This window comes from Camellia sinensis, chromosome 2 (genome assembly GCF_055761805.1).
Source record: "Camellia sinensis isolate YWXY chromosome 2, ASM5576180v1, whole genome shotgun sequence".
Taxonomy (NCBI): domain Eukaryota; kingdom Viridiplantae; phylum Streptophyta; class Magnoliopsida; order Ericales; family Theaceae; genus Camellia; species Camellia sinensis.
The window spans coordinates 37,481,373-37,553,461 of NC_138962.1; the positions used below are offsets into that span (position 1 = coordinate 37,481,373).

The window sequence follows — 72,089 nt, forward strand, 5'->3', positions numbered from 1 at the left end:
TCGGCAGATAGCCAGTTTGTAGTTGGGGTCATCACGATTCAGCAATGTTGAGCACAGAACCGAGGTAGCTCGGTTGGGTACAGTTAACTGAGCAGAGTATTAGGTCATCTCACTTGGCTTGCAGTGAGAGGGGAGTTCTAAGGATAAGCTTTATCCTTAGGTGTGTGATTCTTAGGAGGACTCTGCCAAGGAGAGTTAGAGTCCTACTAGAATTGTGCCAAGCGGATTCTATAAAAGCTCATGACAGGACTTATGGACTGGTATTGCAATTCTTACTCTCAAATACATAGAGTTTATTTTCTATTGTCTACTTGTTGACTTAAGCATCGGAGGGGTTTCTGGTACACACCCGCCAACTAGTTCACATTTTTGTTTTCAAGTAGCAAAGCGACGACGTCGCCAGCTAGCTCACATTTGTGTTTTCAGGTAGCAAAGCGACGACGTTTGGAAGAGTACAAACTTGATCAATAGGATTATACGAGAAGATTATTCTATGCTCGTACAAAGCCCAAGAAAGTTTTCTAGATATGTCTCTCTGTTAAGTATATCTAGGTTTTTCTCCTTAGACTTGCACCCAGAGGGAGTCCTAAGTACTTTAGAGGCAAACTTTGATGTAGACAATTGAGCTTATCAGCAAATTCCTTGTATGCTTCAACTATTAACCTAACTCCACACACCACACTCTTGTGGTAGTTAATTTTTAGGCCTGACAATACTTCAAAACATCTTAAGATCCTCTTTATGTTATTAACCTCCCCCCTATCAGCTTCACAGAATAGAATTGTGTTATCTGCAAATTGCAAGTGAGTGATCCTAAATGCACTTGATCCAATTGCTGCCTCTTTGATCAACCCCATCTGTTTTGCTCTTCCCAACAGGATATTTAGGCCCTCAGCCACAATGTTAAAAAGAAAGGAAGATAGTGGGTCACCCTATCTAAGACCTCGTTACGAGCTAAATTCTGAGGTTGGCGAACCATTTACCAAAATAGAAACTTTGGCTGATAAGATACACTCCCTCATCCAACTTATCCATTTATCTCCAAAAGTAAAATTTGAAAGCATAGTAAATAAGAAATTCCAATTGATTGAGTCATAAGCTCTTTCGAAGTCTAACTTAAGGACAATGCCACTCTTTCTACTCTTCTTCCAGCCATCCACAATCTCATTGGCTATCAACACCCCATCTAAGATGTTTCTACCCCCAATGAATGCTGATTAAAGTTTCCTGATGGGTCTGCTTACCAATTTATTATCTATCTTTGTTCAAAATGCCAGCAGGGGTTGCTAAGGAATTTGTGACAATTCAATCCAACTTTCTATGGGGTGGGGATGGCCTTAGAAGGAAAATACATTTGGTCAAATGGAAGGACATCTCAAAAAGAAAACAGCAAGGGGGGTTAGGTGTTAAAAGGATTAGACTTATGAATGATTGCCTCTTATTGAAATGGTGGTGAAGGTTTGGGGCTGAACCTAAAGCTCTATGGAAATAGGTGATCTATAACAAATACAATCAGGTGGGTATTGGGTGGTACCTAGAACCTGTTGATAACATTAGGAAATCTTGTATCTGGGCTGATATTTTGGGTGTTGCTAGAACCAGACCAGAATTGGTGGAATTCTATAAAGAAAACTCTGCTCCAGTGATTGGGGATGGGAAAAACACTCTGTTTTGGAGAGGTAAATGGTGTAATAATGTGTGCTTGATGGAAGTTTTCCCTAGGCTCTATTCCTTGTCTTTGGATAAGTTTGAATTTGTGAATGTGATGTATATCAAGAGAAATAGCGAGGTGGAGTGGAACCTTAATTTCAGAAGATAACTCTTCCAGTGGGAGGTGGAGGAATTAAATAATAAATTGGTAAGCTAGGACTATAAGAAGGATGTTTGCTAGGACTATAATAAATTGTTTTTTGGTCTGCATTGGTGTGAGGTTTGTTGGGACTATAAGAAGGATGTTAAAGAAGTTGGAAGCCTATGAGAATGATCCCATAGTGAACCTTGTGATTCTAAAGACCAGGAGATGTATCAAGTGATGAGTACTAGTGTATAAAGAAGAGAAGAGGTGCTATTGCTGAGTGTCTTTTTGGGGTGAAGCAGTGGAGGTGTTAAGCTGAGAATGGATTCGGGTTAGTAAGTGTTGCTGCTGCAGCTGGTGCTTGCTGATGGAGAGCTATTCTTGGTATTAGGCTGATGTTAGGTGCTGCTGTTTGGTGGGATGATGCGGCTGCTGTAGTGCTCTCTTGGTTTTGGACTGATGCTAGTTGCTACTGAGTGGTGGGATGCTGCAGTGCTATTTTGGTATTGGGATGACCCTAGTTGCTGCTGCTAATGTTTGTTATTGCAGTGCTATCCTTGGTTCTTAGTGTTTGTGTCTTGGTGTTGAAAACAGAGGTTAGCTTGGTGGGCTGCTGCTGAGTTTGTTTTGGTGGACTGCTACTGAGTTTGGTTTTGCCTTTTGCTGTTCTTTTTTGGCTTTGGTTGGTTTCTCTCCAACTCTTGATAGTGTGGTAGCAAGGGATTGGGTGGTCATATTGGTGCCAACTTAGTTGGGATTGATATGTCTCACTATAATGCTTTTTGCACCTATTCTTTTTTTCCTTTTTTGATGTAATAAGTTCTTTGTTTCATCAATAAAGGTTATTTTTGCCAATCAAATATATATATATATATATAGTGATGTTGTGTATATCACATGAAGAAAAAAAAGTTGGGATTGTCATTGTCATTAAGAGGGAATAGAGATTACTTCCCAACCATCTTTATCTGAAAATCATATTGTTGGTCCACTTTATAATTTTCTTTTTCTTTCTATCGAACAGTCCACAAATATGAGATTTTTATTAGGGAGTGCGAGTAAGATTCATAGTGTGTATGGTAATTTCATCAAAAATGTTATATAAACATTTTTTTTTATACAAATTGATGTGACATACAATAATAAAAGTATTATTGATATTTTAAATGAAATTCACTTAAACTAAAGGCAAGCTAAAATCACATTTCATGTTTTGGACACACTAAATGACATTATGAACCGATCCAAAAAAAAAAAAAAAAGCATCAAGAAGATTTTAAATTGGATTTTATTGCAACTTCATTCCTCCAAGGCTCCACCCATACCTAAAAAGATAAAGAGCATTGTGAAGGTGCTTGGATAGGCATTGGAAAAAAGAGAAGCTATTCTTTGAAAAATTCTATACAGAATTATTCATTAAATGATGTAGCAATGACCATTTTTATATTAAGCCTCCGTTTGGCAAGAGCTAAACGGGGCTTTTTTGGCTATTTTAGCCACAAAAAATAAAATAGGCTATTTTAGCCACAAAAAACAAAATATCACATCCAACCCATAATCATTACATTCTTCTCTCACAAAAAAAGCCAAAAAAGTCAAAAAGCCAAAAAGCCCTTCCCAAACCAAACTTTTTAGCCCAGGCTAAAATAGCCAAAAAAGCCAAAAAGTCAAAAAGCCAACCCACTTCCCAAACGGAGGCTAAGAATCTTCTTTTTTTATTTATTTATTTTTATTTAAAGTAATAGACTCACAATTCTACCACATTATATATTTTCTATTATATATCATTACTCACATTGAAAATAAAACTTCACAATTGAAAAACTATACATTCTCCATCATTATATCTATAAGCACTTACACTTCAATTGTGAATATTTAAGGAAAGAACAATTGGATTTAGTTATTTGCATTATTATGATTAGAAATTGAATATTTTACACATTTCACGCTCACGATGATAACAATGACGAATGTTCATCTCTCTCTGTTTTGGTACCAGCACGTTGGGACCAATAATTCAAAACACAAAAGAAGTTCATAAATTAAGCGCCACAACTACTTCATAAATCATTATAACTAACAGTGAGCCCACGAATATAAAAAAGAAAAAAGAAAATAGACTAATGAGTATATCTGAATATACAAATAATTTTCATAGAAGATGCACATTTGAGACCAACTAACTCTTTAAAATGATATCTGCTTCAACAATTACCGCATCGTTCAGTATGAAGCCCTTTGATGCGTCATTCAGATCATTTAGGGCCAAGAACTCGTAACGACCCTCAAATGCGTTCGAGGAACTGTACGATTTTGTCAAGACTGCCCAAAACAACACCAAATTAATAGATAAAAATTAATATCTGTATTTGGATAATAATTTGGAAAGAAAAAGAGAAAATGTGGGTGGAATGTGTCTAAAATATAACTATAAGTTCTCACAAATGCATATAAGTTACCTTACAAAATCGCATAAGTTTTCACAAATATACTTAAGTTGTGATTTCTCAAATTTTTATAGATTAATTTACGTATGTTTGTGAAAACTTACACAATTTTGTGAGGTAACTTACGTACGTATATTTGTGAGAATTTGCGCAAGTGCATATAATATCCACCTGCACAATTACGCTGTGTTTGGTTGGGAGATTTTGAGAGGAATTTGGAAAGGGAAAGGGAAAAGGTGTGTGAAACTAGGTCAAATATAGGTATGTTTTATTCACATTTCACCTACCTTTTCCATTTCCCTTTTCAAATCCCTCCTTAAATCTCTCAACCAAACACAACATTAAGAATTGCCTCCAAAGGTTATGATAAAAAAACACAACTTTAGACAAACACAATTTTTTTTGAACTCCTATTCATCTGTGTTTTTTCTGCATTTAGGTTTATTTTGAAACGAAACAAGTCTAAAAATCAAATAAAATTCTCTCACATAATGTAAGCCTTATAATTCTGTGAGTCTGGCACTCATCTAAGATGTTTGTGTCCAATTTAATGATTGATTTCTTCTTTACAAGTAAAAAAACTATTTTGGAAAAACAATAAAAAAAAAAAAAAAATTTACCTTGGGATTCGAAATGATTTCCATTGAGCTGGTCCCTTATCCGCAGCTTGAATTCTGCAGACAATTTCCGAGCAGAAGGAAGGGTTTCCCAACCGGAAACCTCCAGATACAGTGACAGCATTTTTGTTTTTGGAAATAACCAGAACCCCCTGCAACCCATCCATGCATGCAAAATAAATAAATAAATAAATAAACAAAAAATTACATATGAAGACAAATTTTAGGAGCACCTTATTCAATCATAGAATTACACAAAATCCTCTCACACAGAAGTATGACTAATCAAATATTTAGGTCCCGCATTATGTGAGAGGATAGTCATCAGGTTTGTTGTTAGATTTTGTGCATATGTACTTTTAGTTAGAAGATAGCTTCTCTCCCGTCCCTTGTGAGGGTAGGGGACTTGATGTCTGGTTCAGGCTTGTAAATCCATCATAGGCCCCACTTCAATAATAATGGATTAAGGGGAAAAATTACGGATCATGAAAGTTTTTTCATGAAAATGATCATGAAAAATTTATAATCCTTGGATTACCTTGGTTAGTGTGTGGTGCTTTATTCTAAGTGTAATCCAAAGGTCACAAAGCTTTCACGATTATTTTCATGAAAGGTTTTTCATGATACCTAGCATGGTTGTGGATTAAATTATCAAATTAGAGTTCATGATAAGCCCCACATGCCTGGACTGGACCACTAACCTGAAATCTTCTAATTATATTTGTTCTGGAATTATTAAACTGAAAGAAACATATCAATATTGAACAGTCAATTACCACTGGTTCTCTCCAAAAACAACTTTTTCAGAGGACAAAACTGTCTTTTCATTTGCTGAAAAATTATTAATTTTCCAAGTGATAAGAAATTCCTTATCCATTGCTGAAAATTTACTAATTTTCCAAACGTAACCGTTGTTCACAGCATCCTTCATCATCGACACGCTCTCGCCTTTGCCGTAGTAATTTATAACAAAAACCTCTGCGCCAAACACACAACAATCACCAAGAAGATATCCATTAGAAGCATCAGTGAAACTGTCCAAGGAAAGCAATTTGTCGAATCCCCATTCAGTTTTCATCCGATGAAATCGCTTAATTTCCCCTTCAAAATCTACATAGTAAAAAAAGAAAAATTATTAGATATTCTCAGAAAAAATGAGAGGAAAGATAGCAAGAGTGGAAAGTTTATGGACAATGTGAGCTACCTTGGATGGCTAAGTATTTATCTCGAATGTGATCAAACACGAACAATTTAAAGTTGACATTAACCTCCCAACCAAGAGGAAGTGTTTTTGTGTCTGCTATTGCCAAGTAAAGAGAAATGTGACCATTCACATCCCTTTTCATGTTTCCCTTTGGGTAAAGAGACAATTTCCTAAAGCATAAAAGAGGAAGAGAGTGTATGAATTTTCCATCTTGTAAAGAGTAATGTTAGAGAGATTATATTTGAGCATCATTTGACGCGACATTTTATATGAGATTAATCATATTACATTCCATATTTTATTCTTTATAATTAAAATTATAAGAATTTGAACTTACCATTTATAGCCACCAGCTTCGAATACACCGGATTCATAATTTTCAATCTTGGAGTTGAGAAATAATGAGAACGATTCCATTTTAAGGGTGTAGTGAGTTGGTGAGACGTCTCTTAACGATCTCAAAATTCCTGCATGATATTGTTGATATTAAAACGCAACTCATTTTCACAATAAACATAATTTTCAGTACAAACATGGTTACATATCACCGAAATATTCCACAAAATTCTTTGCCCCTATGTGATGGCACGATGAGTCATTTATGTGATTTTCATGTGGCATAGTATTAGTCTTACTCATACATATAACTTTCAGGATGAATTACACTAACGATTCTTATAATTTGGGCCTTGTGTCGCTTTGATCTTTAACTTTTTAATTGCGACACATTTAATACTAAATTTTGAATCTTGTTTCAAATAAGGACAATTGAAGATACCATTGTTTAATTTCAAGGGCAAAGTTGTCAATTTGATAAAATATAAACTAATTTGATAAAAATAAATGTCAAAAAAATAATTTTAAATTTTTAAAAATTATTTCAACCCACTAAAGATAAAATTATATAAAATTGATAATTTTTTTAGATATTTATTTATTTATTTAATTTACCAAATTAATTTTTATTATATATTTTGATGATGATCATGTAATGAGTGATTATTTTTATTTTTATTAAATTAATTTCTTTTTTTTCAAAAGTCAAATATGGCGACAACTTTGATATCATTATTAAACCAATCCATTAAATCAAAAAATTCAAAACTGAAAAACATTTCATATATTAAATATATCGATTACACATTAAAAATCTAATAACCATCCATTACATGAACATCATCCAAACACATAATAAAAATTAATTTGGTAAATAAAATAAAATAAATGTTTAAAAGATTTATCAATTTTACATAATTTTATCTTTAGTGAGTAAAAATTACTTCAAAAATTCAAAAATATTTTTTTAATGTTTATTTTTGTCAAATTAGTTTATATTTTATTAAATTAACGATTTTGCTTTTGAAATTGAGCAAATGCATTTTCAATTGTCCTTATTTGAAATAAAATTCAAAATTTAAGGTCAAATGTGTCACAATAGAAAAGTCAAGAATCAAAGTAGGTGTTTGGGAAGTGGGTTTTTATGTAAGTTTTTTTAGTTGTAGAATATTATTGGAGAAATTTTTTTTGGTGTTTGGAAAGATAGTTGAGTTTTTTTGTGGTTGGATGTGATGTTTGTGAGAGAAAAAGTGAAATGATTATGAGGTTGGATGTGATATTTTGTTTGGATGTGTTTTTTTTTTTTTTTTTTTTTTGCAAAAAGTTTGTCTTTTTGTGAAAAAAACAAAAAAAAAACTCAAGTTCCAAACCTCCCAAACACCACAAAGTAACACGAATTCCAAATTATAGGGACTGTTAATGTAATTCGCCTTAACTTTTATTACAAAAATGCATAACAAATAAAATAAAACGGTGAAATAAATTTGATAATAAATAACATTTATGATAATGAATCAATGTCGATGATCATGAAAAATAAAAATAAAAAAGTTAAAACAAGGGGAGAGGAATCATACCAATGGCACTGTCGTCGTTAGCAAACGGATGAGAGGTCTTTGCTTCCATGTCTTCTCTTTGTTTCTTGCTATTCTTTGCTTTCCATGGCTTCAGAGTTTGTGTATAAATACATGTTTTCATTGCTTCCAAAAGTTTTCTTGCTATTCTTTGCTTTCATTGAATTCTCTTTCTTGACTTCCCTGTCCCTAGATTCAGCTTAAACATACAGTTCTGGTTATTCTTTGCTTTCATTGAATATCTTTTCAACTTTCCTTTGATTCCCTAGTTTCCTTCAACAGTTAGTTCTCTATCCAAATCCATTAAAAAAGGTTTTAGCATTTTAGGATATCTGGACTGGATTATTCTTTCGGGAAAGTTACAATGTAATCCTTATAATTTATCTCAATCTTATACTTATAGTAAATATAATTTTTTTTTTAATCTCCATCTCCATTCATGCAAAATGAAAATTGAACAAACAAACAGGCCATGCCCATAGTTTTTCCCTTGTATTAATTTGGTAATGTAGTTTCATTTATGACAAATTTGCCCCATAATTTAACTATTTGTGTTTGATTAATTCAAATTAAAAATTATTGGCGATTTCATGTAGCCACTGTAGAAGGGAAAATTATTCAGTGCTCCTAGTGTAAGAACATGTGGTGTCTCAACAAGATTTTTACTAATTATAGGACAAATCTTACAAATTAAATAGTGTGGAGTATTGTTCCAAGATCACCAAATAACCGCTCTTCAGAAAAGGCAGAAGGCATAACATGTCAAAGTTAGAGAATATATGCCAATTCTATGGTTTTGCAGCTCTTAGAAAGTGGTTTATCAGATTTTGTTATTCCCCGCCCCCATTTTTTGATTGAGAGATATGCTGTGGTTCTTGTGTTTTATGTTTTATTTTTTTGTGAGTTAATTACCTTAGTGCTTTTATACACTCATCAAAATTTCACCTTGCCTCACTCGAATTTCAATTACGGAAGTCAATCATTTATATTTTAGGTCAAATTGTAGTGTTATTATTTTGTCCACTTGGCATTATTGAATTTGATGAAATTGGCATGCAAGCTGCACATGAGAGTTTGCACACCTTATTAGTATACCTGTAGCGCATTTCCATTCTCTCTGTCATTTGTATTAGTGCTTCACTCTATATATTGATATTTGCATCTCCACATGTAAGACAAGATTGCAGGTAAGGGAAGCTTTTAGATAGTTTGGCATACATTATTAGGCCTATTTACTATAAACTTAAGCTTTGAAACAATTGGTGAGATTTAATGACACATAGATTACAAGTCAAATTTTGTAAGTACATTTCATAGATAAAACTCTGTTCTGGTACCAGCACATTAATTGGGACCAAGAATTCAAGACACAAAGATATATGAAGAGCCACAACAACTAGTTTAGAAATCCTTAAAACAGGAAATGTGGATGATTTGTGCTTCAACAATTACGACATCACTCAGCTTGAAGCCCTTCGATGTGTCGTTGAGATCACTTAGAGACACGAATTCTTGATCACCCCAGTTATTGCTTGAGGCACTGAACCAATGTCTCACTGCACACCCCCCCCCCCCCCCCAAAAAAAAAAAAAAAATTAATTCACACTCCATTTTAAATTGTGATAATCGACTCCTTAATACTATAAGAATTTAGTTACAATATCACATTTTTATCCGTTTGACATTAAAGAAGCTAAAGAAAATTGGCATGTGAGCCATACACACTACAATAAATTAATATTTTAGATATAAAAATTTAGAAATTTTTTAAGGACGAAATATTTTTGTTGCCAGAAGTATAATTATTGTATTCTTAGTGACAAAATTGGACATTAAGCGATGAATTCTTTTTTAGGTAAAAATTGTCTAAAAAAAAAACCTTTTTTGGACCACATTATTTTGTCCATAAAAATACATTTAATAGCAACATTTCAGAATATTGTTCTAAAAGTCCTTTTTTTGACTTTTTCGGAGTGATCTTTTAGCGATCATCTTTGCGACAACAAAAATTGATCTCCAAACATTTTTTACAACAAAATTTTTACTTTTGGGTACAAAAATTTGATCCCTAATAAAATACTTGTTTGTTGTAGTGATACATGATATTATTTTGAGGCGACAACAGAAACCAAATGAAATTTTGATGAAAAAATGTGACCAAAGTAAGATTTTAGTAAAAATATAGAAGTGATAATGGGGCAAGAAAAATGTCGTGTTTGACCTTCATGTCAATTTCTATCAGCCTTATATTAATGTTAGGTGAACGAAATGATGGTATTGCAATTCAATTTAAAATGTGAGAATTTAACTGTCTACTTGAAAATGAAAGGGTTAAAACAAAATTTATAAAAATGCAAGCACAATATTTGTAATAAACCCAAATATATTTAGACATGTCACAGCATGAAATTTTACCTTCTTTCTCAAAATGATTGCGTTTGACTTGGTCCTTTATCCTTAGCTTATATTCAGCATACAATTTCCTTTCAGAAGGAAGGGTTTCACTATCAGCCAACACCAGAAACAACGAAGAGCTTTTCCATTTTGCATTTGCTTTTCCTTTTGGATAAAACCATAACTTCCTGAATGAAAATAAATTCCATAATGTATCTAGTTGAACAAGAAAATAAAATAAAAAAAATAAAAGAATTGAACTATCAATACCACTTGCGCCCTCCAACAACAAACTCTTCAGAGAAAAGAAAATCTTTATCTATTGCTGAAAATTTACTAATATTCCAAGTGAAAGTGTTTTTCACAGGATCCTTCATCATCGATGCGCACTCGCCTTTACCGTTATATTTTATAACAAAAACCTCTGCTCCAAACACACAACAATCATCAAGAAGATACCCATTTGAGGGATCAGTGAAAGTAGCTAAGGGAAGCAATTGGTCGAAACCCCATTCAGTTTTCATTCGATGAAAGCGCTTAATTTCCCCTTCGGCATCTACATAATTAATGAGTATATATAAAGATGGTTAAGTTAATAATGAAAATTATGGACAATATTAAAGAAATTTGAGTACAAAGGTAGTTAGATATACCTTGGATGGTTAAGAATTTATCTCGAATATGATCGAACACAAACAATCTGAAGTTGGCATTAATCTCCCAACCAGGAGCAAGCGTTTTTGTCTCTGCTATTGCCAAGTAAAGAGAAATGTGACCATTCACATTCCTTCTCTTATTTCCATTTGGGTGAAGAGACAATTTCCTGAATCAGAAAAAGGGGATTGATTGTACTAAATGATGAATAACCAAATCTAAGACTCTTTGTTTTGGCAAGAATATTTTGTGATTGTTCGTTACATTGAAAATTGAATTTATTTGAATGAAAAATGTTTTTCGAACTTTAAAACGATAATACATCTACACCTTTTTTTATAAATCTGTTTTTAACCAAAACAAACAAAAGGTAAATATTTGGACCCACCATTTGTAGCCACCAGCTTCAAATACACCAGATTCATAATTTTCTGTACCAGTGTACTTGAGAAATGACGAGAAAAACTCTACTTTAAGATTGTAGTGAGCTGGTGGAACATCTCTTAATGATCTCTGAATTCCTGCATAACATTTAAACATCAAAACACAATCCACCACTACTCTACCAGTCGTAATAGGATATAGAGTTGAATTTAAAAGAGGGGAAGAGACCATACCAATGGCATGTTCGTTGCTATCATTTGTATCAAAAGCCCTCACTTCCATGTCTTGTTTTTGTTTCTTGCTTTTCTTTTCTTCCGTGGCTTCAATATGTGATTTAAATAGATGTATATTCGTTGCTTCCTAAGGTTTCTTGCTATTCTTTGCTTTCAATGAATATCTTTTTTCTTTTTTGAACTTCCCTTTCCCCTAGTTTCAAGTTAAACGTATAATGAAATTCTCTATTTCATTTCAAAAAATTATAAGAGGAAATATGATTTTGTACCCCAAATTATTACGTGAAAATTAATTTGATACTCAGACTTTACATTATTTTAATGATCTTTGAACTTTTTTAAATTTGATAAATTTATTTCCCGCCATTTGTTTCCATCTACAATCAAACGAACATGAAGCCAAATTTCAATTGAAATTTCATTTTATCCCTTCAATTATATGTTAAAAATCAATTAGCCCTCCAAATATATATATAAAAAAACATTTAATTTAAATATTAATAAATAATTTTTTATCTCAATAATGAAAAAATTAAAATTTAAATAATATATTTTGCAAAAACATATATATATATATATATATATATATATATATATATATATATATATATAAATCATCATTTAGAATTATATCTTTAAGTGTCAAATTATCTCGAGTCGATCTGGAAAAACTAATTGAGTCGAAAATTTCTTGGTTATTCTATGTGTGCGAGCGCATGTAGTTATAGCTAGTCTATTCCCTAAATTAACAAAGCATAAGTGTCTGAAATAGGACTTATAAATAAGTCTCCCTTAAATTTATTTATTTTTAATATTTGGTGGACTAATTGATTTTTAAGGTATTTGAGGAATAAAATAAAGTTCCAAATAAAGTTTAGTGACATGTGAGTAAGTTTCATTTGGTTGTAAATGGAAACAAACAATGGAGGATAAATTGACTAAATTTTAAAAAGTTTAAGGTCAAATTAAAATAATACGAAATCTAGGTGCCAAATTAATTTTCACGTAATAATTTGGAAAGTAAAATGATATTTTCTCAAATTATAATATATTATCAACAGTTTGGTTAGTGTGTACAATAAACTTGTTTTTCAATTACTTGCGCGATTATGTTGATTATAAGGATATAATTTGGTTTGGGTTTTCAACTCCAAGTGAAAGTGCCTTTCGGAGGATCCTTCATGATTGATGTACATTCGCCTTTTCTGTTATGCTATATAACAAAAAACCTCTGCTCGAAACACACAGGATAGGTTGAGCAAGAAATTCGTGAAATTCATAATTCGATTTAGTCCAATTCAATCCAGTAGGTTTGGATTGATTTTTTAAATCCGTGGTTTGGTTCTGGATTAAAAAATTAAAAATTCGTAGTTTATGGATTGGTTTCGGATTAAATCCCACGGTTCTGGATTGGAACCGATCCGGACCGTATACAAATAGTCTATATTTTTATTATACACCCTCTTGCATAGTATCTTCTCTTATTTTATATAAAACTTAAATCCAAACCTAAACTCACAAAGTATCTTCTTTTATTATTTTTGTTTGCTAGTTTTTAATGTTAATTTGTAATGATCTAAATACTTATGGTGGAACCAACTTTTTTATGGTTGTTTAAATTCTAAAACAATATGTCGTTATTATGAAAAGATATGTTGTTATTGTGAAACTAATATGGTGCTATAATTATATTTTTATGAAATTAAAGTGTTATATATATTTTTTTGTTATTTAATTATGTAAATCTGTGGTCCTAAACCGATCCAATCCGTGTTTAAATGGATTGGTTCAGATTGGTTCCACGATTTAAACGGATTTGATTTATTCCAATTTTTAAGGAACCGTAAATAACGGATTGGTTCCGATTTTCTCCCAATCCAATCTAATCTGGACTATGCTCACCCCTAATACAGCAGTCCTCGTACAGATATCCATTAGAAGCATCATTCCAAATATTTAAAGCGAAAGTAATTTGTCAAAACCCGATTCAGTCTTCCTCCGATGAGAGCGCCTAATTCCTCCTTCGACATGTACATAAACCAATACTTATAGTTAAGAAGCAGCTACAAATTAGTGTATATGACCACACACACTCACAAAAAAAAATAATACCAATCATGCAAGTCTTTTCTGTGTAGAAAAACACACAAAAAAGTTGCCCCCAAAAGATTCCCATTTTTTTGTAATAATCTGCCCAACATCCCACTAATACCGAATTCCACCCATAGTTAATTAGGCTAGCGACAAATTCTGGAAGATAAAGATTGAATACAAACCTAGATAGCTAAGATACCTCGGATGGTGAAGTACTTGTCTTGAATATGATTGTATACAAAACAATTTAAAGTTAAATGGTTTGAATTATCAAAACTAGACCTGCAGTGAGCCTCACAGGCCCAACAGTAGGTTTCAATCCAATTTTGGATTGGAGACAAGCCTAATCCATACATAAAAGGGTGTATTATACTTTATTAATTATTATTTTTTTCATTTTAGTCCTTCATATTTTAAATTTTTTTTCAATTGTTTCAAAATTAATTTATGTATAAAACTACTCACAAAATAATACATTGATAGCCATGTGATCTAAAAATATTTTATTATATATAACTCACATCTCAAACATAAATCTAAATCCAATATAATAATATAATTTTTACATTATATGACAGTTAATGTGGTTTTTTTTTTAATCTAATTTTGAATAGAAATAAATTTAAAAAGTAAATTTAAAAACTTGAAATATGAAAGATTAAAAATTTTAAGAGCCAGTGTGCGAAAATAACCAAACATAAAAATAACAAAGTATAATTTACCTAGCATAAAACAAATATCTTCAACGCTTCATCAAAATTTTCATCAAATTTGAGTAAAAATTTGATAAAAAATTTGACCTGATATGATGCACTCCAATAGGTTTCATCAATTGGGTAAAAGTAGTCGCTCGGTAAAAGTAAATTTTCATCCTAATTCATCCCAAACCCGGTTGTCTGGAAAGACGTCCAGCTCAATAATCACCCACAAATTTGATGAAGAATAAAGCACTCTTTTGATTTGACGAAAAAAGTAACTCGCCCTTCATTTGATATAGGTTTGATGCCATGGTTGGAGCGGAAAAAGTGGGCAAGGTTTGATGCCTCTTCATTCCAACATCCAAACAAACAGATAAAAGATTAAAAACATGTTGGGGGATGTTTAGATGGGCACAAGAAGCACAACATTCTCAGATACTACAATGGAGGCTGATCTAATTGCATTTGAAAGACAACATTCTCTCACTACAGGAAATTCATTTTTTAGCGGCGTTTTGAAAACGCCGCGAGAAGCCTGAAAAACGCTGTAATCTCTTATAGTGACGTGTAAAATTTTCGCCGTTGATAGGGCCGCCGCAATAGCTACCCAACGTTTAAAAACGTCGCTAAAAATATTATACGGCGTTTCTTAAAATGCCGCAAAATCTTTGACGACCGTCTCACCCTCCGTCCCAAATTAACGTGTCCTCCGTCCCAAGTTAACGTGTCCTCCGTCCCAAGTTAACGTGTGACGTCACAATGACGTCATTTAGTGGCGTTTTTTCAAAAAACGCCACTGTTTTTTAATTTTTTTAATTTTTTAATTTGTGGTGATAATGACATCATTTTGTGGCGTTTTTTCAAAAAACGCTACTTCTTTTTTTTTTTTTTGGCGGGGGGAGGGGAGATTCTAAATTAGTGCAGTTGCAAGTATACCTAGAATGAATATGTTCACATTTTATTTTCTGTCATTTTTTCCAAGTGTGTAGCATTTTAAAACCTGCAAATCAAGTAATGTTCTACATTTTAAAACCAGTAATTCATCAATCTCTTGATCTCTATGGGTTGTTCACCCCTTATTCAACATCAGTGATTATACCCAACAACAAAGTATATCTGGATCTCTGCAATTCAAGTCATGCCCCATAACAACACAGTATCATTGACTCTATTATCCAAAACACGTAGTTCATTTCTAGCTAATTACAAAGTAACTTGAAAACAAAACAGTTGTAATTTACAAAAAAATGAAAAAAAGTATCGTCTGTGTTTCCTAAATCGCTCCGGACTTAGGGAGCAAGCAAATCATATCTTTGGTAAGAGCAGCAATTTCAGATTTTGCGTCTCCCAATTCTGTTGTGCATTGTGCACTATATTCGTCACTTGCTATTAAGCCGAAAGCAACGAGCAGCAAAAACATTTCTGCAAAATCTGATGTTTTGTAGCACAATGCTATTGTTTATCAACCTCTTGTAGTCTGAAAACTCCAAGTTAATTGCATTTCTCACCAATTATATTGAAAATATCAGCGACAAAAGCACTCTCCACAAAGCATCTCTCACCATTCCACCTAAGGGAAAGCAAATAAATGCAGCAAAATATCAGGTGAACACCTTCCCAATGCTGAATATTTTAATATAAATTGATGATGATCTAAATCCATATGCAATAGCCAAGTCAATCAAAGACTTAAAATGTTTATGACCATGCACATCATAGAACTCAACTAACTAGACTGAACCTGAAGCCAATCAACAAATAACATTAACAAAGAAATCTAATGGAGTAATTCAATTGAATAAAATAATTCATACCAGCAGTAGTGTCATGTGTTGAACCAGTACTCGATGATGTACTAGGCAAGCTACCTAGAGGATACCATGACATGAAGCAAGGGTGATAGAAAAAAATCACTTGATTCATTCTACTTCATAGATAACTTGTTGGTGACATTTTCAATCTATATCCAGTATGAAATGCTTAATAGATAGTATTTTACCCATATAAATTAACATGTAGCTCCTACAGTGCAGATATACAACCAATGCCCTCACCCATGACCAAATACAAATGTCCAAGATAGTAAAAAAAATAATAGAAATTCAAAGTTTACGTAGAAACAACATTAAGGAAAGGAAAACCACCAGAATTGAATTTTATTTTATTTATAAATAAAAAATAACTAGAAACCAAGATATAGACCTTACCTTCATCAGCCACCACCTCTACATGATTTTCATTGTCAATTACTTGAAATGATATGTTTCCCAGCCACAACACTGCAGCAAGCATTTCAAACGCATTGTCTTGGTCTTCTTTGCAAAGTCGAACAGTATCTAAGGCTTCCTGTCAAAGTAGAAAAAAATAAATAAAATTAAAAATAATTAGGACACAGAAAGAACATAGAGAAAATTTCACTGTATAGTGAAGTCTAATTACCATAAGCGTTTGAAATTTCCTATCATCATCAACATCATAAATTGCCAAGCAGCCACTCTGACTTAGATAATGGAACTCAACAGCCGATTTTAGATTCAGTCTATCTGTAAAGAAATATATGACACGAAGTAAGAGACCATAAATTTTCTTAGGTTGTAATTATATAGCTGATATAGAGAACCACATTATATATCTCAACAGAAATGTCTCTAGCTTCTTAACAAAAAAATATAATTTTCTACATCATGTTATTGGAAACCCAGAATGGATCTCAGATTCTATCACTTCGACAACTATTTCTAGATTCACTGAACTTCCATGAATGAAATAATGATAGGATACAAACAACCTTTGAGGCCAGACGGAGCACCAGCACAAAGTTGGTAAAAGATATGGTATGACCTTTCTCCATGAGCGAGCTGAACCACTCTTGACTGCTCAAAGAAAACATCATATACTTTTATCAGGCATGTGTTATTTATATAAACAAAATAAATAAATACATACGAGTTTACAGTGGAACCAACATACCTTTTCAAGCAGAACTATCCATGATTATTGAAGGAGTTGATGTTTTACAGCACATATGCAATCAAAAAATAAATCAAGCTAGTAAACACAATTGAACAGAAGGGAAGCATAAAAAAAATTGCTAAATAAATCAAGGAGTTGATGTTTTACAGCACATATGCAATCATAAAAATTGCTCCTTGGCTTTAGTAAAATTAGAGTTTGTATAATACATATTACCCGAGTTTGGGAGTAGGCGAGATTGGATGTGAGAGTTTCAGAAGTCCCCATCTGTTCCACCCACCTATTGCGGAGTCACCTGTTCCCATTGCTTAGCGACTCCCCTTTCCCCATACCCCCTTAGACTCTGTATTTAGTTTATGAATTTAAGAAAATATGTAGAAAGAGAAATGGAAAAACTGTGTCAAACGTAAGTGAAATGTAGTTATATTTTATTCACATTTCATTTATCTTTTTCCTTTCCCTTTCCAAATATGTGAACTAAATACAGAGTTAGGGGGAGTAAGCTAGATATAAAACTGTATTTCAGTTCTAAAAAACAAAAATATTATTTCATACTTACAAGACCGACCTAATGTATTCTGCAGCCCATTTTACCTTAATGTAAGAGCACCAATCATGTTATTAAGGGCAGCACAAACACCATCATGTGCTTTAGGATAGAATGGTCTCGTGCGAAAAAAAGAGAACTAAAACATGTTATGTCTAAATTACCTCCTGAGTCGTTTTACCAGCAATCTGATGCATCCCCCTTTCGATTGCAGGGACCTACTTTAGTCTCAATAAAATGGGGAACAATGTACAAACAACAATTTCCTATTTGAAACCCAAACAAAATTTCATAATTTTAAATGTATCACAAGATTTCTTCTCATGTTGATGCACTGAAGAACTCTTGGCCGCTAGCCTAGGTCACACAGCCAAAGTCGAAGTTACTCTCCGATAAAGCTACAATGGAAAAAAGTAAGTTTCAATGCATAATAATTTCCAGTGTAGATATGTATATCATTATCAATGAGTTTGAATTCTTATACCTTTTAAGAATCCCCAATATGTGTTACTTTTTCACTTCCGAATGGAAAGGTCGACGTGCAGGTAAGCTACACAACCCATGAAAAAGAAGAAAAACACAGATGCCAACATCAATGGCTCGGCGAGCATGAATATTGGGTTGAAGCTGTAGTAAACCTGCAATAGAAGATATCAAGTGAACATAAATGCCATAGCCATTATGAAATATATATGTCATAAAAAATAAATAAGACAGAGAGAGAGAGAGAGAAGGAAATACTCCAAGCTGGGTGGAGGAAACACACAAACACACCAAATGGGAACAGTTAATTAGTCTTTGTAGCCAGTGATGTCTATAGAATCAACGGTGATAGCAAATCGGTGACAATTATCCTGTTAAGCATGGCCTAACCCAAGAATTAGACCCATAAAAGGTAAAAGATAAGTAAACTCAACCTATCAAAACCATTCATAATTTTAGCAAAAGGTCAAAGAATGAAAAACCTCAATGGCCATGATCATCACTGCAAATAATTACCAAATTAATATAATCAAGAGATGCCCTGACTTCATTGCAACAAGAAAAATATGCCTAGTATAAAGCTATACTTTGTATCTAGGGTGAATCCGATGGCAGTTCCAGTTTCTCTCCTATAATAACACCATTACTTGGGTTCGCACTATTCTCCTGTCCATGTAAATGATAGAGGTTGTATGAAAGCTAGAATAACACCATTACTTGCATTAAGGTCGAAAACTATGTGGGTGATAAAGAGCAAGTGGGTTGGTTGTGGAGCACTTGGACATGGTAGGCACTGAGATGACGAAATCACTTAAGGTGGGCAGGGTGAGAGTTCACATGGTCTTAGGAAAAGAAAGAGAGAGTGCAGTAACAGTGGGCCAGAGAAGTGTTGAACCAGAGTCTCCAAGTTGTCAGGCAAGGATTAAAACTTCGTTTCGATGTATAGTTTTGCATAGGTTATGGCATCGGCATCCATGGTGGGCCAATACTAATAGTAATTAAAATGGAGCAAGTGCTCAAACAACTTGGCTCTACTTTGGTGTTCAGCCTCGTGAACTTTGTCAAGAACCTGGGGAATTTCAATTCCCACTAAACACAAGGGGATTGTTGTTGAAACCTCGGCACAAGAGCTTGGTGAACAAAGAACCAAAGCACTAAATTCTTGATCACAACATCAGTACGATTTGAAGGGAGAGACCTCTTTGTGAGCAGGGGTGGAACTACATAGGGGCCAAGAGGGCATAATAAACTATATTATAAAATTTAGTTATTTCAAGCCGAGTAATACCATGTAAAAAAGCTACCTTGATGTTTACAACTCCAAGTATTTTCCATAACTTCTTTTTCTTTTTTTTTTTTCGATAAACAAGTATTTTCCATAACTTCTTAAAGTAATCAAAGTATATTGTTCACAGATAACAGTCTACAAAATATGTCATCTATAAACGTAAGGATTGAAAAATCCTTACAGATTAAATTCAAGCCAATTATTAAGCGATTGCTTTGATGGTTCTTTTGCCTCAACAAATAGGACTTCAAAATTACTAAGTGTAGAGAAAAGAAAAATTAAAAGAAGAATGAGGGAGACGGAGAAAGACGATTGAGTGAACAATCAAAGTAATAATTACTTACCTCTACTCCTATGCTTCGAAAAGGAAGTGCATAAAATGCTTCGAAATGAAAATGCTGAAAATAAATGCTTCGAAATATAAATGTATGTTAAACTACTCCTAAGATAAGGAAAATGACAAGAAATATTGAAATCAATTGTCTTTGATTATGAATTCTGGATTCTTACAATGTAGCCATGAATGGCTATTTATAGGCAAATATTTGTAGGAAAAAACTTCCAGCAATAACCACCCAATAACCACCTACAACTACCCACTCTTCCTTCTTCATTCTCACAATGCCACATATCTCTCCATGTTTTCATAACTTCCTTTAACCTCCAATTCATGCTCCATGTTTTTCACTTTATTGTCCATCATCTTTTTCACATTTCATAACTTCTCATAACCTCCAAATGAGTAGGTGGATGCTACATGTCCTGCAATTATATAAATAATAAATAATAATAAAAATTACAAATTTATGGTGCCAACAATTTGACAAGTGAGATTAACCTTCGATGCGTTATTTTACTATTGGTTAGTAATACCATATATTGATGATGATGTGGTATCACTATTATTTATGTATTATTATATAGTTTATCATTAGACATACAAGACTCTTTTGCATTACTTGTAATATACTAATTATATAGTAATACCATATTTCTAATTCTAATTTTTCACAAAGTCAATTGTAAAAAGAAAAAATTAAAACTTTTATATTAAATGTTTAAGATTTCGTACTTAATATTAATTTAAAAAAAATTAATTTCTGTTATTGATTATCAGAAAAAAAAATTTGAAAATTTTAATTAATAAATGCCTCCTCTAAACTATTTTCCTAACTTCACCACTGTATATGAGCTGCTTATAGTTTTCATGTTTTTAATTTTAGTTTTTTATTTTAAGAGTTCGTGTCATATTATTTAATGTAACTTTTTACTTGCCATTTATTAGGTAAAAATGACTTAAATAAGTTTTAAAAATTGATTATTTCAAAGTTAGAGAAAATATACTTTTTTTTCTTACTTATGTTTTCTGATAATCAATTTTTTAACTTATAAAAATGTGCACCAAATAGACTCGTGTGTGATTTTGCATTGTAACAATGTGTTTTGAAGTCGTAAGAGTCTAGCTCAAAGTGGGACACATCGTTATGATTTGTGACTGGACATTACAAGGCAACATTGCAGAAAATAATTAAGGGGAGGAGGGATTTCTTGCCTTGACGGTTGCAAATGTCAACGAGTACAAGTTGTTTGTGTACCGCTCTGTGAATCTACGCAACAAAATTGTTACAGTATTAGTATTGTGTATTGAAAATTTTCAGTTAATAAAAATTGAAAACTGAGAAATTTTACACTGAAAAATGAGTTAAACAAGCTTAGAAACCAACCCTGAAACTTCACCAGGGAGGAACCATGGTTTCCAACCATATACAATTGGCAAATCCAGTACATTTATCCATTCTAGTGTGCCCACATATGGAATAACCATGTCATGATCGCCGCTGTCACGGAAGAATTTTTTTAAATATTTTAATGGTAAAATATTAGATATATATATGTCTCAATTCTCCACAAACTACAACCGTCAATTACATCCGAAAAATACTAGTTAGAGTTGGATCCAAAATATATGAATTTACTCGCTCTAGAATTTGTGAAAAATCAAACTATTTGAGTTTGGGTTGACTAAATTTTTTTGAGTTTGACTTGAAATATAAACGACTCAAACTTGAATATATTTTGAAATTTCTTAAATTTTTATGTCAAACTTATAAAATGTTTTGTGAACAAGAGCTCTACAACGTTTTGTGGTGAGATTTTTATGAAAGTCGACACTATTAGCGACGTCGTTTGTCATAGATAAGGTCTTATTACATCTCTGCCATTCCTCTTTGGTTCCCTGAAAATCACCTAAATGAATCAATACCATGCTGTCAAACATAAATATTAGGGTTTAATTACTGATTGGTACTCTTCAAATTTAGCATACCTCTCGAACATGAAGAGCTTTTCGTACAGTTTCATCATTTGCCCAAACATAAGAGTAAATATAATTATAATTCTGCAAAAAATAAAAATAAAAATAAAAAAAATTGTTAAAATTCTTTCTTAATTTTGAAGAGGCCAGAGAGAGAGAGAGAGAGAGAGAGAGAGGGGGAGAGGGATTACTCGACACCATGGACCGGGAATTGTGGGAAGCGAAAGATTTTTGGGAATTTCTTCAACGAGGGCGTTTCGATCCCATTTTAAAAAATGTGATTTGGGGGACAATGTACCACACAGTGATTCTAAAATTTGTGACATGTTTATTTTCTCTACACACTGCAAATGAAATAGTAAATAGTTGTTAATAACTCCAACAAGTCCATAAGATGAAAAAGTGTATATGTCAATCCTACTCACCTCCTGTACTTGCCGAAGATACTCTACACACAAGACGTTGTCAGGATCTACATCTCTGTACTTCCCATAACAATATGCTTTCGTCGACTGAAAAATCGAAAAATATTTTAAAATTTTACAATTTGATATTTGCGGAGAATTGCTAAATTTTACGAAGAATACCCACAAAGAGGAGAGAAGAACAAATAGTAATTACTGAAAGGTAAGAACTAACCCCTGACCTCTATGTGTCAGCATGGTGGCTCAATACTTTTGGGAGTATTTGGTGAAATTTCGATGTGTTAGAATTTTCATATTAACTTAAATATTATTTATTAACTTTTTAATTGTAAAATTTATAATTCAAATACAGTCTAAAACTAATGAATGTTTTAACTTTAGAATTACCTCGTAGAGACTATTTGATAAATATACCACTCGATGAGCAAATGGCACTCTTGAATTAAGGTCGTTGATTTCATGCGTGAATGGGTTCCCAAGCAAGTAACCCTGTGTCCATTTCAAACAATCTCAAAACATTAACCCATACATTAATTGGAAAAATAAATAAATAAAAATTAAACTCGGGTTATTTAAATTCTTATGATCGAATGGTTTACTTCAATGTTCAATGGTGGCTCATTTCCAACTTCATTTCCTGCCCAAAACAATCAAAATGAAAAAAAAAAAGAAAAGAAAAAAGGTTATTGATCTTTCTAGGGGGATAATGCAGTTTTATATATCTTTATGGTAAATTATCAAAAACCCTAAAAGATTCAAAACTAATTTCCTCTGTATCCACTAATAATAAGTTAATGCATAAATTAGATACAAAATGTGATCTCCACAATTATACTTACCATCGTATATTTCTTGAACAATGTTGGTGTTAGTGTATTGTATAGCTGTTAGTATTAGTTTATGTAAAGTAATATAAAGTAAGCTTTTCATTTGCTTTTCCTTTCTACTTTTGGTGCCTCATTTTGGCATCCGATGTATCCTCTCCTCTCTATAAAGAGAGTGCATTCCCATTGTAAATTGTACACACCACAGATCAATATAGAGTTATACATTTCTCTCTCTCTCTCTCTCTCTCTCTCTCTCTCTATCAAACTATTGTTTCATGGTATCAGAACCCAGTTATACAATTATGGCATTCTTCAATTTTGGTGCTTAGTCCTGTACACAGTGGCACTACACCAAACAGCTCGGAATCTCCTTACGATTCCAACGGCACCATGCCCGTTATCAGAAACGCCCTCACGCGCTCTCACGCGCCGTATTTGTGATCAGCGCGTCTCTACTGCCGTCGCCACTCTCACACGCGCCTTCACGCCCCTACAGCTCTGTACTTTCATGCGTCGCACCTGTTATCGTGCACTCGTGTGCGCCATCTGTCTACCGTGAGCTGTGCCTGCACTGTTCTGCCATCGTGCACCTGCGTGCGCCATCTGTCTACCGTAAGCTGCGCCTGCGCCGTTCCGCTATCATGCACCCGCGTGCACCACCTTGCTATCGTGAGCCGCGCGTGCGCCGTTCTTCTAACGTGCACCGCTGACATCATTTTACATCCTTCTGACATCATCTCTGCACAGCAGACCTTTCCTAGCTATTTTTGACCTTCCGGACTCACTGGTACACTCTGTTTTACCTAATTTTGATCCTACAGGTCTATTCCTATTGATTTAGCCCTACTCAACTATTATTATGGATCGTCATGATGCCTCCCATCCCATTTCCGTTATTTTGAATGGTTCCAACTATGTTCTGTGGGCCCAAGCCATGTCTTCCTTCCTCAAAGGAAAGAAGCTCTGGCAAATTATCACTAGCGATGTGACCAACCGGTGAAAGACACTAATGAAACTCCTGATACTACTGCTACTGCTACTGTTACATATGAAGACTGACTTGAGGAATGGGACAGTAAGAATTACCAAATCATTACCTGGTTTCGAAATACCTCTGTTACCTCTATTAGTCTTCAATTTGGTCACTTTCAACTTGACTCTGTAACTACTCCTGCAAAAGACATCTGGGATTTTTTGAAAGAACGATACCAGACTACTGGTCTTGCCCATCAATATCAACTTCAGAGCCATCTTCACCAGATGCGCCAAGAATCCAGTCAATCCATCAATGACTTCCTTTCTCAAATGTACTCTGTTTGGGACCAGCTTGCTCTCTCCGAACCAACTTGGCCTCACCGAGAAGATGCTGCTTTATTTACTATCTATCGTAATCAACAAAGGTTGGTGCACTTTCTCATGGCTCTTACTTCCTCTTTTGAGCTCGTACGTGCCTCTCTTCTTCATCGCCATCCAGTGCCCACTCTTGAACAAGCTATTTCTGAGCTACTATCAGAGGAGACTCATCTCGGTACTCTCCAAACTCATCATGTGGACTCTGTTCTTGCCACTCCTCCGTACCGGCCATCATTTACCCAGTGGACCACTGCCTGCCTCTATTGTCAGAATCGGGGCCTTCCTTCAACACATCTCCTGGTCAATTGCCCTGTCAGATCCTGCCGATACTGCAACAAACTTGGTCCTGGTCATCTGCAACAGGATTGTTTTCGCAATCCCTCATGTTTATCCTCTAATAGCAACTCCTCTCGCGGTGGTTCTTCCCAGGAGAGTTTTCATCGTTTCGGGAATCAGTCTCATCACACTACTGCTGCTTTCGGGAATCAGTCTCATCACACTGCTGCTGCTGCCTCTGAGGGTTTCTCTGAGTCACCTGCTCCGTCTACCCCTCTATTTTCTCCAACGAATGTAAAGGTCATGTTCAAACACCTTCTCTTCCCTTCTGGTACACCTCCTCCTACTGCTTTGTCTGTGATCCCAGGTAACTGTTCTTGGTATTTTGACTCTGCTTGTTGTAATCATATGACCTCCAGTTCTACTATATTTTCTTCCATCTCTTCATCTCCTCATATTCCCTCAATTCATACTGCTGATGGTTCTCTCATGTCTGTCCGTCATGTTGGCACTATTTTCACATCTTCTTTATCTTTACCTCACGTTTATCATATCCCTGCTCTCACCTTAAACCTTATTTCTATTGGTCAATTATGTGAACTTGGTCTAACTGTCACATTTTCTGCTACTGATTGTTTGGTACAGGACCCTCAGACGGGGCAGACTATTGGGATCGGTCGTAAGCACAGACGTCTCTATGAACTCATCCACCTTCATGTTCCTGACTTTCCTCAGATCGCTGCTCCAGCATCTACTTCCTCATTATCTCCTTTTCATCTTTGGCATTGTTGCTTAGGGCATATTTTTGTTAATCGCTTAAAGTCTTTGGTTTCTAGTGGACAATTGGGTCATGTAATTCTAGATAATTTCGATTGTATACCCTGTCAGCTTGTCAAACAACGTACTTTATCATTCAATAAAAGTACTTCTGTTTCCCATGCACCTTTTGATCTTATAAATTCGGATATTTGGGGCCCCTCCCCTACTACTACTATGGTGGGATCTCGTTATTTTGTTGTTTTTATTGATGATTTTTCTCGATTTACTTGGCTTTTTCTCATGAAAACTTGGTCTGAACTTAAACACCTTTATTATAGATTTGCTCAAATGGTCCACACCCAATTTTCCAAAACCATCAAACTTTTTCGCTGTGACAATGCTATGGAATATCGGGATTCAGATTTTCTTTCTTTTCTTCAGAGTGATGGTACACTGCCTCATCGTTCCTGTGCTGGCACGTCTCAACAAAAAGGCCGTGCTGAATGGAAACATAGGCATATTCATGACACTACTCGCGCTCTCCTTCTATCTTCTTCCTGCCCTGAAAACTTTTGGGGGGAATCTGCCCGCACTGCTGTCTACACTATCAATTCTGCTCCTACCCCTGTCATCCATAATCAAACTCCCTTTGAACATCTGCATGGCACTCCCCCTCCATACACCAATCTTTGGGTTTTTGGCTCTGCCTGCTTTGTTCTACTTTAATCCCATGAACACACCAAGCTTGAACCTCGTTCTCGTCTTTGTTGCTTTCTTGGGTATGGAATTGAACATAAACGCTTTCCCTGTTGGGATCCTCTCTCTAAACGTCTTCGTATCTCCCGACATGTCATTTTCTGGGAGCACCAAATGTTTTCCTCCCTATCCTTCTTTCACTTTCCCGCACTTTCCACTAATGTACTGTTTACTAATCCTTCTATAGATCTCTTCACTGATGATTTTGATACAGGTTCCTCCTTTATCGAGACGCCCTTGCTTACTCTTGATCCCGTTCAGCCTGCTCTTCCTGAAGGTCCTCCTCTCATTGCACCACCTCCTTCTCCACCGGTTCTTCCTTCTACCGATCCTCCTACGGGTCGACCACGCCGGGTAACTCAACCTCCTATCCATCTTCGTAATTATATTGTTGGATCTGTTGCCTTTTCTACTTATGAACCTACCTCCTATCGTGAGGCTTGTACTAATCCTCTTTGACAGCAAGCTATGACTGATGAACTCCAGGCCTTGGACAAAACTCATACTTGGGATCTTATTGATCTTCCTCCTGGCAAGACTGCAATTGGCTGCAAATGGGTTTACAAAATCAAGACTCATTCTGATGGCTCTATTGAACGCTACAAAGCTCGTCTTGTTGCCAAGGGTTTCAACCAGGAATATGGTATTGATTATGAGGAGACATTCTCCCCTGTTGCTCGGCTTACCTCTGTTCGTAGTTTACTTGCTGTTGCTGCTGCTCGCCACTGGGAGCTCTTTCAGATGGATGTCAAAAATGCTTTCCTCAGTGGTAATCTTCTTGAGGAGGTCTACATGCAACCTCCCCCTGGGTCCTCTTTTCCCCCTCATAAGGTTTGCAAACTACAGTGTGCCCTCTATGGCCTCAAGCAAGCACCCCATGCCTGGTTTGCTAAGTTCAGTTCTACCATTCTTGACTTCGGATTCACCTCTAGCTCCTATGACTCTGCTCTTTTTATACGAACTACTCCTCATGGTACCACTCTTTTCATTGTGTATGTGGATGATATGTTTATCACTGGTAATGATGCAGCTAGTATTCTCCACCTCAAACGTTTTCTCCATCGACAGTTTGAGATGAATGACCTTAGTACTCTTAACTACTTCTTAGGCCTTGAAGTCTCTCATGATTCTACTGGTTCCTATTTGTTCTAGGCCAAATATGCATTCGATCTTCTGGCTCGTGCTGGTCTTACCGATTGCAAAACTACCTCTACTCCAGTTGATCCTCAAGTTCGTCTCACTCCTCTTGATGGGGATCTCCTCTCTGATGCTACTCTTTATCGCCAGCTCGTCGGAAGTCTTGTCTATCTCACAGTGACTCGTCCTGACATTGCCTATGCTGTTCACATTGTCAGTCAGTATATGTCGGCTCCTTGCACTCCCCACTATACAGCTTTACTCCGCATCCTTCGCTGCCTCAAACGTACTCTGTTCCATGGCCTTCACTACTCTGCTTCCTCATCTCTTGAACTGCGTGCCTTTTCTGATGCTGATTGGGCTGGGGATCCTACGAATCGACGCTCTACCACGGGATTTTATTTCTTCTTAAGGGATTCTCTTCTTACTTGGCGTAGCAAAAACAATCCCTCACTGCCCGCTCTAGTACCGAAGCTGAATACTGGGCTCTTGCTGATACTACTCAGGAACTTCTCTGGCTTCGCTGGCTCCTTGCTAATATGGGTGTTTCTTCTTATGGTCCTACCTCTCTTTATTATGACAATCAAAGTGCCATTCAGATTGCTCACAATGATGTTTTTCATGACCGCACCAAACATATTGAGATTGATTGTCATTTCATTCGCCAACATGTTACCTGTGCTACTGTTCATCTTCTTCTTATTGCTTTTGCCGATTAGCCTGCTGATATTTTCACCAAGGCTCATCCTCCTGGGCGCTTCAGTGATCTTGTTTCCAAACTCAACTTGGTTGATGCTTTCTCTCCTTGAGTTTGCGGGGGGATGTTAGTGTATTGTATAGCTGTTAGCATTAGTTTATGTAAAGTAATATAAAGTAAGCTTTTCATTTTCTTTTCCTTTCTACTTTTGGTGCCTCATTTTGGCATCCGATGTATCCTCTCCTCTCTATAAACAGAGTGCCTTCTCATTGTAAATTCTAAACAACACAGAGCAATATAGAGTTATACATTTCTCTCTCTCTCTCTCTCTCTCTCTATCTCTTTCTCTCTCTATCAAACTATTGTTTCAGTTGGGAACAATTAAGCCAGAGTACGAATCGCCACCAATGTATAATGGGTTGCCATGAAATTCGGGATGATCCACAATCCACTGCATCACAACTTATAATATAAGCAAACTTTATGCGTTTGCATTGTGTTCCAATTCGATGGCACATAACATTTATGTATCATAAATTCGTAATATATAAGGCAAAGATTTTCTATTCTTCATGCAAATTTTTCTCACCTTCCTGAGAAAACTATAAGCTTGTCCTGCTGCTAACGTGTCGCTGGTGTTGTATGCTGTTGAAGTTTTTGCATAAGAGAATTCAGTGCCAACAGGTGAATCTAAAAATATTATGTTGACGACCTGCAATATTAATTACAATTTCTCATTATAACGTCATGAAATAAAGGTTATCAACATTTAAATTACGGAAAAAGTAGTAGGGTTACATTTTCACACCTTTGTCCATTAGTATGGATTCAACTTCAAAGTTGGCTTGTTCCAAGTGGAATTTTCGTAGTCAAAAGTAAATGGACCTATATATATAGATGAATATAAAAATTGACAAAACATTTTAAATTGAGGGCTATTTTTGTCCTGCTAGTTCAATGATTACTTGATTCAATATTGATATTGTTTTCAACAGCCTTAACAAACTAGATTGTGTGAGAAATGAAGTAGACTTTTTTTGCTTTTTCAAACAATGTAGTATACTTTACAATATTATTTTTTAGGATAAATTACACTTTTCACCTTTTAATATGATTCAAATTTTATTTTGATCCCTATAGTGTACCTAAACGATGAATTTGTATTAGTTTGAAGCAGTAGAGAAAGTGAATACCAATTTCACAGAGAAGAGCGGACAAAGCAGAGCAGCGTGGGCCTCCGGAGAGCCAAAGCATGAGAGGGTCATCTTTTGGACTCCTTTCTGACTCTATAAAATAGTAAAACAGCTGCACTTCATCTGATTCTCCTACTCCCACATAACTATTTTTTTTTTTAAAAAAAAAAACCCATAAAAAATGTAAAACACAATATTAATTGCTATATCAAAAACCACATTGTCAATTTAAGTAATGAAAATAGTGCAATTTTTTTTTTTAAAAAAAAATGCTTAGACTTACCCACTTTCAAGTTTGAATGGTCTTGACAAGGGCTGAATGTGAGACAACATTAACGGAAGAGAGAAGGAAGAAGAAGAGAATTAAACGAAACAACATTGGGATATAATGTTGGACTAATAGTGACTCAATTGCTGGAATTTGATTCTTGGAGATTTTTTAGAGAATGGTAGTGAGTGAGTGGCATTGCAACTCTAAAAAAGCACAAAATATAAAAAACACTTTCTGTGTTTTAGTTGTTGACTGAGGGCCGTAACCTTCGGTCGACATACCCAGCAACTGCAACAAGAGATGACGAGAGTGACCGACTTTTTGGTTCGCACGCCTATTAAACTTGTCTATTTTCTGTTTTACGAATTGAAATTCTACCTTTTTTTTTATTTTTTATTATATATATATATATATATATATATATATATATATATATATATATATATATAACCAATTTGGGTTTTTTTTTTTTTTTTTTTTTGAGACTAAACACAAAAACGATGGATTCAACATGTATTTAGGGGTGACTTGGGAATTGACATTTTTTATTATTATTATTATTTTTGAAAGGGTAATTTGTGTAGTCAAATTGGGCCGAGCTAGGTTGGAGTGGCGGTCAAAGATGTTTTTAGGACCTAACTACGAGACCTAGCTATGGGACCTAGCTATAAGACCTAGCTACGGGACCTAGCTATGGGACCTAGCTATAGGACCTAGCTACAGAACTAAGTTATTGGACCTAGCTACAGGACCTCGCTACAAGACCTGGCTACGGGACCAAGTTATTGGACCTACCTACGCGGCCTAGCTATGAGAACTAGCCACGGGACCTAGCTATGGGACTTAGCTACTTCCTAGTGGCGGTCAACACTATGGCCGAGCTACCAAGCAAGGTAATCAAACGGAGAGAAGAGCCGAAGTAACTTGGTTGACCACAATGTTAGCCGAGATAAAGGGGTCAGCCGAGGTAAAGGTGTCAGCCGCAGTAAAAAGAGCTTAGCAAGTGGATCGCAAGTGTTAGCCCAGTTCAAGTGTAATGACGGTCACCGCGGTCGTAGCACGCCATAGTTAGCTTGGTCATAGTATTTGGAACCAAGGTATGATGGCTTCTCATGGTGGACCTCGCTTTGGTTAGTGCGGTCTTAACGCGCCATAATTAGTTCGGTCCAAGTATGAAAAGGGATTGGCAAGTGTTACCACGGTCCAAGTGTGATTAAAGTCACCAAACGGAGTAAAGGTAGTTATCTCGGTCATGGTATTCAGAACCAAGGTATTTGGGCTTCTTGCGGTGGACCTAGCTATCGTTAGCTTGGTTGGGGGTTTACTACGGTTAGCACGGTAGTAAGTAAACACCACAGTTGGAGTATGTCAAACCGAGGTACACGCAGTGAAAGGAAGAACCGAACTAGCTGGAGCTCGGTCTAGTCTGCGGCTTTAGCATGGTCATGTTAGCTCGGTCGTATTGGAATCCGACCATGGTAAAACCATCTCACTTGGTTTAAGCAGTGAGGGGGGTGTTGAAGGATAGGCATTATCTTTTAGGAATGTGATTCCTAGGAGGACTTTACATGGAGGAGTAAGAGTCCTATTAAGATTGTGCCACGCAGAACCTATAAAAGCTTACAACATCACCTATGGAGAGGCAATACAACTTTGATTCTCGAATACATAAAACTTTTTGTCTATTTGTCTATTTTGCTAATTTAGGGATCGGAGAGGTATCCGGCACACACCCGCCGGCTAGCTCATGTTTGTATTTTCAGGGAATAAAGCGACGACGTACGGAGGAGCGCAATCTTGATCAACAGGATTATACGACAAGATTATTTCTTGCTCGTACAATTGGCACTGTCTGTGGGAACATCAGACTAGAACAAAACCTCTTGATCAAGTTTTCCTTGCTAATAAGAATCAATGGTGCACAACGAAGATTTGCCGCAGTCCGCCATCGACGGACAAACTCCAGAAAGGGGTGGGAGTCATGAAGGTTTGCCTCATATCCCTCCTATGGCGGATTTGGAGCCCCAACGACAGAACCCCAGGAGGGATACTAGGGGAAGGCGGAATAATAGCCCCCGTCGCTCTCACTCACAAAGTCTTGATAGACAAAGGCGAAGGATTGATCCTCAAGTTCTGGAGGACCGCGTGAAGGAGCAGGACGAATTGATACGACGGATGGCAGCGGACATGGAGTCTATGAAACACCAGATCAAAGGAAAAGGGGTGGCGACAGGAGAGGGGTGCAAAAGCAAAACGCCCCATCGCCACTCAGAAGATCGTGGTAGGCATACCACACCATCACGAGCAGAGAGTAAAAGCCTTAGAACAGGCAATACTCAATCTAGAACCTCCAGGACTCGTTGCTCCAGGTCTGAGAGAACGAGATCTGAGAGGTCTTGTACTGAGAGAAGCACCTATCGGCCCTCACGCACGCACCAGACATCATCCAAGTAGACGGAGTTGCCTAGATCATCCGACTTACGAACCGTGCTAGAAGAAAGGGCACGATGGAAGGAGGACATTAGGGCGCATGACCCTCACAGAGTTTCTGCCCTTCAGCGGTTGGCTCCTCGGACGCATGGAAGCGTTGAGGTTGGAATGCCAATACCGCGCCCTGCTTATGAACAAACAGACAAAGCATTAGCGATGCTGCAGACCTCGCCGTTCGTTTAGGCAATTGAGAACGCGCTCCTACTTTCAGGCTTCCTCCAGCCCAAATTCACCACGTACGAGGGGAAGGCAGACCCCTACATACACCTAAGCCACTTCTGCCAGGTTATGGCGGTAAATCGGCGAAACGAGGCTTTGATGTGCATCCTCTTCCCATCCAGCCTTGGCAACCTAGGCTTGACTTGGTTCGAAAAGCTTCCAGAAGGCAGCATAGCCTCCTGGGCGCAGTTGGCAGAGGCGTTAGTAACAAGGTTCAGAACGAACACCAAAACCCCGGTGGAGATCGATCAGCTACTCTCCATCGACATGGGCGACAAGGAGACGTTAAGATCCTACAATAGCCGCTACTGGGAGACCTTCAACTAGATTGGGGATTGCCCCACCAATCTCGCCATCGCACAATACAAAAGAGGTCTTCCAGTTGGAAACAGGTTGAGGGACTCAATCACCATGACGCCACCCCATACGATGGAAGCCTTGATGGAGAGAGTACACCAACATATTCGCGTGGAGGAAGATGGCAACCACTCTAAAGCAAAATCTAGCACAACTGCAATACCAGATAAAAAGACTACGGCAAAAGTCAACGCGGTAGAACGTCCAAGCAGAAACGAGCGAGGCAGGCGGGACAACGGAGAGGACCAAGACAAAAGGAGGTTGAGAGTCCGCACTGCCATTACCACGGTGTTCAAAAAACTGATTTATCGGATTCTCAGCGAGATTCACAATAAACCTTTCGTCCGATGGCCTGCTAAACTGGGAGAAGCGCAAAGAGACTATGACGAGAGGTCGTGGTGCACCTTCCATGATGAAAAGGGGCACTACACTAAAAATTACACACCATTAAGGCAGCATTTGGAGGAGTTAGTGGCAGCTGGGCACCTGGACCAATACATAGAAGGAGGGACACAGCCAGCCCCCCAGAACCACAGCAACCCAAATGGGATGCCGGTCGACGCTCCATCTTAAGGCGTAATAAACGTAATACATGGAGTATTCGAACCTGAGCGAGTATGTGAGCTCAGGGGGATGATCAAAAAGGCTGAGCACTTAAGGGAGGTACTAAGTGCACAACCTACCATCAAAAAGGGGAGAACAGAACCCACAAATGTCATATCTTTTTCAGACAAAGACTTAGTAAGGATATACTGCCCTCACAATGATGCACTGGTCGTCACTCTACGCATCAAAAATTTTGACGTCAAACGGATTTTGATCGACCAAGGAAGCTCATGTGAGATAATGTATTATGAAACCTTCAAACAATTGAAACTGGAGGACAAACACTTGGCACCTGCAACATCTCCCCTGATCGGATTTAATTCAATGCCAGAGTGGCCAGTGGGCAAGATAATCCTCCCAGTCAAGGCAGGAACCATGACAAAACAAGTGGAATTCTGGGTATTAAAAGTCCCTTCCTCTTACAACATAATATTGGGAAGGACATAGTTGCACGCCATGCGATCGGTAGCTTCTACCTCCCATCAAGTATTGTGGTTCCCCAACGAAGCCGGGGTAATTGAAGAGGTCTTTGGAGACCAAACTATGTCCAAACAATGCTTCGTCACAGCAAATGGCAGCCGCGCTGCCAAAGGATATGTACAGTTGGTGGAAGAACTCGAGAGCAAGGAGCTGTTCACAGATGTTGGCAAGGCAGCTGAATAAAAGGCAATTTAAGATTGGAGATTGGGTGCTGTGCAAAGCAATGAGAAACACTTTTGGCATCCGGAGATGGCAAGACTAGGGCCCAAATGGGAAGGACCATACGAAGTGGTTGATTAGCAGGAAAAGGGGCATACCACTTGGAAGATGGAGATAGCAAGGTTATCCTCAGGCCGTGAAACGCTGCCAATCTCAAGTTATTTTATTTTTAGCTTTCCTATAGAGTACTTGTAATTTTTCTTTTCCTCAATAAAACAAGTAGTTTCCTTTTCAGCATAGATTGTTTTCTTTTGTAAAAGTTGTTTTAGCGAGCTAGGGGCATTAAAAGCAGCGTTGGCTGGAAAAACCAACATTTAGCTCTCCTAAGCTGAGATAAGGATATCTAGGCTGCAGGAAGTTGGCAGGTTTGACCAACAAGTCTTTGCCTGACTTAGAGGGCAACCAAGAAGTTTGGCAGGAATAACCAAACGCTTAGCTCTATGTTGGCCGGAATAACCAACATTGAGCTCTCCTAAGCCGAGATAAGGAAATCTAGGCTGCAGGAAGTTGGCAGGTTTGACCAACAAGTCTTTGCCCGACTTGGGGGGCAATCAAGAAGTTTGGCAAGAATAACCAAACGCTTAGCTTTATGTTGGCTAGAATAACCAACATTTAGCTCTCCTAAGCCGAGATAAGGATCTAGGATGCAGGAAGTTGGCAGGTTTGACCAACAAGTCTTTGCCCGACTGGGAGGCAATGAAAAAGTTTGGCCGGAATAACCAAACACTTCACTCAGGGTTAGCCGGAATAGCCAACTTTGAGCTCTCTTCAGCCGAGATAAGGATCTAAGCTGAAGAGGTTGGCTGGAAAAACCAACTTTTAGTCCGCTTCAGCTGAGATAAGGATCTAGGCTGAAGAGTGGTTAGCTAGAATAACCAAATTTTGGTACTCTTCAGCCGAGATAAGGATCTAGGCTAAAGAGTGGTTGGCAGGGATAAGTAGATTGCAAGGTTGAGATCGAGATTGGTATCTCGGAAAGAAATTGTTATACTTCATACAAGTTATAGTTGAATAATGGATGCAGGTATAAACCGAACAGAAAGATGAGAAAATTGAAGATTTCATTCCAAACTGAAGATTTCATTCCAAAAGTGCATTACAAAAGGAGGGGCCATAGCCCGGTTACAAAAGCTTCCAAAATTAGCATCCAAAGAAAAGAAAGTACATGGTGATGCAAAGAGGTCATCTAAATCGGCGTCCAATTCAACCCTGGCTTCACCTAAAGGTAGCTCGGTTATGGTAAGCACACTTTGGTTGAGCTCGATCGAAGGCACCGCATCAGACACAACAAGAAAATGTGGGATGGAGACCACTGGAGTTGGAGAGATGGACTGGCGACCGAGCTGGGCGTTGTTATCAGGCTCTTGGGATGCATCATCTTCCTCCTCAACTTGAAGAAATTTTTGCTGAATGACATTTGTATAATCCACCATGGAGTTCGGTATAAAATATGGAGGAGGGTTTAGGAAGACCTCAGTCTCTTAGCTATGACCGAGTTGTGCCACAGTTGTTTTCCACCCACACTTGAAGAAGAGGTTTGTGGCAGCCTCACATTGCAAGATATAGTATCACGGTTGAGCGTGCAAAGGTGTGCCTGGCCAATCTAGTCAATCTGCAAAGTGAAAAGGAAAAATATTAAGCACGAATTGTTGGACCGTGCTAAAAGAAACAAAGGCGAAATAAATGGAGTCCTCGCTCGGCTAAAGTGGAACGAGGGATTCGTAGCCCGGTTGATGCTTATGGTACGGCATTCTTAGTTCGGTTTTGACTAAGTCAGGGAGTTGGTTTCACTCCAAGTTATTGCTCGGTTGAAGGGCTGAAGTTTTTAGCTTGGCTGTTAACAGGTAATCCCAAATCATGCTACGCAGATGGAATTAAGGGGCAATTGAGAGGGTAATTTGTGTAGCCAAATTGGGCCGAGCTAGGTTGGAGTGGCGGTCAAAGATGTTTTTAAGACATAGCTACGAGACCTAGCTATGGGACCTAGCTATAGGACCTAGCTACGGGACCTAGCTATGGGACCTAGCTATAGAACCAAGTTATTGGACCTAGCTACAGGACCTCGCTACAAGACCTAGCTACGGGACCCAGTTATTGGACCTAGCTACGCGGCCTAGCTATGAGAACTAGCCACGGGACCTAGCTACGGGACTTAGCTACTTCTTAGTGGCGGTCAACACTATGGCCGAGCTACCAAGCAAGGTAGTCAAACGGAGAGAAGAGTCGAAGTAACTTGGTTGACCGTAATGTTAACCGAGATAAAGATATCAGCCAAGGTAAAGGTGTCAGTCGAGGTAAAGGTGTCAGCCGCGGTAAAAAGAACTTAGCAAGTGGATCGCAAGTGTTAGCTCAGTCCAAGTGTAATGACAGTCACCGCGGTCATAGTGCGCCATAGTTAGCTTGGTCGTAGTATTTGGAGCTAAGGTATGATGGCTTCTCATGGTGGACCTTGCTTTGGTTAGTGCGGTCTTAACGCGCCATAATTAGTTCGGTCCAAGTATGAAAAGGGATTGGCAAGTGTTACCACGGTCCAAGTGTGATTAAAGTCACCAGACGGAGTAAAGGTAGTTATCTCGGTCATGGTATTCAGAACCAAGGTATTTGGGCTTCTTGCGGTGGACCTAGCTATCGTTAACTTGGTCGGGGGTTTACTACGGTTAGCACGGTAGTAAGTAAACACCACAGTTGGAGTATGTCAAACCGAGGTACACGCAGTGAAAGGAAGAACCGAGCTAGCTGGAGCTTGGTCTAGTCTGCGGCTTTAGCATGGTCATGTTAGCTCGGTCGTATTGGAATCCGACCATGGTAAAACCATCTCACTTGGTTTAAGCAGTGAGGGGAGTGTTGAAGGATAAGCATTATCTTTCAGAAATGTGATTCCTAGGAGGACTCTACATGGAAGAGTAAGAGTCCTACTAAGATTGTGCCACGCAGAACCTATAAAAGCTCACAACATTACCTATGGAGAGGTAACACAATTTTGATTATCGAATACACAAAGCTTTTTGTCTATTTGTCTATTTTACTGACTTAGGCATCGGAGAGGTATCCGGCACACACCCGCCGGCTAGCTCATGTCTGTGTTTTCAGGGAATAAAGCGACGACGTACGGAGGAGCGCAATCTTGATCAACAGGATTATACGACAAGATTATTTCTTGCTCGTACAATTTTATTTTATTTTTTTTGGCTTTTTGATCATTTTATTTATGAGATAAAAATAGTTGTATGAGAATGACCATGAATACTGGTGTGTATGAATTTTTAATCGATGAGTAACCTCGTTCACCTAAGAATAAATATTGAATGTAATAGGGATATCATTCTAAGTAATGTTACTGTTAAGATAATTATATAAAGAAAATGAGCATTTTTATATATCTATCTATCTATCTATCTATCTATCTATATCTATACTATCTATACTATATATATAAGCAAATGTAGTAGAGTATGAAAATTCTCCAAACTCTTAATATTAAACTCTTATGAATTATCTCTCTTATGTGTTACCTCTCAAGTCTTCTCTCCCACTCTCTTAATTTTTAATCATTTGTCAATTATCTAAATCTTAAAGCTAAAGGGATTATATATATTTAAATAAAATAATAAATATTTAGATATGAACAACAAAGAGGTAGAGATAAAAATATAAAAAAATAAAATAAAAAGATACCTATTCAAATTTCAATCACAAAATAATATAAAGAGTAAAAAAAACGATTAAAAAATAATAAAATAAAAAATATTATGAGTCAATTAATTTTAAAAATAAAAAGTTAACTATTTATATATGAACAATAAAAAAATATTACGAGTCAAATAAATTTTAAAATAAAAAGATAATTATTTATATATGAAAAAAAAATAGAGATAAAAATATATACAAAATATATATAACTATTTAGATTTGAACTGAAAAAGAAAAATTCAAATAAAAGATAAAAAATATTTAAATAAAAAAGATTAAGATTAAGATATAAATTTCAAAAACATGATAAAGTTTTTAACAATCTATATTTACCTTATGTGAGTTTGTTGTAGGATTTCTATATATTTTGGCTAAATCTTTTTAAAGTTTATCTTTAAGTTGAAGTTAATATTTTATCTTTCAAAATCATTAATTAATTATCCATATAAATTTAAAATATAATAAAATTACATAAATAAAAATGCAAATAAAAGATAAAAAAACATTTAAATTAAAAATATTAAGTTTGAGATATAAATCCCAGATAGATAATAAATTTTTTAAGGATCTATATTTATATTTTGTGAGTTTGTTGTAGAATTTCTATATATTTCAGCTTAATCTTTTTAAATTTTATCTTCAAGTTTAACTTATTATTTTACCTTTTAAAATCATCAATTAATTATCCATATAAAGTTTAAATTTAATACAATTCCATATTTTGAATTGATAAAACTTCAAATACAAGATTAATATTCAAATAAAAAATATTAGGAGTTAAATACTTTTTAAAATAAATAACTATTTATGTATGAATAACAAAAAAAAAAAAAAATAGAGATGAAAAAAATATACAAAAATAAAAATATAACTATTTAGATTTGAACTGTAAAATGAAAATTCAAATAAAAAATAACAAAATATTTAAATAAAAAAATATTAAGATTGGGATATAAATATCCCAAAAAGATAATAATTTTTTTAATGATCTGTATTTATCTTTTGTTAGTTTGTTATGGAATTCCTATATATTTCAGCTTAATCTTTTTAAAGTTTATTTTCAAGTTGAACTTAATATTTTTTCTTTTGAAATCATCAATTAATTATCCATAGGATAGAATTCCATATATTTTTTTAGTCTAAGCATAATCTTTTGAATATAAAAACAAGTTCCTACAAATAAAACCATGAACAGAAGATTGGGGTGTGGGGGAGGGGGGAAACAATCAATATTGAGTCATTTCTGATCTCTTTTCGGTGCCAAAAAATCTTAAATATTTGCTTCACATTTGAAATGTGTACTTGCATGAGTTTTTGCATTTGTGAAAAAGTGAGTTTATGTAAATGGATATTATTATTTTTTTGTTACAATCTGTATTTTTCTTTATTTCTTTCTTTTTGTTAATAATATGTTATTTAATTGAGATTTTATCCTTTTTTTTTAAAAGCACTACTATTATCAATTTGTAACTCTCTCACTTATTGATTGTATTTAATTTTTTTTTTTTGGTGCAGATGTTAGATTGAAAATGAAGAACACATCAAAATTGATTGGATATAGGTTTATACTTTAAATGTACTCATCAGTTGATCTTTTATTACTGATTATCCTGTTGAAATAACTCATAATTAAATTTATTTTTAGGAACTTGTTTCATTTGAGAACTAAACCACAAATTTTTTCTTTTTTTTAAATTTTTTTTTTATTTAAATTCAGAGTTTGAGCAAATGGAAGAGGTCTCATATTAAAAATGTTAATTTTTTTTGAATAATTTAAATATTTATATTATTTATGTTTGTCAATTCAATTTTAATGCATTTCCAAACCTTTTTTATTTTTTATTTTTATATAATCATTGCAAACCTATTTATGTTTAATGAATCAATATAACCGAAAAACAAATAGCATGTAAAAAAAGTTTAACCACTAAAATGGGATGATTAATATAATATCTACTATTGATTAAACAAAATTAGTGTTACTTTTATTTAACATTAGTCATTTTGATTAATTATAATGTCTTTGTTACTCTACTTTGGTTGTCTGAAGTAATTCTTAGATAAATTAGCTGTTATATAGATGATGATTTACTTAATATATGATAGTTTTTTAAAAAATTCAATAATGTGAAATATTAAATATTTTTAATGATGTGAAGTAAGATTTACATACACAAATTAAATAAAAATATTATAAAATACAATCAAATAGGAATTTATTTTTTAATAATTATTGACTTTTTAAAATTTCGTACATCGCACGGGTGACCACTAGTTGTGTATGTTTAATTATTAGCAGAGGTTGCTTATATATAGGACTTATATGGAGTGCTAATCAAGAAGCATGAGAATAAAAAAACTCATAGAAATATGAAACTTAACAAATATGAAAAAGTAATATATTCTAAATATGTTTTAACAGTTACCAACTAATCAAAAAAAAATTTATAAATAGAATTAGATGCACATCATTTGTCTTTTACTAACTCAACTATTATATAGTCATTACTATCACATTCACAATGTCAAATTTCTTTTTAGTTGCTGCTTGCATCACGGCTATATCCAATCATCACATTTGGTTGTCAAACAAGATATAAAACTATTAAGAGGCGAGATAATGAATCTCACATAATAGGAAAGGATTGTGAATGATAATGTATACCGTTCTATCCTATGTTTGGAAATGATAAAATTAGATAACATTATTATATGATAAGAAAATTTTTGATGAACTTTTTAGCTTATCATAATTCTATCCCAACCAACTCATATGGATCCAGAAATACCATTGTGAGGGTGCGAAAGTATATTTGAAGGTATAAATCTTTATAATTTTTAATTATTTTAATATAATATATAATATATAATATTTAAAAAAAAAAATGAGATTGCGGTTGTCCCCATACATCTATCATTGTAATCAAAAGTTATATGACTCAATACAATGGGATGTAAGGCCCCGTTTGTTTTGGGGATAGAGGGAGGGATTGGATTAAGATGAAGGCGCAACTCATTAATATTATGTTTGTTTGCAAATTTGGGGAAGGAATTCATGAGCCCTCCAAATTATGATGGGCCATGAATGTTGGGATTGATAGTGCCAAAGACTTGGTTTTAGAAAATTAGTCCGTTGGTATTAGGGACTAATTTACTATTTTACCCATGGAATGAGGGTGATATAACTTGGAATGAGGCTCATAATATGACTCATGTAATATTAAACACAAATAATTGAATAAAATTTTATTGATAGTTAGATTCTTTAATATTTACAATAGAGAGAGAGAGAGAGAGAGAGAGAGAGAGAGAGAGAGAGAATAACATTGTGTAAAAATTGATTAATAGTAAAAAAAAATTAATAGTTGGATTCTTTAATATTTAAAAAATAAATAAAAAAAGAAGAAAAAGAATAACATTGAGTAAAAAATTATTTATTCTTTTGTTGGTATATGTCCAAATTTGATAATAATGCGAAGGGTATTTGTGAAATTTTATATGGTTAATCTCACTCCTATCTCTCAAAAAAATAAACTATTATTAGTCTACTGATTATCAAACAAATCTAATTTTTCTTAATCATCCCATTAGCAGATTTCTCACTAACAGTCATTTCACTAACAATTCTCTTTATTCTACTTCTAAAAACAAATGTGTTCTAATAATGTGCTATTCATATATGTAGGCTTGTTTTTGGAAACATCAAATTGTAATTAAAAAGTCATTTTAAAAAATTAATTATTTTATTATTATATATATATTTTTATAAAAAATTAAAAAATCATTAAAAGAAATAATTTTCAAAATAGCCTTATTATTTCATTGTCCAATGAGCATCTTCTTCTCTCTCATGGATCGTGCACCACCTTATCTCTCTCTCTCTCTAGTTGGCAAATAGGAAAGGAGGTTAGGTTATTGTTTGCACCCAACAGTCACAACAGTGGTCATCAAGGGAATCAACTAACCATCTTATACATATAAAATCATGGAGGGTGGTGGAGAGGCAAATTTGGAATAACTGCACTACTGGAATAATGACTTTTTGTCATTTTCACTTTTCTTTTCTTTGCTTTGCTTTTTTCTTTCAAATTTTTTTTGTCATATTTTAATTTTTCTTATACACGTGCATAATATTTATGCATAACGTGGTTTTCATTTTTGTTTAATAACAAAATTAATCAGTATATTTTGTTTGAGTTTTTTGAATTATGTTTTTTAAAAATTGACTATTTTGATTTTTGTTTTTTTTTGTTTTTAGTGAATATTTTTTAAATTTTAAATATTTTTTTTTTACTTTTTTAGATGCACCTTACTTAGATGTATCTAAAAAGTAAAAAAAATATGAAAAAATATTTTAAAAAATTAATAAATACATAAAAATACAAAAAATGTACTGAATTCTTGTATTTTTTTTATATTTTTGGTATTTAATGAATTTTTTTTAAAAAAAAATTTATAATTTTTTTTTTTTACTTTTTAGGTGTATTTATGTTAGGTGTGTCTAAAAAGTAAAAAAATTGTTTAAAATATTAAAAAAATTCAGTAAAAACGAAAAGACACGAAAAATAAGAAAATAGAATTTTCTGAAAAGTGGAAACAAGTAAGGTGATTCGTATTGAAAATTTTGATAATCAAAATAATACCGAATGCATAATTTAAAATTATAAGTATATTTTAGGATAAATTACTAATAAGTCTTAATAATTAGATTTAATTTTCATTACGTCGCATTGAAAATAAGTTTTAATAAAATTGTCGCTAAAAGTAATTTTTTGTAACGATTTTTTTGCATGTCATTAAAAATTGATAATTAGTGACCTTTTTTGTCACGGTTTTATAAATTGTTGTTAAAACTTATAATTAGTGATTTGTTTTGTGACGAATTTTTCAAATTGTCTCTGAAAGTTGAACATTAGTAACTTTTTTGTAACGATTTTTTTAAACTATTACTAAAACTTGTACTTAGTGACATTTTTTTATAACGATCCCGGTTTTTGACCTGACTCTTGTGGTATTCCGGACTCAAGTTTAATACTTTCATATTGTTGTTTACCTCTTTCTTCCCTTGTAGCTCTTTGAAATTGACTTTTGGGTTATTGTGATTGTGTTTGGGCAGGTTGGTCACTTGTTTTTCAAACCTTGTGTTGCCTAGAATTTTGGTCCTTCGCTCAAGAGGCATTTCCTGCGTGCGAGCGGGCTTTGTAAACTTTCAGTATTTTTGCAAGTCTACAAGACTACTGAGAGAAATTTCTACGCTCGGTCGGCGTTTCCTACGCTCGAGCCGGTGGGCGCTCAAGCGGCCTTTCTTGCGCTCGAGCGATGGTCTGTTGTCTGCAAAACTACTGGATGTGTGTTTTATACTCTCGAGCATCACTTCTTACGCTTGAGCGGTGAGTGTTTTGTTCATTGTGTTTTGGCACTCAAACGACCTTTCTTATGCTCGAGCGGAACTACTTTTTGTTTCTGACGCTCGAGCGGCACTTCTTGCACTCGAGTGGATTGTGCGTATATTAGATCGCGAAAATGACTTTTTACATCACTTTTCAAATCTTTTCTCTCTAAACCTAAAATTGGGACCCTCTCTCTCGAAAACACACACACACACATACACACACACACACTCTCTCTCTCTCTCTCTCTCTCTACATTTTCACCTAGTTCTAGTGATTTCTTCACCCTAATCCCTTTGATAAAAAGGTAAACCATCTCAAGATCTCCATTTTGATCTGAATAGAGTTGGATTTGGGCATCTTTAAAGTTTCGTCTTCTCTCTTTGAGGTAGGGACTTTTTACACTTTCATATGGTCTTTAGCTTGGTTATTTGTCATTGTGTAACAATGGTTGTGTTTGGGAGTATTTTGAACAAACCTCGGGTTTGGGTGTGAATAAAAAGAGGGGTTTCTATATGAGTGTGGAATAAATGATTATGGGGTTCGAGTATGAGGTTCTATGGTGGCAAAATAATTAATTTTGGCATTTTGGTTGACATATGGAAAAAAGAGAGTTTTGCCCTAGATGGGTCAAATTGTTATTTTGTATAAATAACTAAAATTGATAATGATAATGTGCAATTGGATGATTGTTGGTGTAAATCGTGGCGTTGGACACATGCTGTCTCTCACCTATGAGAATTTGAATAATTTATATCTATTGAGAAGATTGTATATCTGTTTAGAAATATCTATCTTGGGTTATCGGTGGAGGATAGCTATGATTGTTGTAGAAATTGCATGAGGATTAGGTAAATTGAAACTAATCTATTGTTGGTTATTGTAGACACCCTATTTTTGACGGCCCTTATGACTTGGACGTCATCGTATGTACACCCGATGATGAGTTTGTATGCTCGTCAAGTGCTCGAAGTCTTCAGCGAAATACCACAGTTTTGCACCTTTCAAACCCTGTACCCTTGTTGCCTTCATTCTTGGACCAAGCCTTGGTTTTTCAAGGCTGTAACCCTTGGTGGCCTACCGGCCATCTTTTTGGGCTACCGGCCATCACTTTTTGGTTGTCGGCCACCAGTGATAGCCGGCTGGTCACCAGTTTCTTTTGCAGATATTTTGTAACAGCTATGCCAGCAGTTTGCACAGGTGCATGATCAGCTCCCACGTGTAGGACTGAATATTCTTGAGGGGAATCCATGTTTTCTATATATAGGAGGCCTCCCTCTCATGTTTTAAGGTTAGAAAAATTTTGGAGCAAAATTTTTCCTCTTTTTCTACAATTCTCTCTCTCTCTCTCTCTCTAGCAAATTCCTATACTTTTGCTTACAAATCATTAATCTTTGCCTATACACCCTTAACCAAACCTTTTGTTGCTTGGAATTGGTTTTCGTCTTCAAATGTATAAGACTTTGCCTATTTGCTTGCTTTGTTTACACTTTTTCTTGCAATTTTTCAACTATTTTTGGGCTGTAAAACTTCTGTATTTTTGGGCTAAAATTTGTGTTCTAAGGCCATTAAAGGTTGAGAGATAGTTCACCCTTTTTTTTTCCCTTGTGTTTCCCATCTTTTTACTATCTGTTATTGAGATTTTAAACACTGCTTTTTAGAATTATTTCAATGGCTAAAATCATGTTTTGAAGTCCAAAATTGGAGAAGTTAGCCTCCCCTCTTTGTATCTTTCTTACTAGCCTAGCTTGCGCTATGTTTTAACTTATTAATCTAGCTTTTTTTTAGCTTAATTCCAGCATGTTTTAGGACTGATTTTAGACTGTTTTAGCACTATTTTTGGTTCATATTTGCATTTGAGCTTTGTTTTGCATGCTTGTAGTGTAATTGTCCTTATGAGTTTGGTGTTCTAGGCCTTAGACACTATCTCTTTTGAGTTGATTGCATTTATTTATGGCTTTCCATACTTATTATCACACTTAATCATCTTTGCAACCTTTCTCCTTTCTTGGCTTTTATTTTTCTTTGAAAGTGGTTTAAACAACTTGTTTGTTTAAAGCATGAGATTGAGGTGTCATGCTTAATGGTTTAATCCCTTAGGAGGTTCATCACCAAAGGTATGATGTCTCTTTCATGCCTAAGACAACTCTTGGTTTGAGTCCTCTTTCCATTAGAGGACTTAAACTCACCCTCTGGAATCAATTCATTAAAGAATGGTTGGTAATCTAAAATGATGTAATAAAATTGAGGCTAAAAAGGTGCAAGATAATAATTTGTTTGTGTTCAATCAGACGTTAATTGAACACATGGAAGCTTGAGGCGTTTCATACTCATTAGTGATGGAATGGTTCAAGTTTCTGAGGCCACTACTTCCCTTAATCTTCCATGATAGGGAGGTGGTTTGGAGAGTCTCATTTCATTGCATTTATTGAAATTGCACACTTTGGTTCATATGTCATCATGCAATGAAATTGCTTGAGTTGATGGTTTATGAACCAAGCTTGCTACTTTTTTGATTTCTTCATAAAAAGGAGGGGTGAGTTATGTAAACAACTCCTGAGAATACCCTGTGCATGCTCTATTTGTTCTTTATTGCAGCAAGGTGAACTGGGCAGCAGTGGTCGGCAGGCCACCTTTGATGGTCGGCCGGTTATCACTGGTGGCCGGCATGCCCTCATCACTGGCTGGCCGGCCACTGATGCATAATTCAGCAGTGTGTTTGTGAGGCAAAGTAGAGTTACTCTGGAAGTGGGCAACAGTGTATGTGTTCTTTGTGCAACAGAGGCTCTCTGGAAGCAAAACCATGGCCTTTTCGGGTGGAAACCGGGCATGCGCATGAGCATCCCTCGCTTCCCGAGGCAGAGTAATTAGCTTAGTACTGAACTGTTTAGCTTACTTACTTCTTTTAATTGCACTTGTGTTGTAATTATATAATTAGTTAAAGTAGTTAGATAGTTGTGATGTAATTGTTAATTCACTAGAATAGTTAATTAATTCATATGTTGTTGTAATAATTAGTTAAGTAGTTTAGTTAGTTTATTCATTTTTTTTTCTAGTAGTAGTTAATTAATTAGCTTAGCTTTAGTTAGTTAATTCACTAGTTTATTCATTCGGACTCTCTTTCGTGAGAGCGCAATGTAATAATGTGTATGTCTTCCAACCCCACGTTTTTCTCCCTTTTATTTAATTGCTTATGATGGTTAGTTTAGGGACATCAAGTTTTGTTTAGCATACTTCATGTTCGCATCCACTTGTATTGCATGCATCGAGGCTCGATTCATCATTCTAACTTGCATTGTTAGTTTAACGCTTCTTTGAATACGTGCTTAAACTGCATGTTATCACATTGCTTCATATGCCATATTAGTAGCCGAGCCTATTAAATTGCATATCGCATGTATTGCATTATTCATATTGCATAGTTAGAAATCATGCATTTTTTCTAACTTGTTTATCTTTTTTGGCTTGGAGTACTAGGTGAGCGTTTATTCACTTTAGCATATTGTATGTTAGTGTTGTTGTGTTTAGCATGTTTGCCATGAGGCTAAGTGCTTAAGTGCTATAAACTATTTGTATGTCTGTGGACGGAGGCTAATTGCTTGAATTGAAATAATTTGAGTGATGTTTATATGCGATCGCTTTTTCAAGTGGTACATATTTCGAAACAAATTTCGAAACAAACATGAATCAAATGTTCTAATTCTTGCAAAGTTAGTCTATACCTGTGTGTGTGTGCATCACATAGTAATACTAGCCTAATAAACCGAAACAGGAGCATATAATGTAGATAAGATTCATATCATGATTAGTAGAGGCCGATCTTTGATCTGGTGAGCGGGGGTGCTCAATTCATTCATAACCTTCCCCTATCGTACCTAAGTTCCTGAGCCAAGACAATCTTGGTGATGACAGACACATGGCCTTTGGCACGAGTCATGGGTCTCCTAAATTTTTCCAAAACAAAATATTTAGGTGGTTACTCTGTATGTGGTAAAGCAGTCAATTTTTGACAATTTGATTCAAAATCGATTTTCCAAAAGATTTTCCGGATTAGGACACTTTAGTGATTATCTATTTCACATTGCACATGTGGAATCAGATTTAGAATTGCAGGAGTTCGATGTTGTAAGGCTTATTTCGCCTTTCAAAAGGAGGCGTGGAAAAGTCGAGCTACAGTTTCTGGCGACTCTATTGGAAAATCTAGAGAACTTGACTTGAAATTCATGATGTGAAATTTTATCTACAGTTATATGTTTCTTTGCATAGCATTTGCATTGGTGCATTTAAGTCACTGTGTTTGCCATCTGCTATTCCTGGACAGTTTGTCGGTGGCTTGCCTAAAAGCTTGCCAAAAGGCTGACCGGTCACGGGCTTTGCCATGATGGGAACATAATCCTTGGATCTGGACTACCACTATACCGTTTGATCCCTCTTTCAGTTCTCGGTGTTAGGTGTGAAAGGTATATTAAGTAGTTTTGCTGAGGTACCTTTTTTACTATTTGGCCTAGTTGCATATCGAAAGCCATAGAGACTGTTCCAAACTAGAATAGGATGCTTACCCAAATATAGGATTGCGTGAAACCACCTTGTTTGAATAGTGAACCCTAGTTCTTGACGAAACTAGGACAAGGTAACCCTACCTCCTCATAAGGGTGTTTTGGCTCTCACTTAACTGGTATGTGCTTTACAGTGAAACTGTACAAGAATATGCGTATCAGTTACAAGTGTTGGTAGTCATTTTGGGGGTAGAATTCAGTGTTGAGTGCAGTTCTATAGCTTTGATTACATCTGTGTGTTGTTATCTTTTAAGCTGAGGTGCTGTGCGGTTTCTGATTACTGCTTTCTTTTTGCTTTATTTCTTTTTGCTAGGTAGTATAACACCATAACTTTAAACAGTTCAGATATTTCCCAAGTGCTCTAGACCCACCATAACTTTAAACAGTTCAGATATTTCCCAAGTGCTCTAGACCCGTGTCAGAAGGCTTTGCAAAGCCGGAGATCTTGTTAGGGGACAACTCGTGTTTACTTCGCTCCTGCCGGTTACTAGACAGGGGAGAGTAATGCAGAGTTCACCAGTTTAATTTCTACAGTAGTCACCCCTCACTTCACTTACATCTAGTCAGGCTCAGTCTTCTACATCTAGTCCAGTACGAGATCACTCACCAATTTTGATGGCACAATATCCCCTAGTCAGCATGGAGGACCTAATCCATCATATTCAGTAAACAGTTGAAACCATGTAGCAAGACGCTACTCGTCAGGCTGAGGTCACAGCACGTCAGGTTGAAACAATAAAAACCACAACCGGCAGCAACTTCCGCATCTCATGCACCTCCTACAGGTATCCCAGTTCCTAGAGCCACTACCCATGTTAAGAATCAAGGCAATCTGGCAGAGCTGATCCCATCATAAGCCTCCAAAGCACCTGTGTATCAGACCGAGGCTCCATTTGAGTTTGAGGTTGACCCCACTGTGCTTAAAGTCAATAAGCTAGAGAAGCTCTTTAAGAGAGCGCAGGGTGTGAATTCTATCCCCGACATAGAAGACGGGTATACCGACTCTGCAGTGACAATGCCAGACCAATTCAAAATGCTGCACATTGATCAATTCGATGGTTCTGGAGATCCCATGGTTCATGTTTGGTTGTTTTCAGACATCTTGCGGCCGATGGGCTTGACCAGACTGCAGAAGCTCTCACTCTTTGGCTGGACCTTGTCGGGAATAGCGGTTATATGGTATGTGAAGCTGGAGGATTATATGAAGAAGATTAGGGAGGAAATGGCTGAGACCGTCGTTGCACAGTACTCATATAGCACACAAATCGAGGTCACAACTCGTGATCTTGAGGCAACGCGCCAGGAGCCGAAGGAGGCCTTTTAAGAATTCGTGACAAAATGAAGGGCCAAAGCTTCAATGATGACCACACGGCATTCCGAGAAAGATCAAATAAGAATGGTAGTCCGTAATCTTCACAGGAAGTTACTCTAGAAAATAATCCTCCTACCTCTGTTCATATTCACCGAGCTCCATGAGATGGGGGTTCAGATTAAACATGCCATCAAACAAGGGCTGATTACTGATGAGAAAGAACAGGCCAAGAGGCCTTTTGTGTGCAGTTCTAATGCAACCACCAGTGGTAGCACAGCTGCGCGGCCGTCTGATGTGAGCGGCATCACCACCACAACCAAGACTGCCAATCCCTTTCCCAACACAACCCCATAAACTTCAAACAACCCTGCCCGATCCTAGAGGACCTTTACCCAACTCTACATGCCTTTATCTCAAGCCATGAAGGTGTTGATCAAAAAGGGGCATCTCAAGCTATTAGAGCCTCGCCCTCTACCTGAACTTTTCCCACCAAAACACAACCCAGTCAAGTACTGTGCATTTCACCAGCAGCACGGTCACGATACCGACCAATGCTTCAGATTACGTCATGAGATTCAAGACCTCATTGACAATAAGGTGATTGCACCACCTCAGAAACCAAATGTTACTACAAACCCTCTCTCGGCCCATAATCAAGTTCCCCCACCTCACAATCTAAACCTAATCCGTACACTGGCTATCTCCTACAACCCCAGTGTATATATTACCCCTTCCCATCTACGCAAGACAACAATTTTCATTCCTGAAAGCACAGATTTGTGCATGATAGACACATCCATACTTCAACCTAAAGCTGTGGTGGTGACAATAGTAGAAGAAAGGAGGCTGGCCTTAGAGAAGGGTACGAGTCCGTTGCTTTAGTGCTCTGAGGACTTATCTGAGGAGAAGTATGATCCAAGCTACTACATTCTGCCAATTGATCAAGTCAAGCCAGAAGTGGTGTTGCTAACTGCAGTGGAGGTCAATATGGTTAGGGAGGATGGCTCGAGCCAAGGCTTGGATGATTTGGCAGAACTTGAGGAGGACTTAGGCAATCTGCAGTTCTTTGACGAACAAGATCAAGGGAATGTGCAGATTGACTAGTTCGATTTGAATGGATCAACGAACAACTCTGGGTGGTTAAGTGATGAACCCGACAAGGAGGATGGAACTAAAACAAAATCGAAAGAAAAGAGAGTAGAAATTACTATGATGGTCGGAATGGCCGATGAAAAGGGAAAACTACTGGAGAACACCGGTGTGACAAATTCAGCTCAGGAACTGGGCATTGTGAGTACTGTGGACACAGAACAGGAAGCTGCGTTGAAGCAGTTTGCACAAGAAAGGGTTGAAGACAACCAGAAAGCTGTAATGGCCCGACGCCCTGCGAGGGAAACTTGTGAAGTGAAAGTGATACAAACGGAGCTGGACAACTCTTTGTCGGCTGCCGGAGGTATATAGTAGGAGGACGACGATCTACTTCTAGCTCACACCAACGAAGACTAGGGTGAGTGCCTTCCAGATAATACGTGGTACGCTGAAGAGATAGACCACATGACAAGGAGTGAGTGGTATTTCAAGCCACCGCACTTAGATCAAGTTGAAGCATCTGGGAAAGACAGAGAGGTTAAGAAACAGAAAGAGAAGTAGTTAGAGAAAGAAGCAGTTTTGAAGCAACTGAAGAAAACCCAAGTCGACATCTCAATCTGGGGTCTTCTTATGGCCTCTCGGGGGCATCGACAGGCTACATTATCAGCAGTGGACAAAGCTAAGTTATCCATTGACACTACCCCTGAACAGCTTGTGGGATTGGTCTTCCCAGGTGGTGCCGGGCCAACCCTAACCTTTTTCGATAAAGAACTGTCACCGAAAGGCTCAGCTCACAACAAATCTTTGTACATATTTATTGAGTTTAGAGAAAAATGGGTACCGGTGGTGTTGGTTGACACCGGTTCAGTTATCAATGTCTGTCCTTCCTGCACAGTTTATGCCATCAGCCTTAGACCGGAAGACTTTGTGCCCACAACCTAAGTGATTCAGGCATATGATAATACAAGCAGGGAGGTTATGTGCACAGTACAAATTAGAGTCAGGTGGGCTCAACTCAGTAGGATGTCGAGTTCCATGTCCTAGATGTCCCGACCACCTTCAAATTACTACCAGGCAGACCCTGGTTGCATCTGGTGAAAGCAGCATCCTCTATCCTCCACCAAATGCTGAAATACCCTCATGGGAAATGAGTAGTGATTGTTTTCAAGAATTCATCCATCCATCCCCCGCCAGAGGTAACTACACCAGTATTGGAGATCATTCATGGCGATGAGGATGTTTTCCTCTCAGGGTTTACGCAGGTTAAGGCCCAAGTAGTGCAAACCATCTTGGCAACAGATGAGGGCATGTATGTTAGCGCCCAGTCTGTTTATTTCATGAATAAATTGCAACATGTGCCAGGAATAGGGCTTCGAAGAAGTGGCTAGAAAGGTGTCGCAGCATTGGCCGATGTACCGCATAATCTGCATGTCTTTGGTCTGGGATACGTACCCACCAAAGAGGATTGGGTTAGGAAAAGGGAAAAGATGACAGGCAGAGCTAGAGCCAAGCAGGCTGGGAAACACTATGAGATCGTTCACAGGCCAATCGGCAAAATACTGAATGGCTACATTGTTCGGGAGGAAGAAAACTTCCCTTTTTGCGGCCTTTTCGAGCCCTGGATGAATTCTACGAAACAATATGTTCCTGGCTTTCGATCTATAGTTACAAGATAGTGATGCCGAGGAAAAGGCTAAATCAAGTGCTGAAGCTGAAAAGAGCATGGAAAGTGACTCGAACGACAGTGAACTTGGAGTAGGGACAGCACTGGCATGTCTCCTTACAAATCCTTCGGCCGACTCAGAGAACTTAGGGGATAACTTTACCATCTCCATGATCGGGGACCAATCGGGTATAAACCCATCCAGCAGCATTTTGGATGCATCTGAAGCACCATCTCTTATTTGGCAGCTAGATGAGGGCTACCTATCTAGTTCTGAGTTGGGTGATGAGCCAGAATCTAATTCCACAGAGTCTATGGAGTCAGAATCAGATTTCGGTTCTTCTGAGTCCGAGTTTGGTATTCTTGGGGGTGATAACTCGGATGCCAAGGTCTTGTCCAGGTCTTTTTTTTCTTTTGCTTTTGAGTCGGTTGTAACCGAAAAGCTAGACCTTGTGAATGAAAACGTTGTTGATTTTAAGTATTTCTTTGTGCTTCCTGTTTATTGCATTGACCAAGATTTTCATAATTTTAATGAAAACGAAGAGGAAAAAATTCCTCTGGTTTTGAAAAACTTGATTAATCGAGAGGATGAGAGGTTTGCAAAACCCTATGCTGATGAAATCATTGCTATTAATGTGGGTACTGAGAAGGATCCGTGTTTGGTCCAGATCGGGTTCACGTTGTCTTCAGAGGAGCACAAGCACTTAGTCGCTTTATTAAAAGATTTCAAAGATGTTTTCGCGTGGTCCTACGAAGACATGCTTGAAATCGATCCTGCTATTGCACAACATCGGATCCCTCTTAACTCCGAGGCCTAACTCGTCAAGCAGAAGTTGCGGAGAATCTGCCCGGATTGGGCGTTGAAAATTAAAAAAAAAGATCACCAAGCAGATTGAGGCAGGTTTCTTGTTAGTATTTGAATATCTGACTTAGTTGGCCAATATCGTTCTAGTGTCGAAAAAGACTGGTAGAATTTGGGTGTGTGTGGACTTCAGGGATCTAAATAGAGCCAGTCCGAAGAATGACTTCCCTTTGCCGCACATCGATGAATTAGTGGACTTCACTGCAGGTCATGCATTGCTATCCTTTATGGATGGGTTTTTTGGGTATAACTAGATTCTGATGGCGTTCGAGGACAGGGAGAAAACTGCATTTACTATGCCGTGGGGTACCTACTACTATCGGGTCATGCCGTTTGGGCAGAAGAATGCAGGGGATACCTATCAAAGGGCTACAACCACCATTCTGCACGGCATCATCCACAAAGAGGTCGAGTTATACGTGAACGACATGATTGTCAAGTCCAAAGAAAGAGAGGGCCACTACATCGTCTTGAAGAAATTCTTTCAACGGATCAAAGAATACCGGTTGAGGTTGAACCCGTAGAAGTGCACTTTCGGCGTAACAACAGGGAAAATGCTGGGCTTTTTGATCACACAGAGGGGCATCGAAGTAGATCCTTCCAAAATCAAGGCCATCCTAGAAATGCCACCACCAAGGACTGAAAAGGAGACGCGAGGCTTTCTGGGTAAAGTGCAATTCATAAGACGGTTTATTTTCAAATTAACCTTGACTTGTGAACCACTATTTGGTCTTCTAAAGAAAGGGAAGAAATTTCGATGGGATGATCGATGTCAATTCGCTTTTGAGAAAATTAAACAGTACCTCTAGAATTTGCCTGTGTTGTTGCCGCCAGAACCGGAGAAACCTTTGATTCTGTACCTGTTAGTGACAGATGCAACGATGGGATACATGCTTGCTCAGGAATCTGAAGATAGGGTAGAGAAAGCTATCTACTATTTGAGCAAGAAAATGCTGGATTATGAGACTCGCTACACTCTGTTGTAGAAAGCTTGCCTAGCCTTGGTATGGTCTACCAGAAAGTTGAGGCACTACTTGTTAGCTCACTCTGTAATTATGGTTTCAAGAATAGATCCCATCAAATATTTCTTTGAGAAGCCAGCGCTTACGGGTAGGCTAGCCCGTTGGTTACTTCTTCTCTCTGAATTTGATCTCAAGTATGTTACCCGCAAATCAGTCAAGGGGAGAGCTATAGTAGAGTTCCTGGTAGATCACCCAGTAGAGGGGGACAAAGCGATGGAATACCTGTTCCCAGATGAAGCCATTCTGCAAGTAGAGGAGAAGACTTGGACAATGTACTTTGATGGAGTATCCAATTAGTAAGGTTATGGGATAGGTGTGTTGCTGATAGCACCCGACGATTCCCATATACCTTTAGCCTTCAAACTCCAATTCAAGGTGTCCAATAACAAAGCAGAATATGAAACGTGTATCGCTGGTTTAGAAACCGCCCTGGAACTAGGGGCAAAAAGATTGGATGTTATTGGGGACTCGAACTTAGTTGTTTCTCAAGTGAATGGAGACTGGAAAGTCAAAGAAGAAAAGATAAAGGTTTATCACCAGACCTTGGACGTTCTGATTCCTGGGTTTGAAAAGATGACTTTCATGTATCTACTGAGAGAGAACAATAGGTTCGCTGATACTTTAGCAATTCTATCATCTATGGTAGACATCCCACTTGGAGTTCGAATGCGTCCGATTATCATTGAACAGAGATACATGCTGGCCTATGAAACTATCACTGCAATAGATGAGGTGCAAAACAAAAACCCTTGGTACTACGATATTTGAAACTTCTTAGAAAAAGAGATTTATCCACCAGGGGCAAATTCCAAGGACAAAAGGGAAATACAGCGAATGGCCGTCCAATTTATCATCCGTGGGGATAAACTATACAAGAGAGGTCATTTGGGAATACACAAGTTGTGTGTCGAAGAAGATGAATCAAAGCGCCTGATGGAGGCCATCTATGGAGGAGAGTGCAGAGTACAAATGAACGGAGTGATGTTAGCCCGGAAGATTCTTAGGTAAGGTTATTACTGGTACACTATAGAGGAGGATTGTATTGGTTTTGTTCAGCAATGTCACAAATGACAAATTCATGCCAATCGCATGAATATCCCGCCATCAAAACTGTACAACATGACTTCACCATGGCCTTTCTCGGTCTGGGGAATAGACGTCATCGGCGCAGTCACACCAAAAGGGTGGAATGGGTATGAATACAACTTGGTGGCAATTGATTACTTTACAAAGTGTGTGGAAACTCAATCCTATACAGTGTTGAAAGCATTGCATATGGCTAAGTTCATCAGAAACAACATCATTTGTCGATATGGAGTCCTAAACGAGATCATATCAGATAATGGCTTCCACTTCAAGAAAGAGGTGATATACTTGTTGGAGAAATACAATGTGGCTTTTCATAAGTCATCTACATACTGGCTGCAAACCAACGGAGCTATCGAGGCCACCAACAAGAATATCAAGAATATCTTACAGAAGATGGTTGAGACCTACAGGGACTGGTCAGATAAATTGTCATTCACACTCTGGGGCTATAGAACTTCAATCCAGACATCTACAGGGGCAACTCCTTATTCTCTTGTCTACGGGATGAAAGTTTTTCTACCGATTGAAACAGAAGTCCTGTCACTGCGAGTTATGGCTGAGTGTCAGATAGTAGAGGTAGACTGGCAACAGAGCAGATTTGAAGAGCTGATGCTATTTGATAAGAGAAGGCTGAAAGCATTGTATCATGTTTAGGGCTATCAACGCAGAATTGCTAGGGCTTTTAACAAGAAGGTTAAGTCTTGGAATCTCAAAGAGGGGAATTTGGTGTTGAAAGACAACCGAGCTCCCATTCATGACCCTAGGGGCAAGTTCAGACCTAATTGGACTGGTCCTTACATCATCAAAACTATCTGGTCGGGTGGAGCTGTCATTCTCACGGACTTAGATGGCCTAGAATTTTCCCAACCGATCAACATGGACAAGTTGAAGAAATACTATCCCTGAGAGGCTCACTAGGCCAAAAACCCGAAAGGGCAACCTAGGCAAAAGTTAGAGCATGAAAAATTAGAAATAAAGAAAAATTGAGCTCGCAAGCTTGAAAACCCTAAAGGGTGACTTTGGCAAAAGTTAGAGCGCAAAAGGATAGAGTTAATACTCGAGTGAACTTGAACCGAACTACGTAAGGCCTGATTCCCATCTTTGGGATACATAGGCAACTTCATCCTGAAGTTCGGCCATAATCACTTCTAACTCAACTGTCCTATCCATGTGATCGATCAAGTCATCTTTGTTTGTTCTTTACCTGAGGGTTCGGTTGTGATCTTTACTCTGAGAGAAGAGCTGGTTATAATGTTGAGTAGTGCTATTTAATCAAGGGGCAATTTATGATCTTTGGATTCGGAGTTGTACATCTTGAGGATTGATTCTGTCAAGTGGTGATCCTTTTCGAAAATGGTTTTGGAAAGTTTTAATAAAAGTTGATTTTGTTTAAATTTTACCTTTTACAACTTAGACCATTTTTGGACCAAAAGGAAAATTTTCAGTGCTCATAACTTTAATTTCATTGATTTCAACATAAAGTTCTCCAACTTTTTGATACAAATCAAAGTTACTTTTATTACATTCAAAAAACTTGAAAAGAAAGGTCAAAGCAATAAAATAGGGGCATAGGTGAGTCCAGTGCTCCTGATTCCCCCGCTCGTGCTTGTGGAAGCTTCTGAAGCCAAAGTGGGCCCGATTTGTGCCTCATCCCCGAGCCAAGCCAAGCTAAGCATTCGCCAAAAAGGGTGCAACTGAAACTAGGGGCAGTGGCCAGAGGCTCTCTCGTCCTCCAAGTAGTGAGGTACCTAGCCAAGTGTGAACTACAGATGGGGAGTGAAACCGGGTACTCTACCCTCTCCTCTGGGCGGGTCTGATCATGCCTAAATTGATGTCTGAACTAGAAAGTGAAATAGAACACGCAATGCGTAAGGCCGATCAGCTGTATGCCAGGTTGCCAAGCCATGTTGTTGCTCATCTCGGACAGATCAAGCCTGGGGTAGGGCCAGGCTATGTCAACGGCAAACCTGTCGCACATCCAGTTGCACCACCATCCCTCATTCGGGAAATCTACTAGTCGGTGGCGGAAGAAATAACCTCGAGCTGAGTACTTAGGGCAAGAGTCCACTACCTTCAGCTTATCCATAAGCCACACCTGGGGAGGGATGAAAGAAAACAAAGATTAAAGAATAAAGAGGTGTATGTTGAGAGAAAAGTGAGAAAAAGGCTTTGAGAGAAAAATAGAGCATGAGTGTCAAGTAATGTGAGAAACACATATGAGAAAGGGTGGGAAACAATACTTGAAGATGTAGTGGGCTCCCCACAAACCTGGTAGTTTCTCACTGATAAAAGGCGTCTAAACCCATCAAAGTCTCGGCTAGTGCCAAACCAATGCAACTTTTGCCTTCTTTCAGACCTTGGGCCACTTCAATCAATCGAATGTTAGACCCGCCGAAACTAAGGGCAAGAAGAAAATGAACAAGCATACATAAGTAGAGGGCATGTTGATGAAATCCTCACCAGAGAAGGTCGCCTCTATCACTGATGTCGAAAAATCGATAAACCAAACTGAGAATGTCTAGTTCTCTGTCGTGGGCTAGAGATCGAGCCTTGTGCAGAGTGAGCCCACACATCCGTCCTAAAGCTTAGGCGTGGCCAAAATGGGGCTGAACTATCATTTTCTCATCACGCTGAGATTCCATTAGTACCTGAAATTCTTCAATTGTCGGGCATATTTCTTGTCCCCCGAAGCTAAAGACATTTGTAATCGGGTCCTAGCATCGTGCTGCGACATGAAGGAACAGAATAGAAAGTGGAGTTTGGCTCAACGAAAAAAGTGCATTTATGTCGAAACCCCAAAAATTTACCTTTTCCGTGCTGTTTAAAGTCGCTATCCAATTCGAGAGCTTTTCAGCAAAAAATGGCTCCATTTGTGAAGAAATTACAGCTGAAATGAAGTTCTGGAGAAAAATTCACGAAGCTGGACCTTTTGTAGAAGATAAGGCAGTGAGTGGAAGCCAGCTGTCCGTAATCTGGTGATTCTCACATCTTGTGGCCAGCAGATAGCTGGCAGGTGGCTGGCAGGCCACCTCTTGTGGTCGGCAGGCCACTCTCTCTGGCCGGCATTCTCCTTCCATGGCCAGCAGCTTTCTTTTCTGTCCTGCTCTCCACTTGTGTGCTGAGTAGTGCTAGAAGCCTGTGTTTTGTCTTGATCTTTGAGTATTTAAGGTCTTGTTTTGAGTCTTTTTAGTTTTAGCAAGTTTGTTTATTAGTATTTTAAGTCGTTGTTGTTTTGTTTATCAAGTTGTATTTTGTATATTGGTTGTTGGTCAGCTCATTACCTAATTAAGAACATTGCTTCAATCAAATGCTCTATTGCCCAATTTTATTCCATGTCCACTTCATGCAAATATGGTGCTTATGATGCAAAAATAACAACACTTCTTTTTATAAAAACTGCGAGGTTTTATTCTAATCATGGTTTTTGCAAAAGAGAAGTACAAGATTTCAAAGCAAAATAGACCTACCTGAAGCTATGCATGTGCTAATACTACCAAACAAAAAGAAACTAAGCAAAAATAAAAAAAAATCAGCGCCGGTCGCCTCAGGCTCAAGAGGCCCTTTTCGTCCTCTTCCTCGGAGGAGAGGAGTCTGGGACACTATCTTTATTAGCGTTATTGTCTAAATTAGTCTCTGAGCCAGAACTAGAGCCGACATCGTCTCTGCTCTCTGCTTTAGAACTTGCATCGGTATCGGCATCTCCACTCTCGAAACTTGAGCCAGTATCATTGTCTCCATTCTCAGATAACTCAGAATGCCGACTCATCACCTCCCTGGAGTCACTGGTCTTAGCATCATCATCGCTCAAAATGGGCTCTGGAGGACTGCTCTAGCTTCGGGCACCCCTATCTCTTCTTATCCTCCCTGTTGCTGGAAGGGGTACTGTCAGTGCTAATGCTGCTTCTGCCATTAGTGCAATCAGTATAGCTGGGATCTGAAAAGGACAGGTGTCAAAGTATCAGCTACAGTATGTGTATAAGATGCAAGCATAGTATGTAAAATGAGCGATATGTAGAAATTCGATACAGTATGAGTACAGTGCGAGAATGTACTGTGCCTATACAATGTATTAGTGTAGTTTGAAAAAGACTATAGTTGCAATGCCAGTGTATCAATAGAAATTTGATAGCATGAAGTGCAAACTAAAGAAATTACCGGTATGCCGTGGAGACCGAGCAGCGTCTCCCTCCTCTGTGCCATGCCCATCAAGGAGGATATCAGCTCGAGAGCGTTCCCCATGTACTCTATCGATGCCTACAAATGCATTTGGATGATCAATGTTTGCAATAAATATATCTGAACTGAAATACGGGGTGCAAATTGTAAAGTATGGTCCATAGCCGAGACAAAACCCAAACTCCCACAAGCTCATGTCCAACCTTTGCAGGCTTAATCGGAATCTAGTAAGTAGCCCCGGTATGCCGCCAGCATGTAAGTGTGGTAGGAAGCACTGGCCAATGCTTGTATGGAGCCCTCGCCTAGTCGCCCTGAAACACAAGTCCTAGTTGCCCTGGTCGCCTCATTCGCTGCAAGAGCCCTCGCCTCTACGAGGGTCTGTTAGAGGTGGCATGAGGTGGGTCTCAATAAAGGTTGCGTAGTAGCCCTCTGCTCTAAAGCAATCAGCATCCAAGCCCACCATAAACTGAGTGATTGTATTAGCAGATAGGCTGTCTGCTGATCTTATAGACTTTGGCGATGGCATCGGAACGATCGGGTTTGACAAGCCCACGTCTGTCGAACAAACCGCTCACTCAGGAACCAAGCCCGGCAAACTGGGCCCTCAAGTAGAATGCGGAAGCGAGAAGTGGCCAAGGCCCTGATGTACTGGTCCCATATCCTAGCTAGCATCATGGCCCAAGGCTGCCACATGATCTGTAAATAGAGAGTGAACAGATTGTTAGTTGCTGTCAGTTGCAAAAATGTGAATCAGAATAGCTGTAAAGCAAAAATGACTGTGTTTTGGGTTACCTCGTGGATGGCCACTGTGTCGAAGTAGTGGCGAAAGAATGCGAATGACTCACAACTCTGACACTGGCGCCTGCCATCATACCGCTTCAAGTAGGGGATTGCTAGGGGGAGCTCCTCCACGGACTCTGGGACAAGAGCTGGGAAATAAGCATAAAACCATAGTTCTAAGGAAAATGTAGTGATATGTGATCAACACACATCATGAACAGATGCAAAAAGTGCAAAGCAGAAAGTATACAGTATGAATAGATGTAGAAAGTACAAAGCAGAAAGCATACAGCATGAACAGATGTAGAAAGTGCAAAGCAGAAAGCACAGGTGTTGAACAGATATAAACTAAAAAATGTAGAGTAGAAAATGTAAAGTGCAAAGAGGGAACCAAAATGAATACCTCTCAAGCTTGCCAGTAACCTCCGATCAGCTCTCTCCTCAGGCAAGAGGTAGAGCTCATATATCCGTACAGAGTAGCAAGGCCAGCTCCGCCCCAATCGTAGAAGTGCACCCGAGAGGGTTTGGGTTGTGTGTTGATGCAAGAGGGGAAAGTGGTAGCTTATGGCTCACGTTAGTTGAAAATACACGAGAAGAATTACCCTACACATGACCTAGAGTTAGTAGCAATGATCTTCGCCTTGAAGATTTGGAGGCACTACCTTTATGGTGAGAGGTTCGAGGTGTTCTCGGACCACAAGAGTTTGAGGTATCTGTTTACACAGAGAGACTTGAATTTGAGGCAGAGGAGATGGATAGAGTTCATTGAGGACTATGATTTTGAGTTGCACTATCACCCGGGAAAGGCCAATGTTGTGGCCGATGCCCTTAGTAGGAAATCCATTAGTGATGGAGCTTGTATAGCCATCCGGGAATGGGAAATGTTGGGTGCACTTGGCGAGTTTGATTTGCTTCTGGGTGAATTTGTTAAAGCTGCGGCCTTGTTTTCTGTTATTGCGCAGCTTACACTTGTGACCCGAGTGTTAGAGGCATAGAGAGGTGACCTTGAGGTAGAATCCCTCCAAGAGAAGATCTCTAGTTGGGAGGTTGAGAAGGGTTTGATAGTGTATCCCGACCAAAGTATGAGATACCGAGACCGTTTGTTTGTGCCGGAGTCTTGCTGAGAAGAAGTACTCTGAGAGTTCCATCATTCACGCCTTGTGGTGCATTCGGGAGGCATTAAGATGTATTGAGATTTGGGTCACCAGTTTTGGTGGCGAGGTATAAAGAGAGATGTGGCTGTTTTCGTATCAAGGTGCCTTACTTGTCAACAAGAGAAGGCCGAGCACCAGGGGCCAGCGGGTTTGTTGCAACCCTTGCCTATTGCCGAGTAGAAGTGAGAGCATGTCACTATGGACTTCGTTGTAGGTCTTCCAAGGACTCAGCGGAGTAGTGATGCGATTTGGGTGGTTGTAGACCGGTTGACTAAGTAAGTGCACTTTATTCCTATGCGCGTGAGAGATTCGGTAGATCATCTCGCCGACTTATATATTCGAGACATAGTGAGATTGCATGGGGTCCCAGTGACGATCATCTCAGATAGAGATCCCCGTTTTACTGCTAGGTTGTGGCAGAGTTTGCAGAGTGCCTTGAGCACTAAGTTGACCTTTAGTACGGCTTATCATCCTCAGACTGACGGGCAGTCCGAGCGTACTATTCAGATCCTTGAGGATATGCTTTGAGGTTGTGTCCTTGACTTTAGTGGGACGTGGGAGAGGCACTTGCCCTTGGTGGAGTTTGCCTACAACAACAGTTTTCAGTCTAGCATCGGTATGGCACCGTTTGAGGCCTTGTATGGCCGGCCGTGTAGGTCTCCAGTGTGTTGGGCCGAGGTGGGTGATGGACCTTTGTTGGGTCCGAAGTTGGTTAAGGAGATGACGAAGAAAGTTAAGCTTATCCGTAGGAGGCTTGTAACGGCCCAGAGTCGCCAAAAGAGTTATGCCCGTAGGAGGAGGCCTTTGGCGTTTGAGGTAGGTGATCATGTCTTCTTGAAAATATCACCTAGGCGAGGTTTGATGAGGTTCGGGAAGGGTGGGAAGTTATCCCCTTGGTTTATCGGTCCCTTTGAGATCCTTGAGAGAATTGGGGAGGTTGCTTATTGTTTAGCTTTGCCACCGCAGTTGTCCAGAGTGCATGACGTGTTTCATGTGAGTATGCTTCGGAAGTATGAGCCGGATCCGTCCCATGTGTTAGATTGGACCGACTTAGAGGTAGATGAGGATGTCTCGTACGAAGAGAGACCGGTTCGGGTCTTGGATAGGCGAGATCAAGTCCTGCGTGGCAAGACCATTCCTTTGGTAAAGGTTTTGTGGAAACATCATGGAGTGGAGGAAGCCACTTGGGAACGTGAGTTGGAAGTCCGCGAGAAATATCCGGACTTGTTTGTTGATGTCTAACCATGCATTGGTAATTTTGTAATATCGTTGAACTTTAAGAGCATTATATATGTCTTAAGTTGTAAAACATTGTGAATGTTTTGGTTAATGGAAATTTGTTATAACATTGCATATGTTCAATGTATTGTAGAAATGGAGATATATCATGAATGTGGAATATGATATAAAATTGTGAAACATGTACGTAGAAATTATTGAATTTCGGGAAAAGCATGTTGTTGATACATATTGAGATATGTGGTGAATTGCCTCTTGAATAGAGATGGAAAGACCGGTAATAGGTCAAGTTGTTAAATTTCGCATTGTAATAATGTTAAGAATTGAGAAAATCTTGTTTTTGAAAAATCTGTATTTAATTTCGGGGACGAAATTCTTTAAGGGGGGAAGGTTATAGCGATCCCGGTTTTCCCTTTCTGTATCTGTTGTATTCCGGACTTTGGTTCCGTGGAGTTGGTAGTTGTATCTACCTTGTTGTCGTCTTTTGATTCCATTTGTTTGAGTTATAGGTTGTGTTGGGCTTGGTTGTTACAGGTTGGTAGAGCTTTGGCTCCCATTGTTGTTGCCCAGTTTTTGTATGGTCCGCTCGAGCGGGTCATTCTGCGCTCGAGCGTGGTTTACACCCTTCTAGTATTTCGCGTCCCTGTAAAACTTCTGCAGATGTGTTTTCTATGCTCGAGCAGGTTTATTGCGCTCGAGCGGGCTTACTGCGCTCGAGCGGGCTTGTTGGCGCTCGAGCGGGTAGTTCTTTTTCTGAAAAGTTCTGGGAGATGAAAATCTACGCTTGAGCGGACTGGTTTTCGTGCTCGAGCGGATGTACTTTATTCTTGTGTCTTAGCGCTCGAGCGGGACTTCTTGCGATCAAGCGTGTCTAGATTTTTGTGTGTGACGCTCGAGCGTCCTGTTTTCCGCTCGAGCGGGAATGTCGTATAATAGAGGGCAGCTGGGCATTTTTGAATCATTTTCTACACTTCCACTCTCTCTCTTACTTTTCCAAAACGCCATTTGAGAGCCTCTCTCTCTAGAACCTTGCCTTCTCTCTAGGTATTGATCTAGTAGGAGTTGTCTCCTCACCTTTGGCCTTTACAAAAAAAGTTGTTGATCGTCGAGGCCTATCTTTTGATCCAAGAATCTCGGGATTTGGAGCATTTCCATTTTCTTCATCTTCTTCGTTGGGTGTCAACTTTTGAGGTAGGGATTCCTACTCACTACTATGGGTTTTAACTTAGATTTTTGGGCATTTTATTAAATGGTTGATTTTGGAAAGTTAGGGTTTGAAAATGTTAAAAAGGGGTTTTGCTATTTTGATTCTAAAATGTGTATTTTGGGTTTCAAAATAATGATATCGTTGTTGGTTGTTGATATATAGACCATTGGGCCAATATTGGAAAATGGGGTAAAAAACCCTAATTGGTAGTATAAATTAATTGGTATGATTAATTTGGGAAAATTGTGGTTATATGGAATTGAGTTGAAAATAATGAAATTGGTTCATTATATAGTGGAATAATGGAGTTGGATTTATTAATCGCTCACTTTTAAAAACATTGATATTTTAACTGTTGGAGCTTTTACTATCTGTTTAGAAATAATTGCTTAGGCTACCGGTGAAGGGTAGTTTTGATTGTTGTAGACAATGCATGATGATTAGGCAAATTAAAACTAATCAATTGGATATATCATAGAGTTTGACGGTTGATAGAATACATTAACGTTATGTATTGATTGATTGTGTATATGACCTATGTGTATATACGTTGTGTGTGTGGGAGGAGATAGGGGATGTACTCCACGGTTTAGGGGAAGATAAGGGATGGACCTCTAAACCGGATGTTATTTGGGAGGAGATAGGGGATGGAATCCACTGATACAAGTCATATGCTTGTCAGTTAACGTGTTGATACAGCTCATATGCTTATCTTTTGAAGTGTTGATACAGCTAATATGCATATCTGTTGAAGTGTGGATACAGCTTGTATGCTTATCTGTTGAGATGTTGATACAACTAGTATCTTTATCTATTGTAAAATGGGAAACGTTTAATATGAGTCACTGTCTCATATAAGTGGTTGGCCAGGTTCTGAGCCGTTGATGCAAATTGTGAAATTGATAAGAAATGGAAAATGAAATGAAACATAAACACAGTGGTCATGAAATGGAAATGGGTTATGAATTGGTTTATGGAAATTGAACATTTATCAATTGCTAATGTCTTAGTTATTGCTTATACTGTGTTTAGCATATCCCTACTGGGCGTTGGCTCACCCTATATGGGACATTATTTTCAGGTACAGGTAGTATGCCACCTCCAAGGACATAGCTTGGATAATGATGAGAGTTGAAGACTCTTTTTGTTTATTTTGTTTGTATTACTTGTATATTAAGCCAAGGGCTTATTTTGTATAGAGTTAGTACTCTTCTTTTGTGTAACCAGGTGTTGACTTGGAAAGCTGTAAGCCCATAGGGCATTTGCTTTTGTTGTTAACATGTAATACTATTGTAAGAATTACTCTAATGAATAGAAATGGTTGGTTTCTTTTATATCAATGCATGTCTCTAGTGATGGGTTTTATGTATTTTTTTGAGGGCATTACAGGGTCACTAGGGCACTCAAAAGATATAAGCCCACGGTGTTCCACTTGTTCAAAAACAATGTGGTAGCAAGGACAAACATCAGGAAGCCTCTGGTGTACTGCTCCATCTCCTTTAATGTGTCAGGCTTGCTCCCTCTAAACTGCTCAGCAAAACCACCTATATCTGACCATGGTTGTCTGGTATAAGGGCGAACGCGCTCCCAACAGCTCGATCCAAGTGGCCTCCCACTCCGCCATGTCGGTGTCGAACGAGATCGGATCGCCCCCTACTCCTAAGCCTGTGATCATGGCGAAGTTGTAGGGAGTCATCGTCATCTCCCCGGTAGTGGAGAAGTGGAAGGAGTTGGTGGTGTCCCACCGGCTCTCCACTAGCACGCCTAGAAGAGGATGGCTTGCAATGACGCGCGTCAAGCCGGAATAGAAGAGGCCAAAGCCAGTCTCTCCTCCATAATGTCACGAACCACAGCAGGGAGCTCGTTGTACCAATCTCTCATAGTCGTAGCTTCGTACCCTCTGAAGGCACGAGAGTCCCCCTGTGGCAAAGAACAGATGAATCAAATACGATAGTGATGAAAGTACAGCCCGATGAAAGGCAGTGCAAGACATGCAGTTTAAAGAAAGGCAGGAATGCATGTGAACAGAGTTCACACCTCTGTGGCGCTGGATGAAAGTTGGGAAGCCAGCTTCCTCAGTAGGAGGTCCTCCGGTGCATTGAGAGCAAAGTCATTGAACCGTCTAATGCCTCCGGGTGGCAATATGTGTGTCCGGGGATGGTACCTCACTGGATCAAAAGGCCGTACCCTCAATGGTAGCGGCTCAGGCTCAAGCTCAGGCTCAAACTCCATCTCGAGGTCGGCCTCAATGCCCTAAGCCGCCTCGCCAGTTGCTGCAACGATCGGCTCCTCTACCTCAGCAACAGGTGGGAACACGGGGGGAACCTCTAGAGGGGCCCTGTCATGTGGTGAGTCATTTGCCATCTGGAAAATGGGTGAAAAGTAGGTGAACTTGGAAAAAGTCAACCCTAGGAGAGAAAAAATGGGTAAAAAAGCCAAAACTAGGAAAAGTTTGCGAAACCTGAGAGAAACTCGAGGGGAACAAGCCTAGAAGGGTGAAAATGAAAAAAAAAAATGTCGAAATCAAATTTTGATCTGTTCAAAAGGAAGAGAATCACAAGGGTTTAGTGAAGAAAACATGCATAGGGCGTTGGAAAACAGGTAAAAAACTCAGATCTAGAGAGGGAAAGTGTCTAGAGAGAGAGGGAAGAATTTCGAACAAAGAAAAGTGAGGAAATGACGAGTCTTGGCCTATATTTAAAGACCCATGCGCAAAATGTCCAAATTGCCCCGAACTGCCATCGGTGGCCGGCAGGTGGCCGACTGGCCACCAAGGCCTTTTGATGGCTAGCGTCCTCCCCTGTGGCCTTCCTCTGTGTCTTGATGATGTTTTGTGTCTTTGTTTCCTAAGAATTGTAAGGAAGGTTCATTGTTGGGTCCAGATTGTTCGAAGGGAGCTCAAAACTGTGTTTTGGCGCACGATGTTCATCACTTGTCAACATGAACGAGGTGTATCCTTTTTTTTAAACATATTGCAATTCCTCCGAGAGGTAAATCAGAAGGTGCTATCGAATATCGCTTTTATTCATTTTATGCCTTCGTTCTCTTTTCGTTATCTCTTGTCACATAGAATATGTATTTCACATATACATATGCTGCATGCACGTCTTGCATCAGTTATGATTCATGCATAGAATATGCTCTTACTCTTATTTCATGCATAGATAGAATATGCTTTTGTTTCTTGCATAGAATATGCTTTCAATTAACATGTTATGTCGGTTGTCTATCTGACATGGAATACACTTTGTGCATCTACTGCACTTGTTCATTTTGTGTGTCTATTGCACTTGTTCACTTTGTGCATCTATCGTACACATTTACTTTGTGTATCTATCGCACACGTTCACTTTGTGCATCTATCGCACACCTCTCTATTGTATCTCAGGAAGCATGAGGTGCGGCCCTGGGTTTGTTGTATCTCGAGACGCGTAAAATGTGAACCCGAGCAGTTCTCTTGTATCTCCGGACGCGTGAAGCGCGGTCCTAGGCGTGTTGTATCTCGAGACGCGTGAAGCACGAGCCCGAGAAATTCTCTTGTATCTCAAGACGTGTGAAGCGTGGCCCTAGGCGTGTTATACCCCGGGACGCGTAAAGTGCAAGCTCGAACGGTTTTCTAGTATCTTAGGACGCGTGATGCACGGCCTTGGACGTGTTTTATCTCGGGACGCGTGAAGCGCGAGCCCGAGTGATTTAGTTATTTCTTGGGATGCGTGAAGCGCGTGCCCAAGAGATTTTTCTTGTTTCTCGGGATGTAAGAAACACGACCCCGAACGGTTTTTATTCCTTTTTTTCTCGACCTCGAGCGGTTTTCATTCTTCAGTTTCTTGGGACGTGTGAAACATGACCTCGAACTGTTTTCTCAGTATCTCAGGATGCGTGAAACGTAACCCTGAGCGGTGTTCTTTTCCTCATCTCTTGTTTTGGCTTGGTTAGAATATGGTTTTAACCTTGTTGCATGGAACTTGTGTTAGTTCTACAGTTGTGTAGCTCGGCTTCTTCATGCCCCCCCTTTCGGAAGGTTTGAAAAGAAAGTGCTATAGCTCAGACTCCCGTGGTTCTGAATTTAATCTCACAAGTGCAATGTGAAACTGATAAACACCAAAGAGTCCAAATTTGGCAAATCATTTTGAAAAACTGATTTTGAATCAAAAAATGCCGAAATTAGACTACTTTGCCAGATACAGAATCGCCACCTAAATATTTTATTTTTGAAAAATTTTAGGAAACCCATGACTCGTGCCCAAGGCCACGTGTCCGTCATCACCAAAGTTGCCTTAGCTCAGGAACTTAGGTACGAGAGGGGAAGGTCATGAATTGAGCACCCTCATTTGCTCAATCAAAGATCGGCTTCTACTAATCATGATATGATTTTTTATAAACATCATGTGCTTTTATTCCGATTATTAAGCTAGCATTACTATGTGATACGCACAAGCAAGTATAGACTAGTTTGCTTAATTTGGAACAATTCAACTCATGTTTGTTTGTGAAAATGGTTTGAATTTGCCACCTCAAGTGGGCTTAAAGTTTGCGGATTTGCCACCAAACATAGTGGGCTTAAAACATGATTTTCCACTCAACAAAGTCGGCTTAAAACGCACATTCGTTGAATCGTTCCAATTCAAACAACAAGCTTTCATCCACATACATTCATGTAGTTTAGCAAATAAGCATTTAGCCTTATGACAAGCATGTTAATCATGGCAATATTCACATTCATGCGAGTATGATAAATCATAAAAACTCACCTAGTACTCCAAGCCAAGAAGATATGAGTTAGAAAACTATGCATGATTCCTAACTATACAAGATGCCTAATGCAACACTTGCGAAGAATGCAATTAATAGGCTCGGCTACTAATATGGCATATGAAGCAATTTAAACAACATGCGATTAAACACATATTCAAAGAACTATTAAAATGGCAATGTAGTTTGAATGATGCGTCGAGCCTCGGTGCATGCAATACGAATGAATGGATGCAAGTATAAGGTATGCTAATTGAAACATGTCCCTAATCTAACCATCAAAAGCAGGTAAATAAAAAGAAGAAAGATATGGGGTTGGAAGACATACACGCACACACGCACACTTATTACAATATTACGCCCTCGCGAAGGAGGCTCCGAATGAAACTAGCTAAGCTACACTACTTAACTAATTATTACAACACTTTGAATAAATAAAGAGCTTACTCTAAGCTAATTAATTATTACAACACACTTAACTAATTAATCAATTAGACTAAGCTATTTAATTAATTAATTACATAACATGAACTAATTAACTATCTAAGCTAATTAAATATTACAAAGCAAACTAATTAGCTAAAGAAAAATGATCAAGACCCCCTTTTCCCCCACCCCTTTTGGCCCCCTCTCTTTTCTGATTGGCCAATTTTTTTTTTTCCTTCTTCTCCAATCCTCACCCACCACGTGTGTGTGGGGGTGGTGGGGGTTGGTGATTGAGGGGGTCTCAATCATAGCCCTTAGCTAAATACTTAACTAATTAATTACAAAGCAACTAAGCTAATTAATTACAACATGAATTAATTAAATAATCTACTTAAATAGTTACAACATTTGCATGAATTAGTTACAATTAATTAACTAAGCAAATTAACTAAATGGCCTTTGGAAATGAGGGATGCTTGCATGCTCGGTTTTTCACCCGAAGAACATCCACTGTTTGCCACTAATTGCCTCTGTTGCACAACACTACACTGCTTCAGAAACACAATACTGAATTTTTTTACTAGTGGCTGGCCGGCCACAGATGAGGGTTTACCGACCAACACTAAGGGGTTGCTGGCCATTAGAGGTGGTCTACTGGCCACTGATGAGGGTTTGCAGGCCACTGAAGCCAAGTCTTTCCTTGCTGCAACAGAGGACAAAACAGAGCAAGAAATGGGTGGTCTCACAGGTTGTTTGTACCATGTATCACCCTTTATCATTAACACAAGCTTAAAGGAGTGATACATTTGGCCCTCAAACCATCAATCAAGCAATTTCCATGCATGATGGCTAAACGACCAATTTTTACAAGTTCAACGAATGAAAAACAAGACTTAAATTCCATCACCCTATTATGCATGATCAAGGGCAATGGAGACCTAGGAAAGTGGCACATTTCATCACTTTTGATTATGAAATGTCCCATTTTCCTTGTGTTCAAATTAACGTCCGATTTGAACACATGCAATGCAACACAAAGAATGCTTATTTTGCCACTTTTACTTGCCAATTTTGTTTACACATTTTAATTATCAAATCATTCTTTAATCAATTTGTCCATTGGTGAGTGTCCTCTAAAATGAAAGAAGTGTCAACCAAGGGATAATGTAAGGCAAGAGAGAGATCATTCTGTTGATAATGAACCCTCAAAGAGGATTAAACCATTAAGCATGACCTCAATCTCAAGCTTAAAGGATCCCAAGCATGAAACAACCCTCAAAAGAAAATGAAAGAGCGAAGCAAAGAGGGAGGTTATAGAGTTTATAGTGCTGAAATGGGGTGAAAAACAACACCAAAAGATGCTATCAACTCAAACAAGAGGTGTCTAAAACCCTAAAACACCAACTTGTAAAGACTATTACACTACAACCATGCAAAACAAGACTCAAATGAACTAACTAGCCCAAAACAGAGCTAAAGTAGGCTATTTCAGAGGCTAAAACATGCTGAACTTGAGCTAAGTTAAATTAGAAAAACATGTTGACATATAAAGCTTACTAAGTATGGAAACAAGGCACAAGGAAGGGAGGCTAACCCCACCAAATTTGGACTTCAAAATGAGTTTTTTGACACTGAAAAACCTCTGAAATTCAGTGGTTAAAAGGGCCAAAAAGTTTGGTTTGAAAGTGGTGAACAAAGGTACAAAAGCTTTATAAACAAAGAAGTAAGAAGGGTAAACCACTCCCTAACTGAAAATGGCCTCAAACCACCACCTTTAGGCCACAAAATAGAGTTTTTTACAGTTCAAAATCAGCCCCAAAATGGCCTAAAAACAGTAGGAAAAGATAAGAAAAACAAGTATGCAAAACAAGTTTTAAAGGGGAGTATTATACCTCTTGAAGCAAAGAACAACTTTAGGCAACAATTCAAGCCAAAATCACTTTCTAAAGCTCCAAGAAGGACTCAAGGAATCTCAACTCAAAGATAAACAACTTTTGTTAAGGAGGTATATACAAAAGTGTAGTATGTCTAAGCTATTGTGCACAATTTTGCAAGAGAGAGAGACTCTCAAAATTTTTCTAACCTTGAAATATGAGAGATAGGTCATGTATATATAGCATAAAAGAGCCTCAGGTCGAAATATCAACAAATGGACAGCTAGAACTTTGTGGAAATAGCTGAAGGGAAATATCTACAGAAAATCTGATTTTTTGACATTGGTGGCTGACAGGCCATCACTGGTGGATGGAAAAAAACATTAGTGGACAGCACGCTCCCCCTCTAAAAGTAGGTCAATCAACTCAAAAAGAGGTCAAAATTTTCACTACTGGCCGGCAGGCCACTATTTGTGGCCGACCACAAAAATCTGTTTTTTAGCCCGATTTCAAACAGGTATATCTCCTTCATCTGGAATCCTTTTCAGGTCATTTTTTAGTCCAAATTGAATCCCCGGAAGTCTAATTTCCAATGGAGGTGGCCTTACATCTAAATTCTAAGTGTGTAAATATATATGCCTATTTTAGTGAAGGATGCTTAGTTTTGTCCTAACGGATTCATGCCTAACTCTTCCCCCAACTAGTTTTCTTCCCTCCTCTCCTATTTTCTTCAACTCCGAACCTCTAAATAATATATTTTGAAAGATTTTTCAAAGAGTTAACATCTCTTTCATTTATTTCCACTTTGTCCTTGCTCAGTTTATCAAAAAACGCAATATTTATTGAAATGCGAGCCTCGGAACATCGTAGAAGTATTTTCAAAAATATTTTGAAAGAGAGGGTTTTAAGGTCTAAAATAATTTTGGTCTAAAATATTTTTGGTCCAAAATTGGGTGTAAGGTTGGGATTTGGAGCTCTCCTTGTTGAAGAATTCGAACATTTGTATAGCACAACTTTTATCACCAAGTGATCAACCTGAGGCCCAAGTCTTAAGGGCGGTAAAAAATGGGGTGTCTACAGTTGCCTCTCTTTGACAGAGCTCGAAGTCATGAAATGACGTAAGTGAATGTTAAAGCCCGAAGATGACCCATTTTGGCAAGGCCGTAAGACTTAGACAAACAAACAAAATGCAGATGTTGTTGGTTGAACCCCAAGGGTTGCCTACATATCCCTTTTCAAGGAATCAAACCAGCGTACTTCAAAGGCAGGAAACAAATGATCTGCACAATGCAAAGCAGTTTGAAAGTTAGACTAACACGCTACGCGAAGCCGACTATTTTGAAAAACCTTATGATCATGCGAGATGATGCAATAAACAATAACTGATGCAATAAGCAAGATAACAACATATGAATAAGCAGCTTCAAAACTCCAACCACGCCAAAATATAGGACAAGGAAAGAAAACACCGCTCAGGGTAAACTGAGGATCGAAAATTGCTCAGGGCCGCATTTCACGCGTCCCGAGATAAAACACACCTAGCCTCGCGCATCACGCATCCTGAGATACTCTAATCACATTGAAATTGTAAGAAGAGGTCCTAGGAAAGCCGATAAATTCCAAACATACTGAAATCGTGTGAGGAAAAGAATACTCTAACCACATTGAAATCGTAAGAAAAGGTCCCAAGAAAGCCCTCAGGGGC

General features: G+C 37.9%; 3 protein-coding genes and 1 pseudogene across 4 annotated transcripts; all 4 read right to left on the reverse strand.

Moving 5' to 3' along the window:
* Positions 1-3,693: 3,693 nt before the first annotated feature.
* On the reverse strand, positions 3,694-8,661 carry LOC114281102 (uncharacterized). Its single transcript, XM_028223543.2, has 6 exons — positions 7,980-8,661; positions 6,404-6,533; positions 6,067-6,236; positions 5,639-5,972; positions 4,866-5,014; positions 3,694-4,120 (listed from the first exon to the last, which is right to left on the reverse strand). The coding sequence occupies exons 1-6, from the start codon at positions 8,098-8,100 to the stop codon at positions 3,978-3,980; spliced, it is 1,047 nt and encodes a 348-aa protein (XP_028079344.2). The 5' UTR covers positions 8,101-8,661; the 3' UTR covers positions 3,694-3,977.
* Positions 8,662-9,260: 599 nt separating this feature from the next.
* LOC114281103 (uncharacterized) lies at positions 9,261-11,779 on the reverse strand. The gene is made up of 6 exons (XM_028223544.2): positions 11,642-11,779; positions 11,413-11,545; positions 11,024-11,193; positions 10,641-10,926; positions 10,392-10,558; positions 9,261-9,532 (listed from the first exon to the last, which is right to left on the reverse strand). The coding sequence occupies exons 1-6, from the start codon at positions 11,688-11,690 to the stop codon at positions 9,378-9,380; spliced, it is 960 nt and encodes a 319-aa protein (XP_028079345.2). The 5' UTR covers positions 11,691-11,779; the 3' UTR covers positions 9,261-9,377.
* Positions 11,780-15,779: 4,000 nt separating this feature from the next.
* On the reverse strand, positions 15,780-17,711 carry LOC145788840 (myosin-2-like). Its single transcript, XM_082908328.1, has 6 exons — positions 17,623-17,711; positions 17,222-17,403; positions 16,873-16,976; positions 16,641-16,779; positions 16,248-16,301; positions 15,780-16,003 (listed from the first exon to the last, which is right to left on the reverse strand). Exons 1-6 carry the CDS (start codon positions 17,709-17,711, stop codon positions 15,945-15,947), a joined length of 627 nt encoding a protein of 208 aa, XP_082764454.1. The 3' UTR covers positions 15,780-15,944.
* Positions 17,712-21,433: 3,722 nt separating this feature from the next.
* On the reverse strand, positions 21,434-35,536 carry LOC145813066 (serine carboxypeptidase-like 18; annotated as a pseudogene). The gene is made up of 11 exons (XR_014356332.1): positions 35,269-35,536; positions 29,462-29,608; positions 29,077-29,153; positions 28,858-28,980; positions 28,664-28,719; positions 24,388-24,461; positions 23,063-23,100; positions 22,851-22,952; positions 22,464-22,550; positions 22,230-22,382; positions 21,434-22,122 (listed from the first exon to the last, which is right to left on the reverse strand). The product of XR_014356332.1 is annotated as a serine carboxypeptidase-like 18 (transcript).
* Positions 35,537-72,089: the final 36,553 nt, after the last annotated feature.

What these genes read in the sequence shown, in the direction of transcription:
- LOC114281102 (XM_028223543.2), bottom strand. Translation starts at nt 8,100, where the DNA reads ATGAAAACATGTATTTATACACAAACTCTGAAGCCATGGAAAGCAAAG. An exon ending in GTTTTTGGAGAGAACCAGTG is followed by an intron (nt 5,015 to 5,638) that starts GTAATTGACTGT and finishes GATGGGTTGCAG; the next exon opens with GGGGTTCTGGTTATTTCCAA. An exon ending in AAATCATTTCGAATCCCAAG is followed by an intron (nt 4,121 to 4,865) that starts GTAAATTTTTTT and finishes TGTTTTGGGCAG; the next exon opens with TCTTGACAAAATCGTACAGT.
- LOC114281103 (XM_028223544.2), bottom strand. Translation starts at nt 11,690, where the DNA reads ATGGAAGTGAGGGCTTTTGATACAAATGATAGCAACGAACATGCCATT. An exon ending in TAGCAACGAACATGCCATTG is followed by an intron (nt 11,546 to 11,641) that starts GTATGGTCTCTT and finishes AATGTTATGCAG; the next exon opens with GAATTCAGAGATCATTAAGA. An exon ending in TAAATTCTTAACCATCCAAG is followed by an intron (nt 10,927 to 11,023) that starts GTATATCTAACT and finishes TTAATTATGTAG; the next exon opens with ATGCCGAAGGGGAAATTAAG.
- LOC145788840 (XM_082908328.1), bottom strand. Translation starts at nt 17,711, where the DNA reads ATGGGAACAGGTGACTCCGCAATAGGTGGGTGGAACAGATGGGGACTT. An exon ending in TGCTCCGTCTGGCCTCAAAG is followed by an intron (nt 16,977 to 17,221) that starts GTTGTTTGTATC and finishes ATTTCTTTACAG; the next exon opens with ATAGACTGAATCTAAAATCG. An exon ending in GGAAATTTCAAACGCTTATG is followed by an intron (nt 16,780 to 16,872) that starts GTAATTAGACTT and finishes CTACTTTGACAG; the next exon opens with GAAGCCTTAGATACTGTTCG.